Genomic DNA, 61,030 nt, shown 5'->3' with positions numbered 1-61,030 from the left:
CCAGCCCAGGCCCCCAGCACTTGTCCTGTATATATATTATATATACTGTCATGCAGGCTGTATAGATACAGTATATACATATACAGGACAGGTGCTGGGGACCTGGGCGGCTGCTGAAGTATATAATATACAGTATATCAGCTGTGGCCGCCCCAGGTCACCCAGACTGTCAGAATACAGGGATACATCGCACTCACTCAGGGCGGCAAGGCTTGCCAAGGAGCTCCTCCAGAATCTGCCTGTCCTGATGTAAGTTCAGCAGTCAGCGAGGGGCGGGCGGAGGAGCAGAGCAGGAGAACTCTCCGCCCACAAAACAATGTCACGCTGGCTGCCTTGTTAACCCCGATGTGCCCTGCACTGCCTGGCCCTGCACTGACTGAAGAGATGCTTGTGCCAGCAGGGCTAGATGCCCGCCCCCCGCATTGTGCCGCCCGGGGCGGCCCGCCCCCCCCGCACCCCCCTTCCTACGCCACTGCTCTTCTAACTCTTGCCCTGCATTCCCTGCAAACAGCATTGTATTCTTTTTAAGATATGCCACCCGCTTTCCATTTGATATACATTTCTTTTTTCCCTTTTAACAAGTGATTAAGTTTTGTGCTCATCCATCCTGGTCTCTTAAAATTATTCCAATTCTTCCTTCATTTCGGGATTGTTACCGATTGTGCAGTGAGAATTTAGTTTAGCAAAATCTCTCATTGGAAATTTAGTTTTTATTGCCGCAGCTGAATGATTTACATCTGTTAGCCAGCATAAGCATATGTGGGGATTCCCTAGCAACCAGGCAACCCCCACATGTACTTATGCTGGCTAACAGATGTGAATCATTCAGCTGCGGCAATAAAAAACTAAATTTCCGAGCACTAAAAAATACTTGGAGGACACCCGAGCATGCTCCGGAAATCTCGAGTAACGAGTATAATCGCTCACCACTAATTATAACCGACCCATACAATTTTTCAGGTTTTTTTTTGTGTTTGTTATAGATCTGCTGTGTGCTCTGTCAGATCAGGTATCTAACCTTCCTAGAGGACCAATAAGAACTGCTACAGTAACTGAGCAACTTCAGGACCTTCCTAGAGGACCAATAGGAGCTACTGCAGTACCTGAACATGTGACCCCAGACCTCCACTGAGAGGTCTTTGGGCATGCTCAGAAGGGGAAAAGCAGGACTTAGTCCCAGAAACGTCTGCTCGCGGCTGATCAGTACAGGCTACAATGGCAGAGCCTGGAAAGGCAGCAGTAACCCTTTGCACAGAATCAGACTGAGCGAGACGCTGAGACCGACGTCTCCGCTGAGCAGGCTCCAGCGCGGCTGATGCAGAATGAGAGACCGCAGCAGACATGGTTCGAGATTCCCCATGTGCAGTGGTGGGAACTCGACTCCTAACACCCTCTTTCTGAGTACATTAAAATCTGCCTTTCAATAATCCAACCTTAAAGTCTTCCTCCTCGCTGGTCTTCCTCCTCCTCCTTCACCATTGCCAGATGAGAAGAGGCACCCCGAACAACATTAACTGTATCTGCCAACTCTCTCTGTACCTGTTGGTGAGAAGCAACCAACGTTTTTCGCTCAGCAGATAGATTCTGCATCATCTTGGTCAGATTAGATACCTGATCTGACAGAGCACACAGCAGATCTATAACAAACACAAAAAAAAAACCTGAAAAATTGTATGGGTCGGTTATAATTAGTGGTGAGCGATTATACTCGTTACTCGAGATTTCCGGAGCATGCTCGGGTGTCCTCCAAGTATTTTTTAGTGCTCGGAAATTTAGTTTTTTATTGCCGCAGCTGAATGATTCACATCTGTTAGCCAGCATAAGTACATGTGGGGGTTGCCTGGTTGCTAGGGAATCCCCACATATGCTTATGCTGGCTAACAGATGTAAATCATTCAGCTGCGGCAATAAAAACTAAATTTCCAAGCACTAAAAAATACTCGGAGGACACCCGAGCGTGCTCGGGAAATCTCGAGTAACAAGTATATTCGCTCATCACTATTTATAATGTGATGACACCAATGGTGTCACTGGTGCTGCCTAGGGAGCACTATCAGGGAGCACGGGAACGAGAGCAGGAACACAGCACACTGTGCGCAAGGACCTGAGACTAAGCAGTGAGCACAGGATCTGGCACTGAGCAGTCACGTGACCAGGGGGCAGCGTCACCGCATGTGAGTGCAGGAAAGGCAACTGAATGCACGGCACAGACAGTAAACATGGTCAAGGAAAGCCGAGGGTAAAAAGCCAGACTAGAGCGTAGTACGAAGGGATAAGACAAAGAGTAAAGGAGACAAGCCAAGGGGTCAGATAACCATAAAGAACAGGGCAGTACAGAGCAGAATACAGAGGCAAAATCAGGGGACAAACCGGGTCATACACAGCAAGGCACACAAGCACAGAGGCACAACTTTTACGGACGAGTAACCTGGGTTAGCTACTACAAACCGAGTATACTGAAGTATAACCAATTCCAGCAACTGCGAACATTAAATAGCCGCTCCAGAACCAAAGAGAGGCGAACACAAGTTAACCCTGACCTGACCAGGATGGAGGCAGAACCATCCTGTCCAGAGTCATGACACTATGATTTGTACGCAAGTCGGATGCTCGTAACTTGAAATTCTCTGATGCTTATAGAGCTCTAATTTTGGTTAAACATTTCCTGTTCTGTGTTAATTTTTTGATGTCTAACAAAAGATATTTTGAGGGAAAAAAATCTTCCATATTTTGAACGTGAATATGGCTTCATGTGCTGTTTGATCTCTAACATCCCTTGTGTGACTTATTTTTTCTTAATAGTCTGGGATGAATCAGAAAATCGGAATTACATCTTGTGGAATGGTACTGAATGAAAACCCTGAATTCAATTACTAAAAGTTGTGTCCCAATATTTCTTTCTACATAAAGTGTAGATACAAATACATAACAATATGAAACACTTAGAACACATTATTGTTTTTTTATTTGCTTTTTGGAAAATAGATTTCTATCAGTTACTGTATACATTTTTAATTTTATTTTAGAGGGATTTTCCAGACAGAAAATATTAATGAAAAATATAATATATAAAAAACACCAATGCTTCCACTAAAAATGAAAATACTGGGTATGGGTTTATGATCTACACTGTTCACAGCAGGAAATAAGCATATCTGTTCACTCAAAAAGTAATATCAAAAGTATAAAAATATTACACTTAATTTGCACTGACGTTACTGAGACAACATGATCATTTATTTCTGAGAAACACAGTCAGACAGGTCGCTCTCAACGGATACACATTTGACTACACATCCACCCACTATTACCTCTGGATTCTTTCACCACAACAGTCAGACTTATCCTCTCCTCTACAGATTAAAGGCGTAGTGGCAGATCCTCAGTATTGTAGAACAGAGCATACACTTTTGAATACAAACTATTTTGCAGCAACCAGAAGCAGCCACTACACATGATTTCTAGTTCCATTTTATGTGTCTACATCCAACCAAGGCTGGAAGTTATACTGACTCATTGGAGGATGTACCAGATGACAAAACCCCACCGATCTGATATTGGTTATCTATTCTGTTGACAAGCCATCAATATTTTTTACCTGGACCCCCATTACCCTTTCTTGATAACTTATTTGATGTTATCTTTTATATGTTTTCTTGTATAATTTGAAAATGCAATATAAGGCTTCTCTTTGTGCAAGTTTTTATTTTTTTTTAATTGTCTTCAAAGTATGATTTTCAAGTAAAACAATTCTCATATTCTAGTTGTGAGAATAGCTTTTCCCATGAGTTTTTTCGTGTCTAAGTTGATGTGATTTCAAGGTAAAACATTTCCCACATTCTGAACATGAATATGGCTTCTCCCCTGTATGAATTCTCCTATGTTTCACAAGATCTGATTTACCTGTAAAACATTTTCCACATTCTGAACATGAAAATGGCTTTTCTCCTGTATGAATTCTCCTGTGACTCACAAGTTCTGAACTAAATGTAAAACACTTTCCACATTCTGAACAGGAAAATGGCTTCTCCCCCGTGTGAGTTCTTTGATGTAGAAGAAGATGTGTTTTAGTTGTAAAAAGTTTTCCACATTCTAAACAGGAAAATGGCTTCTCCCCTGTGTGAGTTCTTTGATGTATAAGAAGATGTGATTTATCTGGAAAACCTTTCCCACATTCTGAACATAAAAATGGCTTCTCCCCTGTGTGAAATCTCCGATGTCTCACAAGATGTGATTCATCTGAAAAACCTTTCCCACAATCTGAACAGGCAAATGGCTTCTCCCCTGAGTGAATTTTCCTATGGTTCACAAAATCAGATTTAGCTGTAAAATCTTTTCCACAGTCTGCACAGAAAAATTGCTTCTCCCCTGTGTGAGTTCTTTGATGTATAAGAAAATATGATTTGATGGTAAAACATTTCCCACATTCTGAACATGAAAATGGCTTCTTGTCAGTGTGAATTCTCTGGTGTCTCTTAAGATCTGATTTATCTTTAAAACATTTCCCACATTGTGAACAGGAAAACGGCTTCTCCCCTGTGTGAGTTCTTTGATGTATAGGAAGATATGATTTAGCTTTAAAACATTTCCCACATTCTGAACATGAATATGGCCTCTCCCCTGTGTGAGTTCTCTGATGTCTAACGAGTTTAGATTTATCTTGAAAACATTTCCCACATTCCGAACAAGAAAATGGAGTGACCCCTGTATGACTCCTCTGATGTATAACAAGATTTTTTTTCTCATTAAAACATTTTCCACAATCTGAACATGGAAAAATCTTCTCACGTGTGTGAATTTTCTGATGGGAAAAAAGATTTTGCCTATTTACAAAACATTTTCCACATTCTGAACATGAATGTGTTTTTTCCAATTTTTCTTTGTGAATTATTTGATGTGTAACAAAAGATGTTTTAAGGGAAAAAGTTTGTCCATATTGTGAACATGTTATTTGCTCTACTGTATGGGCACCTTGGTTTTCAATGTGTCTTGTATTGCTTTTATTTTTCTTAATAGTATGTGATGAATCTGAAGATAGGACCTGTTCAGTAGGATTAGATGATAGATCTTTGCTGTGAAGGGATGATGAAGATATTAGCTGTTCATTTGATCTCCTGGTACAGTCATCTATAAAGAATAAAACCAATTATTTTTTGAAAATTTTATTTTTTACAACATTTCTCTAAGAAAAAAAGCTTATAGAATGTGCACATGATTCACTAGGACAAAAACAGTTCACAATCCAAAAGTTAGGCAGCAGAGCACGAACTAGTAGAAGAGCTTTATATTTGACTCTCTCTTATTTGTTCTTTCTACCAAATATTGGAAAAAAAAGTATCCAGAAAATATTATGCAGCCAAAAATGATACCAATAAAAATAATCTACTCATCCCACAACTTATCTTCAGTCTTTAAAAAAAATGTATTTACATTGCTTGAAACAGAAAAGCTTTTGAAAAGCAACATGGCTTCCATAAACCAATTCAGCTAAATATGTACTGCAAAAGCCAAACCTCTCCCTTCATTCTGAGAATTGTAGTGTGCCCAGACCACAATTAGCATCCATATGTTTGGCATTGCTGCAGTAAGAAGAACCAACTTACTATATTTTTTGGACTCTAGGATGCAATTTTTAACAAGAAAAATTCTTGTGCATCTTATAGTCCTGTGGCAGCTTCCTGTTACGCAGGAGAATGGTAAGAGTCTCTATCCTGATCACTGAGAGAACTGCTTTCCTCCTGCCCTACACTAATCTATTTGACTGATGCAGAACAGGAGAGGAAGATACCGGGATCTGCACAGAGGTTGAATAACCTGAGAAACTCGAGAACCTTCCATCCGATTAATTCAAGGACCTTGTGATCATTCACATGACTCTGTATGTGTGTATGTGTGTGTTTATTTGTAAACTAGCAAAATATCTGCAGCTTCGCTTGCCAAAAATTATATGTTACATTTTTGGTTTTGCTTGATGGGGTTACATTTTCAGTTTCACTTTGAAGTTGACATGTTCAGCGATTAAACATTTTTTTTCAACTCTTCTTTTTTGTTAGTTTGGCTTTAACAGTTGTTTATTTTAACAAATGAGTTCTAGCACGGAGGCCAATAACTACTTTTTGAGTACATTTTTATTAAATATTAAAACATTTATTATTCTTCCACAAACACATTAAAAATTAAGAGGAAAACAGCTTAGTGCAACCCTTCACCCCTCCCCCAATGTAACCTATCAGTGGTTAATGGACAAAGTAGTAAGATTGATTTACAGATACACAGCTGTCTACTGTAGCACTTTTTTAGTAAACAACGTTTTTTTTGTTCTACCATCAGGTGCATGTATGAAAAGATTTTGGCAGTTAAACACTCTAGAGCAAGCAACCTAAAGTTAATGTGAAAAACACAGGCTCTCCAAATGAATGCAGAGTACTTTAAATGATTGACATTTGATTATAGTAATAGCAAATGCAAGTTGGATTGGGAACTGCAGACCCTTAAAATGGAAGGACATGTTGCTTGGTAGCAAGGGGATATGTGGAATGTAAACATTTTCTATCTTAGCATTTCCTTAAAGGGAATCGGTCATTCACTGGACAATTTTGATATATTACCAGGGGCATACAGGTAATAGAATGGTTAAAGCCTCATAGCTGCGGTGGTAGATCTTGAGAAATGCAAAATGTTATATGCTAATGATTTCTTCCAGGTTGCATGGCGTGTGGTGCCTAGGAGAAATCCCTGCCTCCTGACTTAATTATAATGGTAACAAAAGAACCACTCAAAGCAAATAGTATCAGGATCCTAGAAAACAACCAAAAAAACAAAACGCAACAAGGATCCTTAAAATATAACTTTTAATATTTAAAGCTAAAAAAGTTTGTTCCAATATATGCAACAAAGGTATTACAAGTTATAACCCATGAAAGTCAGATACAAACTACCTTACCCTGTCTGGTAGCCTATTCTCAATCACTACCTGACAGCGGAGGTTGGCACCCTAAGTTTCTGCGGTAGGCGCCCCCGCTCCTCGACGACTGGCCCTAATAGCCCTAAATAGACCCTATATTCCCTAAAAAAGGCGTGTCAAATCTATCCACCCCAGAAAAAATGAAAAGAAATATAAAAAATCAAAACACTACACAAATAAATTTTCTTGATCCGTCGAATCAGAGAGTCCCTTAAATAGGGATATTTGGAAATGTCACTGCCAAAGGGGTAGAAAAAACACCCATGTCTCTTTAATCCAGAAAGATATCAGCGGGCCACACCATCACATATATATACTTCAGGGTGATCATGTGCTTCTGTACATTCAATGATGTTTCCCAAAAAGGGACGTATCCAGTATAAATACCCCCCAAAGAATGAAAGAAATATAAAAAATAAAAAAAACTACAAAAATAGAAATAAAAAATGAAAAAAATAAACACAGCAAAAAAACACAAAATTGTTGTCTGCCAGAGGAAAAAAGTCCCTTAAAGGGAAATAGTCCAAAATCACATCCCAATAAGTACAAATACCAATGTCTCGTTTATCCATAAAATATCAGCGAGCCACTCCATCCCGTATATTTATACTTGCAAGAAGAAAAAAATAATAATAAGTATAGTCCAGAAAGTAAATCCAAAATCAGTCCAATGACTCCCAAATAAATGGATTTCACAAGAGGACAGTGGCCCACCTCATACCAAAGACATCCCAGCAAAAAGAAAAAACAGAGGACCATCAAAGCCGGTTGAAAAAGTTGTCCCAAAGACACCCCATAGTTCAATACTGTATCCAACGCTTCTACTCATCTGCGTCCCAGAGGCGTTGTGGGTGGTGATGCGATCATCCAGCTCCGTTAAGACTTCTGCCGGGATGTCCTCCCTATTCTGCCCGACGCGTTTCCCCCCCGTGAAAATCCTGGGGGTTCATCAGGGGACATGGATCAATGCCACAGAGATATCAAGAGATATCAGAGATGCATCTTGATATCTCTGTGGCATTGATCCATGTCCCCTGATGAACCCCCAGGATTTTCACGGGGGGGAAACGCGTCGGGCAGAATAGGGAGGACATCCCGGCAGAAGTCTTAACGGAGCTGGATGATCGCATCACCACCCACAACGCCTCTGGGACGCAGATGAGTAGAAGCGTTGGATACAGTATTGAACTATGGGGTGTCTTTGGGACAACTTTTTCAACCGGCTTTGATGGTCCTCTGTTTTTTCTTTTTGCTGGGATGTCTTTGGTATGAGGTGGGCCACTGTCCTCTTGTGAAATCCATTTATTTGGGAGTCATTGGACTGATTTTGGATTTACTTTCTGGACTATACTTATTATTATTTTTTTCTTCTTGCAAGTATAAATATACGGGATGGAGTGGCTCGCTGATATTTTATGGATAAACGAGACATTGGTATTTGTACTTATTGGGATGTGATTTTGGACTATTTCCCTTTAAGGGACTTTTTTCCTCTGGCAGACAACAATTTTGTGTTTTTTTGCTGTGTTTATTTTTTTCATTTTTTATTTCTATTTTTGTAGTTTTTTTTTATTTTTTATATTTCTTTCATTCTTTGGGGGGTATTTATACTGGATACGTCCCTTTTTGGGAAACATCATTGAATGTACAGAAGCACATGATCACCCTGAAGTATATATATGTGATGGTGTGGCCCGCTGATATCTTTCTGGATTAAAGAGACATGGGTGTTTTTTCTACCCCTTTGGCAGTGACATTTCCAAATATCCCTATTTAAGGGACTCTCTGATTCGACGGATCAAGAAAATTTATTTGTGTAGTGTTTTGATTTTTTATATTTCTTTTCATTTTTTCTGGGGTGGATAGATTTGACACGCCTTTTTTAGGGAATATAGGGTCTATTTAGGGCTATTAGGGCCAGTCGTCGAGGAGCGGGGGCGCCTACCGCAGAAACTTAGGGTGCCAACCTCCGCTGTCAGGTAGTGATTGAGAATAGGCTACCAGACAGGGTAAGGTAGTTTGTATCTGACTTTCATGGGTTATAACTTGTAATACCTTTGTTGCATATATTGGAACAAACTTAATTATAATGGTACCTGTAATCCTGTGCATGAGCTATACACACGCGTGGTTACACAAACACTGTCCGCCCTTCTATGGGTAGTGTCGGCATTGATATTCTGTGCAGGCGAGTCTCTGCTAATGTGCAGTAACTCAGTCCGCCTGCACAGCAGATCTAAACTGTCCCCAGTGCATGAATAGTGATGCAATGTGCTTCAGTAACACGTTTTTGATTAAAAATAGAATTAGTCTTACTGGTAATTCGGTTTCTAGGAACCTTCCACGACAGTCACCTTGGAGGATGTCTCCCCGCCCTAATGGGGGACAGGAAACACAAAGAGGTTAAATAACCCTCCCCTTCCTGCTGTCTCCAGTGTTTTTTTTTCTGGACACACAAGCATGTATAGCTGCCACAAAAAAGCAGGAATCATCCAATAGGAATATCAGATAGGGAGGGAAATTAGTGCTGTCGTGAAAGGTTCCTAGAAACCGAATTACCGGTAAGACTAATTCTATTTTCTCCAGTCACCTTCCACGACAGTTACCTTGGAGTAATACCAACACTGATTTCTTTAGGGAGGGACCACAGCTTGCAGAACACGTCTGCCGAATATTAGATCTCCGTTAAAGCTCAGTCTATAATGTCTGGTGAAGCTATGTACGGAAGACCATGTAGACCATGTAGCCGCTCAGCATATCTGCTCAGATGAAGCGTTCCCTCGCGTTGCCCAGGATGTAGAGACCGTCCGGGTGGAGTGAGCCTTTAGTGAAGCAGGAGGAGGAAGATCTTTTATCGAGTACGCTAGACAAATGGCCTGTTTGATCCAGTTTGCAATTGTGCCTTTAGCTGCCTTTTTAACTTTATTTTGGCCTGAAAACTGAATAAAAAGATTCTGGTCAACCCTCCAATCCCTGGATTGTTCCAGGTAATGGAGCACCACCCTGGGAAAACCAGAGTGTGGAAATTTTCTTCCTTCGCATTAGAAGGATTTGGGCAAAATGAGGGCAGCACAATATCTTGACCCCTATGAAAGTCTAAGGCAACCTTGGGCATAAAGGAGGGATCTAAATGTAAAACTATAATATCCGAGTTGATAGGTAGGGTTCCTGTATTGACAGGGCCTGCAATTCTCCTATGCGTCTAATCATGGTAATTGCCACCAGAAAAACCGTCTTATGGAGGACAAGGGCTCGAAGGGAGCCTGGGTTAGACTGTGGAGTACTAAATTTAAATCCCAGGGAGGGACCCGGTTAGGGAGCCTAGGACGTATTTTACTTGCAAAGGTCATAAATTGTTTAATCCAGCGGTGGCCCGCCAGGTCTTGGTAAAAAAAAAAAGAGCAGAAATCTGAACCTTCAGAGTGCTCGGGAAAAGACCTAGCTCCAACCCTTCCAGGAAAAAGTCCAGGATCTGAGCAATATTGGAGTGGAAGGGATCAGGGACATTGGGAAGGCACAAGGAAGTAAACTTTTTCCATACTTTGCCATAGATGGCATTCGTCACTAGTTTCCTGCTCTTTTGGAGCGTTTGGATTACCCTGTTGGAGAGACATCTGGCTTTTAGGATGCTGGCTTCAGTAACCCAGCCACTAGGTTCAGTCTGTTCAAGTCTGAGTAACGTAGGGGACACTGGTAAAGGAGGTCGGAGGTCTGGGGTACAAGTAAGGGACCTTCTAATGCCATGTCCATCAGTGCGCTGTACCAGCTGCGCCCTGCCCACATTGGAGCAATTAGGATCGTTGTGACCTGGTCCAATAGGATCTTCGGCAGTGTTTTCGCCAACATAAGGATAGGCGGGAAGGCATAACCCAGGTTGAAATTCCATGGATGGGCGGAGGCATCTACCCCCCCCGAGCCCCATAAGCCGGACTGAGAGAGAAAAAGGTGTTTGTTTTTGCATTCTGAGCATTTGCAAACAAATCGACGTCTGGGCTCCCCCATCTCGCAGTCAGAGATAGGAAGACCGCTTGGTTCAGGCACCATTCTCCCGGATGGACATCCCTCCTGCTCAGCAAGTCCGACTGGGCATTGTCTGAACCTTTGAGATGTGTTGCCGAGATAGACAACAGGTGTTTCTCTGCCCAGAAAAATATTCTTTCCGCGATTAGTTTTAGGCTGGCATACTTCGTGCCACCTTGATGTCGAAGGTAGGCTACTGTCATTACGTTGTCGGAGAAGACCCGAACATGATGATTTTGAATTAGAGGTGAGGCAGCTATCAGTGCTTCCTCCACTGCCTTTAATTCCCTCAGGTTCGAAGATCTGGATCTTATGTTCAGGGGCCATAATCCCTGAAAATATGTTTCCTCCACCACAGCTCCCCAACCCCTTCGGCTGGCATCTGTACAAAGAATCTTTAGGGGGAGCTGATCCCAGCTCACCCCCCTCCGTAGGTTTTGGCAATTCAGCCACCAGGAGAGAGCAGACTTCACATGTCCGGGAAGTGGAATTCTCCTTTGACAGTACGTTGTGGTACCTTCGAGAGTATAGAAGGACGTGGGATTGGAGGGTTTGAGTGTGCGCTTGAGCCCCGGATATTGCCCGAATACATGAGTTCAGCGATTCCAGAATGGACATGGATTCCCTCAATGTTGGTGATCTCAGCTGTTTGAATTTTGAGATTCTCTGGCGAAGGTCGTGTTGACGATCTTCGGGAAGGAAAGATGTCCTTTTTTCCGAGTCTAGGACGATCCCCATAAATTTCTTCCTTGGGCAAGGGTGGAGGTCTGATTTTTGAAGATTTGGGATACAGCCTAGGGATTCGAGGCTCTCCAGGGTTTTTGACACATCCTGGTTCGATCGAGATGTTGATGGAGCGACTATGAGGAAGTCGTCCAAATAAGGAATGACATATTCCTTGGAGACGGATGAATATAACCGCTTCCCTCGTGATTTTTTAAAACACTCTCGGTGCTGAGGAGACGCCGAATGGTAGTGTGTTGAATTGGAAATGGGTGATCCCTTTGTTGTGGGCGACTGCGAACCTGAGGAACTTACTGTGATCCGGATGGATCGGAATGTGGTAGTAAGCGTCCCTCAGGTCTATTGTAGCCATCACCCAGTTTTTCCCAATTAGAGGATTGCTGTCTTGATCGACTCCACCTTGAACCTCCGGTATTTGATGAACTGGTTTAGGGGTTTTAAGTTTATGATGACCCTGCATTTCCCGGAGGGTTTCCTTATGAGAAACAGGCGAGAGTGATGGCCTCTGCCTATCTCCTGATGGGGTACCCGAGAAATTACTTTTTCTCGCAAGAGGTCTTGTATTTGTAGGAGGAAGGAGTTTTGGACGTCTGGAGACTGTAGTTAGAGGGGAAAGGCGTGCACTCTGTTGAGGTGAAGCTGGTGCAGGCTGAACCTGGAATGGATCCAGTAAATTCATAGATTTGGACAAACAACCACACTCAGAAAATATTTTTAAATTGCTTCAGAAATGTGAAATATTTATTGGGTAACACCACAGTGGTCAATAGAGTTCTGAGGTAACGTTTCGACCTTTAGGGTCTTTATCAAACCTCACTGTGGGTCCAGCGGGAGGGAGGCGGTAGTGTGACGGGGCAATCCTCAGACACCGGGATGGGGGGAAGAGTCTCAAACTCCAACTTCAGCCCGAACTGTATGGTGTGAAGGATCCACTGGTTTGTGGCTATGGACTGCCATTGGGCAAGGAAGTCGGAGAGTCGGCCCCCCACCGGAGAGTCACTGTTTGTCTGGGGTCTGTTGTTGTTGAGGGACAAGGATGTTCCTGCCTCTACCTCCTTTCGGGTAGCTCCACCGTCCAGTTTTACCCTTTCCCCTGAATTGCTTCTGGGGCTGTTCACGAGGGGAACGAAAAAAACGCTTCCTAGTAAATTTCTGCTCTGGAAGTGATTTCTTCTTATCCAAAGCTTTCTCAAGGATATCATCCAAGACTGGACCAAATACATGGTGTCCCTGGAAGGGGATGACACAGAGTTTAGTCTTAGAAGTAATGCCACCCCCCCACCCCCCCCCCCACGATTTTAACCAAAGGGCTCTTCTAGCGGAATTAGAGAGGACTAAGGATTTTGCTGTCACCCAGACTGACTCTCCTGAGGCATCGGCTAAGAAGCCGCGGCCTTTTGGAGATGGGGAAGGGAGTGAAGGATCTCCTCTCTAGAGGTCCCCTGAGAGAGGTGTTCCTCCAATTCACGAAGCCAGAGAAAGAGGGATCTGGAGACGCAAGTAGAAGCTATGTTGGTTTTGATCAGGTTAGTAGAGGTTTCCCAGGATATTTTCAGGTGACTTTCAATTTTCCGATCCATTGGATCTTTTAATTGGGAGGAATCCTCAAAGGGGAGGGACATCTTCTTGGTTATTTTAGAGACCTGGACTTCCACCCTAGGGATTTCCCAAATAGAACTATCACCTTCAAGGGGAAAGCGATTTTTTAACTCTGAGGGTATGCTAAAGTCCCTTTTCTGGGGAAGACCATTCCTGAAATATAAGGTTCTGGACATTCTCATGAACCGGAAACCCTTTTTTACCCCTGGGTTTCAGGCCCCCAAACATCTCATCCTGAATTGAATGTTTCACCTCTACTTCCTCCACCCCCATGGTGTTTCTCACTGTGGAAACTAGTTCTTCCATATCCTCGGAAGAGAAATAGTATTTTTTAATATCAGGCGTAGAGGTGGATGTGGAGCCCTCGTTTTCCCAAATGTCCTCTGACCCTGAGGTATGAATCTCGCCTGAGTCAGATTCAGCCAGTGCCAATTTCCTCTTTTTAGGTGGAGGGGGATGAGGCACTGGGGGCTGGGAAAGGGTTGCTATGGAGGTTTGCACCTCCTGTTTGATGAGACTTTTTATACTATCCAGGAGAGAGGGCTGTTCGGCACGTAGTATATCATCCGTGCAGGGTTGGCATAAGGTCGTCTTATAAGCTGAAGGGAGCCTGAAACCACAAACACCACACTTTCGGCTGGGTTTGCTCTTTGGGGCAGAGACCTTTTCTCCCTAACAGAGAGAAGGTATACTAAGTGACCCATAGGTATTAAGCCCGGACAGTAAGGGACCAGCCCCGCTACTCGCGGTAGGAGGGTGAATGCTGGGATCTGCAGATGCAGCAGGTTTGTCGCCATCCAAGTTCAGACCTGTCACCAGTCACACAAGTCACAGAGACTCTGCGTCTTACCTGGAGGCTCCCGACCAGGATATAGGGATCGAGATAAAGGGTCAGTTGTGTGCTCCTCCTCCTATGATCCGCAGGGAGGATCCATAGGAACGACCCAGTAGCTGAAGGTAAAGAGGCCTGGCCGCACACCGAACACGTGATCAGCATGGTGCCGAGATGCGAACCCGGAAGTGAACGTCGGCCTCACTTCCGGTGCGCGCCATCGTCACTTCCGGTGCACGCGGCTGCAGGGGAGGACGACGCCACGGACCTCAGGGAGGACACTGGCTGCACATCACCGCCCCGCTTTACCTCCTGAAGAGGCGCGGTAGGGGCGGGAAAGGGGTCCCGAGTCACATTACATGGAGACGGGAGAAGTCATCTGGAGGAGGAGAGGGGAAACCTCTGACCTCGGACTGCCCGGTTTCTACGGTAATGTTTCTAGGGCTCCGCTCGCCGACCGCGGCAGCACCAGGACGGACCTCTTCATGCCCCACTGGGGGACAGGAAAAACACTGGAGAAAGCAGGAAGGGGAGGGTTATTTAACCTCTTTGTGTTTCCTGTCCCCCATTAGGGTGGGGAGACATCCTCCAAGGTGACTGTCGTGGAAGGTGACTGGAGAAAACAGTGCTTTTTTGAGTTATGTTCTGGTGGCCTAGGAGCAGCATGAGACGGACTCTGGAGAAGGTGGTCCCTGTACTGACCGCAAACCCTGAACCTAGCAGCGCAACTAGAAGTAGCCGTGGGGGGTACTTAACACTCCCTAGACCCCTCGGCACAGCCTAAAGGCCCCTTCACATTTAGCGACGCTGCAGCGATACCGACAACGATCCAGATCGCTGCAGCGTCGCTGTTTGGTCGCTGGAGAGCTGTCACACAGACCGCTCTCCAGCGACCAACGATGCCGGTAACCAGGGTAAACATCGGGTAACTAAGCGCAGGGCCGCACTTAGTAACCCGATGTTTACCCTGGTTACCATGCTAAAAGTAAAAAAAAACAAACACTAGATACTTACCTACAGCCGTCTGTCCTCCAGCGCTGCGCTCTGCTTCTCTGCTCTCCTCCTGTACTGTCTGGGAGCTGGAAAGCAGAGCGGTGACGTCACCGCTCTGCTTTCCGGCTCACAGCCAGTACAGGAGGAGTGCAGAGCACAGCGCTGGAGGACAGACAGCGGTAGGTAAGTATCTAGTGTTTGTTTTTTTTTTACTTTTACGCTGGTAACCAGGGTAAACATCGGGTTACTAAGCGCGGCCCTGCGCTTAGTTACCCGATGTTTACCCTGGTTACCAGTGAAGACATCGCTGGATCGGTGTCACACACGCCGATCCAGCGATGTCTCCAGGGAGTCCAGCGACGAAATAAAGTTCTGGACTTTATTCAGCGACCAACGATCTCCCAGCAGGGGCCTGATCGTTGGTCGCTGTCACACATAACGATTTCATTAACGATATCGTTGCTACGTCACAAATAGCAACGATATCGTTAACAATATCGTTATGTGTGAAGGTACCTTAAGATCTAACTTCCCCTAAAGACAGAAACAGGAAACCTATCTTGCCTCAGAGAAAATCCCCAAAGGATAGATAGCCCCCCACAAATATTGACTGTGAGAGGAGAGGGAAATAACATACACAGATATGAAATCAGATTTTAGCATAGGAGGCCATACTAGCTAAAAAGAAAGAATAGAACAGAGTACTATGCGGTCAGTATAAAAACACTAGAAAATATCCACCACAGAAAATATGAATCACCACATCTGACTAAAGACATGGGGGGTATATCTGCATCTTCAGAGACACAGCTTGGCTGCAAAAAATCCTTCACAGACAAAGCTGGACAAGACAAAAACATGAATATGCACAGAACTATAAGGTCCACAGCAGGTGGACAGCAAAAACAAAGCCAGGACTTATCTTTGTAGAAAAGCACAGCAAACTGGAGAGACCAGCAGGGAAGTGAATCATCCAAAAACAATGGGCAACTGGCAGGGACTAAAGAATCCTGCAAAGCTATATACCCCAGTCAGTTTTGCAATTAGTAGATACACCTGTCCACAACTGCAGTCCAGGCACAACAGCATTACCCTCTACAACCACCGGAGGGAGCCCAAAAGCTGAATTCACAACAGAGTTTATAGAAAACCCTGCCCTCCATAGAGCATCAAGTACGGCCTTGACTTTGCTCAGATGACTCCCCCAATGCTGGCTGAAGATTACAATGTCGTCCAGGTAGGCCGCCGCGTACCTTTTGTTGGCCAGGATCCGGTCCATGGCTCTTTGGAATGTAGCTAGAGTGCCTTGTAACCCAAATGGCATCCTTGTGTAATGGAAGCACCCATCTGGCGTTGAAAAGGCAAGTCTTCTCCTTGGCATCTTGGGACATAGGAATTTACCAATACCCTTTTGTGAGGTCAAGGGTAGTAATGTACCAAGCCGGCCCAAGCCTCTCAATTAGTTCATCGACCCGGGGCACTGGGTATGCTTCGCATTTAGAGACTTCGTTCACCTTCTGAAAAACCATTGCAAAACCACCATTCCCCATTTGGCTTTGGCACCAAGACAATTGGACTGGACCAGCCACTCTGGGACTCCTCGATAACTCCCAGGCTCAGCATCCACTGTACTTCCTTCGAGATTACCTCTAGACGAGCTTCTGGAATCCGATATGGCTTCACGTTGACCTGGACCTGAGGTTCTGTCAGGACCTCATGCTCTATAACCTTCGTACACCCCGGAAGTTATGAGAACAGGTCTCTGTTCCTTTGCAGCAACTCCCGGCTCTGCTGCTTCTGCGAGGGAGATAAGGTGTCTGCCACCTTGACATCCTCTGCACTGACATTGGACTTGGCCAGCAGGCAAGTGGCTTCCTCAGGTTCTCTGTCCAGCCATAGTTTGATTAAGTTCATGTGGTACAACTGGTAGGGCTTCTGCCTCCCCGGTTGGTGGATTTTGTAGTTGACCTCCCCAACTTTCTCCACTACCTCATAGGGACCCTGCCACTTGGCCAGGAATTTGGTCTCCACCATTGGTAACAGCACCAGTACTCGATCACCAGGGTTGAAATGAATCACCCTTGCCGACCTATTGTAGTCCCTCGACTGCGCCTCTTGTGCTTTAAGGAGGTGTTCTCTCATGAGGGGCATCACCTTGGCAATCCTCTCTTGCACCTGGGCCACATGCTCGATTACACTCCTGTAGGGTGTAGACTCCGCCTCCCATGTCTCTTTTGCTACGTTGAGGAATCCACGAGGGTGTCGGCAATACAATAGTTCAAAAGGGGAGAACCCAGTAGAGGCCTGCGGTACTTCTCGGATGGAGAATAAAAGGTACGGTAGCAGACAGTCCCAGTCCAGTCCATCTTTCAATACAACCTTCTTCAACATGCCCTTCAAGGTTTTATTGAACCTTTCAACAAAGCCATCTGTCTGTGGATGGTAGACTGAAGTCCGAAGTTGTGCGATTTGCAGGATTTTGCACAACTCCTTCATCACCTTAGACATACATGGGGTCCCTTGGTCTGTCAGGATCTCTTTAGGCAACCCCATTCTAGAGAAGACATGGACCAACTCTTGGGCGATACACGTGGCGGAAGAGTTATGTAGTGGAATGGCCTCCGGGTATCATGTAGCATAGTCCAGTATCACCAGGATATACTGATTTCCTCTTGCAGACTTCACCAAGGGTCCTACTAGATCCATGACTATGCGATCAAAACGGTACCTCAATAATGGGCAACTGGAGATGTCAGCTGGCAGGTGGGAAAGGACCTACAGAAATTCACAATATCATAGTGACAAACGGGCCAGTAGAACCTCTGGAGGATCAATTCCTGGGTTTTCTCTACGCCAAGGGGACCACCTACACATGTATGAGCCATGTCTAACGCTCTGCTCTGGCACCAGTAAGGCTGGTTTCACACTTGCGTTTTGATCTGCAGCGTTTGTACCGCAAAAAAACGCATGCGTTTTTTTCCTATGTTTAACATTAAAAACGCATGCGTGTTTTTTGTACGCGTTTGGCCGCGTTTAACGACGCATGCATTTTTTTGCTGCATGCGTTCTTTTGCAGAAATGCAACATGTAGTAATTTTCAGAGGCTTTTTTTGACGCATGAAAACGCATGCGTTCGTTTGCGTCAAAAAATACATTGATGTCTAAGGAAACGCATGCGTTTTTGCGTACATGCGTTTGCATGCGTTTTTGAACGCATGCATTTCAATTAAGATAACCATGTCTAGACACTGATAAGACACCCCCTACCAACAAGGTGATAAAAGGGAGGTTGGGGAAAGTTTCAGGACACTTCTCATCAGACTCTCAAGAAGACAAGACACTGGCAGGTCGCATTTTGGAGGACAAGACCCAGATCAATGTGAGTATATCCTAACCAATGCCTTTATTTTCTATTTTTTGGCTCTACATGTCCTAATTTCTTCCATTTCTTTCTTTCTACATGCCTCAGAATGTCTTCTTCGGAGTCTTCATCTGGTGAGGAGTTTGAGCCACGTCAATCGGAAGTGGAGCATGTCAGTGAGGTGAGTATTTGCCTCGTCAGATTGGTAAGTATTCACTGTCACATCGACACATGTGACAATTTGATTTTTCCTTTTTTTTAGAGCACTTCTACTGAGGCACAGACTGGGCAGGAGCAGCGGAGTCAAGGTCCGGTGGGAAGACGGCAGCGGGTATGTATACAAGGCTGACTGTCCTCATTGTAAAATTCTTGAATCTTCCTTTCTTTCCACTCGTATTTCTTTAAATTTTTCTTCTGGAATCCTTTTGTATGTTTACTTTCGTATTCATGCCATTTCTCATCATCTGTTCTCTTTCTTTTCCTTATGTGATTGAGCAAACTTTAATGATTGTCTTTAATTTTTAGGTTTCACGACGGAATGATGACCTTATCGACAACGACCTCCTAATAACCCTAGTCCAGGAGCGAGTTCCGTTGTGGGACAGCCGGGATCCACTGCATTCGATGAACACCACGCTCCGCCGTTTATGGAATGAGGTGGCCCAAGCATTGTGGGATGGATGGGACAATGCCACGCCACGGGTCCGTAGTGCATTTGGTAAGTATTGCACTGCACTGTGAAGCAGCAGAGACCTTTGCAGTGCTCTCTTGACTGTGTGTGATGAAAGAAACTCTCCGGAGTTTCTCTCATCACACACAGTTGTTTTTGAACGGCAAAAATTCCATTTCCTGACCATAATGTTTTTTTTAACAGTGGACAAAGTCAAAACACGTTGGTGTTCCATGAAGGACCGCTTCAACAAGGACCTGCGCCAAGAGAGTCGTGCTGCCAGTGGGTCAGGAGCAAGGATCAGACTCTACAAATATCATCGCGTGCTGTCATTTTTAAGACCGGTCCTTGTCCAGAGAACGTAAGTTTTTCTCACATGCTTTCGGTTGTATTGCATTGACATAATCTGTATTTTAAAATTCCACAGGATTTAGCATCTGGTCATTTTTTGGTATTAATTTTCTGTTTCCTTTTTTTCACAGCACACACAGCACGAGTGTCGGCCCAGGTTCTGGAGCGGTCCTTCATCCGGCATCCACGGACCCGTCCCAGCCATCCAGCAGCGCAGTAGCAGGTGGGCCTTCCACACTAACTGGAGACCAGGGAGCTGGTCCATCAGGTCTTCCCCTTTCGCAGTACTCTTCCACTGCACCCTTTTTTTTGGGCTCATCCCGGTGGCGACAGAGGGCTTCGGACAGGTCACTCATGCCCGAGTATTTGCACTTGAGCTTGGTTTTACACGAAGCAATCAAGGCTTTAGGTGACCGAAAGGATGTTTCTCATAACCTCTTTAATTGCCGTATCTAGGAGGTCACCAAAAGCCTTGATCAAGTGAAAGCCGACCTCCAGAGGCCAGCTCATCATTTTTTCAACCAAATTGAGCAGGGCATGTCGGAACACCTTAGCCCTGATCTCCAGCTCAGTGTGATGCAGGCCTGCAATGCTGCTTTTGTGCAGGCTATGCAGCAGAGTCGTTATTTACAGCAGAGAGTGGCGGCATATTCAACTGTGCCGTCACTGTCACGATTAACCTCCATGCCGACCTCTGCTGCATACCACTGCACGGCCATCTCAATTCCTTCCACAGGCGGACTCCACTACAGCGCTAACACCATGACGAGTGCAGTTGGACATCCCACCGCCACCACCGCTGCTCCGGCTTGGACCTCCTCCACTGACACGATGCAGCAGGACCCTGGCGTGGCATTTCGGACCGGGCCCACCACGATGCAGCAGGACCCTGGCGTGGCTTTCAGGACCGCCCCCACCACGATGCAGTAGGACCCTGGTGTGGCTTTCAGGACCGCCCCCACCACGATGCAGCAGGACCATTCCATGGCTTTCAGGACCGCCCCCACCACGATGCAGCAGGACCCTGGCGTGGCTTTCAGGACCGCCCCCACCACGATGCAGCAGGACCCTGGCGTTGCTTTCAGGATCGCCCCCACCACGATGCAGCAGGACCCTGGCAGGGCTTTATATTCCCCCCCACCACGACGCAGCAGGACTCTGGCATGGCCGAGCGCTCGACAAGCGCAATGGAGTGTGAGACCCTGACGGGTCTCCCGCCACCACGCTACAGCATATGAGCCTGCCAAGACGACCCCCTACCAGGCAAACCCCCCAAAAAACTCAGAAAACAAAAAACTCTTAGTACTCCCCCTTCACCTACCGATGTGTCTGTATTGTCAGTTTTGTCTCACCCTTCCAGTGCGTCTCAAGCCTCTCATGTGTGAAGCCCCATCCCCGAACTTCCAGACCCTTCTAGTTTCATTGCCCCTTCTCCAGCCACCTCTGCTTCGTCCACGGTTAGCCAGGCCTCAGTTCTTCACACCCCCCGTTTACATCACTCAAATAAGTTTTTTACATTGTTAACAAAATAAAACAAGTTTGATTTGCCACAATTACCGTATGTTTGGTTTATTGTGTCTTTCGCCGCTGGCAACACACACCGTGCGCCAAGAAACTTCGCCACACACTTATTTTTTGGGCCACAACATATCTCCAGTAGTTAAAAATACAAGACTGCAGCTATATGTGTGTCTTTAGTATACAGATATGAGGTGGCCCCAAAAATATAACATCTATCTCCATAATCTCTTTTTGTATATGCCTAGTGTGGCAGTATGAAGAGAAAATGGTGAAAATACAGTGCAGTCCTCTACTGAACAGGTCAGGTGTCCAAAAACTCGCAAGTTATGACACCTGACCTGTTGAGTAGATAACTGCCTTGTATAATAATCTATTACACACCAATTGAGGGGACAATGGTTGTCACACGCTACATATCTATGCTCACCTGCCCAGGTTTCAGAAATAGTTAATTCATGAGCCTGTATATGTTTATCATGAATTCATTATTTCTGACACCTGACTTGATGAGTATAGATAGCGTGACAGTGATTGTCTCTCCATTTTGTGTCCAATGGATATCATGACGCAATGACGTCAACAAACTTACCAATAAAGCAACATGGCTGACATTACTAGCAGTATATGTACAGTGGTTTATATCAGTATTTGTAAACCAAAACAAGGAGTGGAACAATTAGAGGTCAATTATGATATGTACATAATAACTAGCACCTCTGCCTGTATCACCCACTCCTGGTTTTGGATTACAAAAAATGATATTAAATACAGATCTAAAACTGCCCGTTTTTGGGTAACCTTGGTTTGGAGAGGAAAAAGATAGGAGACACGGTCAACACAACCAACACAAAAGTTTATTAATGTCAAATATTTTTTTCATTGTAGAAAATTACTGGTACAGATAAAGATACAACAGGACATTTACACAACATTGTCCTGCCATGACAGCCGTCCAATATCTGAATCAAAATAGGCAGCATATTGGTCCCGCATGAGACCAACGGCTGCAGTTGACCGCAGCAGGTGATGGTGGAAATCAGGCAGAGGGTGTGCAAATGGTTCATCCAGTTCAATGTGGGGTCGTTCCTTAGTAATTATGTAATTGTGGAGAACCACACAGGCTTTGACCACCTCGTCAACTGTTTCCACTTTTAGATTTATGGCTGATGTCAGAATGCGCCATTTAGCGACGAGAATGCCAAAGGTACACTCTACTGTTCTTCAGGCCCTGGTCAGTCTGTAGTTGAAGATCCTTCTAGTGTGGTCCAAGTCACGACTGGAATAGGGCTTCAGTAGATTTTCACACATCTGGAAGGCCTCATCGCCAACCATAACAAATGGCAGCAGTGGGCCTTGAGTGTTGGGGAGAGGCTGTGGAGGGGGAAAATTTAAATTTTTGCCATACACACGTCGGCCCATATCCGAGCTCTTGAAAGTCTGGGAATCGTTGCCACGGCCAAAAGCTCCAATGTCCACGGCGATGAAGCGACAGTCCGCATCAGCTATTGCCATGAGCACTACAGAAAAATATTTTTTGTAGTTGAAAAACTCCGATCCAGTTCTGGCAGGTTTGATAATGCGGATGTGCTTTCCATCCACCGCTCCTAAACAGTTGGGGAAATCACACACATTCAAGAATTTTACAGCAATTTCACACCACATGTCCATGGTGGGTAGTGGTATAAACTCATCACGGAGTGCATTCCATAAAGCCCGACAGGTGTCCACAACTATTCCGGACAGGATGGATATTGCAAGCTGGTATTGGAAGTGGAGGGAAGATAAACTCTCCCCTGTGGCAAGAAATCTAGATGAAAAACAAAACAAAAAAACAAAATTACAATCTACTCTTTTTATGGTGTGGTTAAAAAAAAAAAAAAAAGGGGGAAAATACACAAAAAATACATGTCAGAATAACCGAAATTTGGACTGTCATTGGTTTAGATTTTGAACGTACCTTAATGTCACCAGCAGACGTTCCTCAGGTGGAATCGCTCTACGGAGCTGGGTGTCCTGTCGCCATATGGCTCCTTGGACACGAGACAGCAAATCCCGGAACGATTCTTGCGACATTCTCGTGTACTCCTGGAATTTCTCCGGGTTGGCATTCAGCTCGGCATAGAGCGTGTGATAGGCTCCACGGCTCTCAAGCACTTTAATAATGGGGTGCCTCCAAAAACGCCTACGTTGTCTCCTTCTCCATCTTTCGCGGTTTCGGTCTTGCTCCCAAGCAAAAGCACAGGCAAGAAACATCTTGAAGCTGAAATCCAGGTTGAAATAAAAGCTCTCCATGCGAAGATCCATCATGACACAGGATACAGTAGCAAGCTGTTAAAATTTAAGTAGCCGCAGGGTCTATATATAGAGAGCCCATCATATACGCCCTCTCTAGTCCCATTGGTGGTGTCTGATTATCTTGCTTTTGCTCTTGTGAAATTTCTCTTCTTGCGCAAAAAAAACACAAACGCATGAAAAAACGCATGTAAACGCGTTCAAACGCTGCGTTTTTTAAACGCATGCGTTAACGCATGCAACAAAAAAACACTGCGTTTGTACACTTTTACATGCGTTTTTTCATGCACTTGCAGATGCGTTTAAAATGCTGCAGATCAAAACGCAAGTGTGAAACCAGCCTAACTGCTCAATTATCTCCCCTCTCAGCTTGGTGACATAATATATCATCTCCCCATTCGTGGCAAAATGTAGGTATCGAGTGTCAGCCCCCAGCTATTGAGCAACACCATTAAGTAGAGTTACATTATCAAAGGCCCCTTTTAGAGTTAAGTCCCTGAGTTGGGCACTTCCAAAGTTTCCCAAGGACACCTCCAGCTCAGGGGCGTTCACCTCAGTGGATGCTGCCTCATTCTCATTGCAAACAAGTACACACAACAGAAACATGTCATCTGCCACCTGCGACAAGGTTTCTTTAGAAGCGATCTGGCTGTTGTCCGGGCAACCAGATGTCCTCCCTTTTCCCCACAAGTCCCAAAATAACACAAAGTCCCGACCTATTATAATAGGGTGCAATAGGTTCTTGACTATGCCGATCTCATGTGACTTGGTGCCACAGTTTGTATTTATGACCACCTGGGCCACGGTGTAGTCCTTCGTGTCACCATGGATACAGCGGACTTCCATCCTCTTTCCAAGAATCAGCCTATGTGGAATTGTGCCCCTCACTATGGTTACCAAACTTCCCGAGTCCAGCAAACCAGTGACTTGTACCCCATTTACTGTCTCGGGGCATACCTGCGGCCCGTCTCCCGTTTGGGGAACAGCACTACAGGCTGGATAGGCAAAATACGAGCAGCGCCATCCTGTGCTGCAATCCATTGGCTCAGTGGTCATGGCACCACCTCCCCCGCCCTTTTGGACCTTGGATGCTCCACCCTTTTGGGCCTCCGCCCCCTGTTGGGACCCCCAGTATGGAGAGGGCTGCCTTTCCAAGGAACCTTCAATCCCCTGATATCTCTCGACCAGTTCATCGGCATTCTGGGGATCACCCTGAACAACCCCAGTCTGTATGGGCCTCGGCAGGGAGTGCACAAACCGGTTCATCACCACCCATTCTACCATCTGCGCAGGCGTAGAGGACACTGGTTGCAGCCACTTTTGGACCAGGTGAAACAGGTCGAACATTTAGGAGCGAGGTGGTTTGTCCCGGTGATACGCTCAGTGGCGAACCTGCTGTGCCTTGATAGTCATTGTCACCCCCAAGTGCGCGAGAATCTCAGTTTTTAGCTTGTCATACTCTTTGGCGTCCTACAAAGTTAAGTCATAGTATGCCTTCTGGGATTCCCCCGACAAGCATAGTGCCAGTACCTCTGCCCACTGCTCTGGCGGGAGTTTCTCCAGCTCAGAGACCCTTTCAAACACGGTCAGGAAGGCCTCAACATCATCCCTGGGGGTCATTTTCTGCAACACACGTCTTAACGCCTTCCGGACATGGGTGTCATCAGCCGGACTTGGGGTTAGGGTGTTCGTCCAGCCCTGGATGGCAGTTGCCAGAAGCTGCATCTGCTGCCGTTGCTCCTGCTTGCTCTGCTGTAATAACAGCCTGTTAGGCCGGGTTAACACTGCGTTATGGTGGTCCGTTAAACGGACTACGTTACACCGCGGCATAACGCGGTGTAATGTAGTCCGTTAACGCCGCCATTGAAAGCAATGTCGGACGCATCGCTAGCGCATGCCCACAATGGGCGTGCGCTAGGGATGTGCCGTCATTGAGTGACGGACCCTGAGAAGCGGGCTGCAGCGTTTCCGGGTCCGTCACTGCTAGCGCAGATAGAGCTAGCGCAATGTAAACGTCGGCACTTGCGTTACAGCAGCCCGTTAGCGTATGTACTGAACGGGCTGCTGCTAAAGCAGTGTGAACCCAGCCTTAGTCTCTTGCTGTTGCTGCTGCGACTGGACCAGGTGTTTCAGCAGGTCCTCCATCTTGTCTGGTGATGCTTGCTGGCTTGTGACAGACTTAACCCAGGACATGCAGCCCTTCCTGTAGCAGTCTCACGTCTCTGATGGGAATGCTGCCCAATTGCACCAATTGCGAGGATCTGTACTCACTCAGCTGCAGTTGAGGTAGGCACAGGAAGCAATATCACTGGAATGTCCAAGCAAGTTTATTCAAACTACATAAATTGCTCTGGTTAGGAAAAACAAATGAAAAGCCTTTTCCAGTATAAAGTAACAAACAGAAAAATAAACAGTTCATAAAGCATAAAGTACAATGGGTCCGCCTGGACAGGTCAGTGTCTTTAGCACACACACAATGGAGGTCTCCACACTTCCAGCCACAGACACTGAATGAGGCAGTTGGCCTCCATTTTATTAACCAAACCACGCCCCTGCGGTGGGGATAAACCCGACCCTGGAGAGGCCCAAACAATGCTCTCAGCACTATACGTGCTGGAGCATACTTCCTAGCTCACATCACTGCAGCTAATAGCCGCAATGACACATATCTCCCCTCAAGGACTTGTCCAGGAGTCATCTTACAACATCCATAGACTTCAATAGGTGAGTCTCACTTGAAATAGAGAAGAGACTGGTGCGTGCTCTGATGTTTTTCAGACTGATATTTGGTCCATATTAAACTGTAATCTGAATAGCTCAATTGCATAACGTTTCTCATTGTGCTGTCAGTGTGAAGTCAGGGTATTTTTTTCCACAGACAGCACTTGGACCGGAATTACATTTGTGTGAACATAGCCTAATAATACTTGTTGCAATATAGCTTATAGTAATTATTAGCAGGTGATCAAACAAATACAATGAAAAAAGTTGTTTGTCCACCCCTGTCCCACAGGCATAGATCCACATGACAAGTGGGGCAGGAGGTGATAGGCAGTGGGGGAGAAATCTACATGTGCAGTCTATGGAGTCGATGTGATAACATCATAGGAGATTGGGTTAATCATTATCCCCCCTGCACAGAATATACAACACAACAGAATAACACACACGCTCAGTCCCTTTCCGGCCCTCTGGCTGTGCCCGTCAGTGGGTCGGACAGGAAGAGCCAGAGGGCCGGATGTGGCCCAGGAGATGCAGTTTGCACAGGCCTGTATTAGAGGACCTCAATACCTCGCTGTTAGGGATGTCAAATGGAAATTACTGATTATCTCCATAAAGGCTGATGATTGGGGGAATATTTTATAATATTGTCTTCATGTATCTCCTTCTGCAAACAATAAAATGATTCATCTGTATATCATACACCCATCCTATTTAACCCCAATAAGATTGTTTCGAAAGGGTAGATTACCGACCTCTGAATGTCTGTGATGTCTGCACCTGATGCACTGATACTCTTATATTTTCTCATATTGGTTAGCCATAACCTCCTTTCTATCACCCTTAATATTTACTCCTATTTCAATTGACTCAATAAGTAGCTATGGCGATTCTATACTAGAATCCTTTCACGTGAACCCTATTTCTTGGTATGAAATTAGTAGCTAAAAAAATGGATGTTAGATTCCCCACTGACACTGCAGGATTCTAGAGAGCAACAGCAACATCACCCTCTGCTTTTTCTTCGTCCACCATACAAATATTTTTCATCAAATCATTTTCTAAGTTGGCAGCACATTCTATATATTTTATCATTTGGTTTGTAAGATAATAGATCTGCACATGTAAGGGTCAGTGTCTTCTAATTCCAGGGGGTATGGTGATCCTCCTGACTGTAAGCTTTGAACAATACAGATCTAATTGCAACAGAAGGGCATCCCATGCCCAAAAGTAATGGGGGAAGTGTCAGGTAAAGGAGCACCACAGCTTCATGAGAAGCATGCCCATATAACAGTTATGGATAAATAACATATAATCCAAATTAATAATGGGCCATACTGGATATATCTATGGGATAATCGCTACCTGAAGATAAACTACCATAGAAAACATACGATCAAACACCCAACAAAGTATGTAATAGAAAATGATACAAATACTTTATTAAATACACATAAAACAGGATATTCAGCAAGACCAGGGAGGGAAGTAGGAAACACTCAGGTCACAATGTGCAACAGGAAATGGCCAGGGGTACAGGCATGTGGACCATGTAAGTAATAACAATCAATATCTAGGTTCCAAAAGAGGACTCCTATATATGGCCATGGCAGGAACAAGATACCCAAATAGGGAATATAGCTAGAAAATACAACATCAACAATAGCTGCTATACAAGTGAAACATAATTACCTGCGCAGGCACAAAGTAAACCACGGTCCTCAGCGTGTACCCACCCCAACGCGCGTTTCAGCCTGATGAGCCTTTCTCAAGGGGTAACAGGTAAGGGGAAGTAACAGACTTAAAATAGGAAGCAACCACCAATCACTGCTCGGGATAACAGCTGAGTGGTATAATAACAATCAGTGTGTGCCAGAAAGGTGATGTCATAGATGCGCACATTACCCATGTTGCCATGGCAATCGATCTCGCTAAGCTGCGCCGACATCAAGTCATGACAGGGCATCGCCGCCATTATACCATCGCATAGCCGCCTCTGCTAAGTCCCGTCCACCAGTGATGACGCGTACATCACCGGGGCAACACAGGACGCTGGGCGGCGCTGGCGTCTGACGCCGGGAGGGAGGGAAACCGGACAACGGACTGAGCGCCGCGGCGAGCACGCGTCTAGGTGATGGGCATAATAGGGAGAATGAATATCGGCAGAAAAATATGCAGAAAGTATATGGAATAGTAGTATGGGCGCAATATATTACGACCAACCTGTAAGAATGCAGATGAAACCATCCAAATAGCACATATGTGTACTGTAATGTCCTATTAACTACCACCATAAATCCTAAATATATATATATATATATATATAAAAGGTATACAACAGACATGTACAATATCATATCAGCATAAGCAGATGGCGACGAAGTATGAATACACATAATATTCAGAAGCGGATCCAGATGTTCTTGCAGCCACATATGTTCAATAAAAGCGATGCCCAATCCATCCAGTACTGTACAAAATGTCCAAAGGGATTAGCTGCAGTACATAAACCGAGCAGAAGAGAAATGGATGGTTGCTAGGTAAAATAGAATAAAAGAAGTTAAAAACAAAGAAAACGCCTAACTGTGCACAAAGCCAGTGGAAACCATATATAGCATAATACAGTATAGGCCCGGAGAGGGAGGACTATCTCATAAGAAAGGAACAAAGCTAATTGTTTCATTTAACCCCTTGGGCTGGACAGTGTCCAAAGCCCAGATCCACCTTGTTTCACAGCGTGCCAATTTCTGACTCAGGTCACCCCCACGGATCCCGGGAATGATCATATCAATTCCCCTGACCCTAAGGAGGGAACTGTCACAATCATGATGAAGCTTGAAATGACGTGGTAAAGTCCTGAGCGTGGCTACGTCATCATGGCCGGCCGCCGCCTGAATCCCCAAGATGTGCTCACGCACCCGCACCTTTAGTTGGCGAATGGTCATGCCTACATAAATTAGATTACAAGGACAGACAGCAAAGTAAACCACATAACGTGAATAGCACGAAATGTGTTTCCTGATATCATATGTCCTAGTACCTGCAGAATTAACAAAGGTGCGAGTGCGCTCCACATTGGGGCAGGCGACGCACCAGCCACAAGGAGTACAGCCACACACAGGACGACCCATATCCAAAAAAGTAGATTTAATTTCACCTTGGTAGTGGCTGTGTACAAGGTGGTCTCTCAAATTCCGTGAGCGTCTAACTGTGACACTAGGAGCAGCGGGCAACAATTGATTTAACTGTATCAAAAAGCTTGGCACTCAATAATGCTTGTAGAAAATAAAGTCATTTATTTTACATCTGGACAAACAGATCAGCTGTAGCTGGTATCTTGCTAAACGTTTTCGGTCCTTTGTGGACCTTCCTCAGAGCAAGTTTATCTAATGTAATACAGAGATTATACAAAATAGAAAAAAAGGAAAAATGAGGATCAAAATAACAATGTCAATGTCAAAACACATTACATAACTCAATATAAGACAAAAAACATAAATAACTGCAATATATGTCAAAATGCTGAAATAACGGTGACTGCAGCTGTTAGACTAGTTTCCGGAGAGACAAGCACAGAGCGTATCCAGGGTGACAAAATACAAAGCGTGACGTCCATTAACTATAGAGTCATCAGTACCAACTTGAGATCCTAATGGAAAGGATATTGTGGAATGGGGAGACGAACGTGAGTGCTCCTTACGGATCTATGTGGGTGACGTAGATAAGCTGAGGTATCATGATGCGTACTAGAGACGTGCCTAAAAGAACAATGCCATAATCGTGCTCTGGTGTATCGTGCCAACATCTCATGATCTGGAGAAGAGAACGTAGTGTCAAAAGCAGAGTAATAAAACACAGAGGCAATCTCATCAGTTCAAGAGAAGTAGGATTACAAGGAAATACGGTGACAATGGGAATGCTGCCCATGTTGTGTGTCCTGTGATGCTAAATAGGCTGATGCAAGAGAATAATTACCCGGAGCGTAGGATCTGGACATTTAATCAGATGCATGAGTATGCTGACAATATATGTAGAGGCAAATTTCAGAGGCTGCAATGTCCAAGAAATCCTACTTGAGCACCTCTACTCACAAATCTATAGAGTGCCGTGTATCTTGTTCTTGTTACATTTTCCTTCACACGGGCACCTATTCATTATGTCAAGTGAGACTTTCTTTTATAACGCTTCCGAAGCAGCTGAAATCGTTTCCAAAGTTACAGCATCGAGCGATTTCCTTCACACTCCCACTCAGGAGCTCAAGCACAGGGACCTGGAGAGAGAGACTAAGAGGGCAATTAATCTTGAATTGCACACCATCACCATAGCTGAATACCTACGGGTTCAGCGCATCCCGAGGGGCCTGCGAGTCCCCCTCCAACCTACTTTCTTTAAAGACGACAAAAAATACTGCACAAAATTTGAACAAATTTTGAACAAATGTTCCTTCGACTTAATGACCTTAACCCTATCCTACCTACAAAAAAGTTTGGATACTGTAAATACTCAGATCTCAGCGATAGAGAATCAACTATCAAGCACTATGTCACAGGGGGAGTACCAAGAAGTCAAATCCAAAAACCAAGCTACACTTCAAAGTCACCGACAAGAGCTGGAGAAGAAAAAGAGAGCAAAATTCCTGAGAGATACGGAGGACTACTTACAGAATCGATTATACCAATGGAGGGACAAACAGCATTCTTACAAACGACGCACCTCCCAAAGCTCTTCTGGCTCAACAGACAGCCGAACCGGTTCCACAAACAACTCCACTACAACCCCTTTTTTAGGGAACAGCCGAAGCCGGCAAAAAGGAAGACGAGGCGGGGGGGGCAATGCCGCCGGGGACATAAGAACCCAAGTGACAACCAGATCCCAGGTAGGCAACCACCTCTTGTCATCATTATTTCTTCCAAAAGTCTAGATACACACCAACTTTCTTTATTACAAAAGGGCCTTTCCTTTTGTCCATCATATAAATTTAATTTTTTTTAACTTAATCTAGACCTACAAAGATTCTACCGTAACCTTAGGTTAAAAGCTCACTTCTCTAAAAACCCAATGATTACAGCAGCCCATGATACTGCGGCCCTCTTACAGCTCAATGAGTTGGGTCTACGTAAGCCTAGCTCCTATATGCCACCCAAGGACAACCCTCCAATCCAGACATTTATCTCTCTGGTTGATAGGGACATAGACACCCTTAACCGTGAGGTCAGTCAGGGCAAATTCCATCACCACACAAATTTAACCCGTGATGAAAAGATAGCACTAGAACAGTTATCCACTGACAAATCCCTTATCATTAAACCAGCTGATAAGGGTGGGGCAATTGTCGTTATGGACAAAACTGATTACATGGCGGAGGTTCAAAGACAACTCGGGGATACTAGAGTATATGAGGCCATTTCATATAATCCTACAAACACCATAGCCAACAAAATTCTATCTGTAGTTGACCGCCACCTACAAGAAGGCACCATAGATAAGAAACTTAGGAATTACCTCATCAAGACCGATCCTATTATTCCTATCTTTTATGTATTACCCAAAATACATAAAAGATTACACAAACCACCAGGCCAACCGATAGTATCATCTACCGATTCCATCCTGTCCCCTTTAGCTATGACACTTGAGAAGATCTTAACACCCCTAACTAAGCAAACAAAATCGTTTCTCCTGGACACTAGTGACTTCATCAATCTAATTAAAAGACAGGGCCCACTTCCCCCAATGGCTATTCTTACCACCTGGGACGTGAGCAGTTTGTACACATCCATTACACATACCAAAGGGATGAGGGCCACTGATCGACTGTTGGCGGATGCCAACACTGACCCTAGGATTAGACGATTTTGTTCCGACCTGCTGGACCTAGTCCTCAGGGAAAACTATTTTATGTTCCAGGACACGTTTTACATTCAGCGACAGGGGACCGCGATGGGGTCTAATGTAGCGCCCCCGTATGCGGTGGCCTACATGGCGTCTTTTGAGGAGGATTTTGTTTATAATCATCCATTATTCATGCAACACTCCAGATTGTGGCGGAGATTCATAGATGATATCTTTTGTATCTGGGACGGGCCAATAGAAACACTTTTACTTTTTGACTCTCACATCAATAGTATTTGGCCCAAACTCAAATTTACACTACAGTACAGTACGGAAAAGAGTTTCCTTGACACCATGTTACAAAAGAACGCAGAAGGTATCCTTTCTATAGATCTGTTCACTAAAACCACAGATAGGAACAGCTTACTAGAATATACTAGTTTTCACCCCCCAGCCATCAAGAAGTCCATTCCTATTTCACAGTTCCAGAGAGTCAAAAGGATTGTAACCCAGGAAGACACTAAGACACTAAGACTTGATGAAATGGAAGAGAAATTCTCCACCAGGGGCTATCCATCACAACTCCTGACCTCTGCAAGACATGCAACCCCCAGAAACAGGGTCTCCACTCCGCGCATACCCTTTGTTAATACCTTCCACCCTTACTCCAAGTGGGTCCAGGCTTCACTACATAAACATTGGAACATTCTCAGTAAGAGTTATCCTAACATCCCTGAGTTCCAACAACCGTTTCTCCCCTGCTACCGCCGACCCACCAACATTAGGGACAAACTGGTAAGGGCTGATATTGGGTCCAATATCAGGATACCAAAACAGTTGTTTTTACAGTCACAGAGACAGGGTACTTTTCCCTGTCTCAAATGCCTCCAATGCAACAATATCTAGAAGGGTGATCATTTTTTCACCCCCACACAGGCCAGGGTTACCCGGCGAAAGGCTTCTTCACCTGTGATTCCATGTATGTGGTCTACATGATCAAGTGCCCTTGCGGCCTTGCATATGTGGGAGAGACCACGCAAGCCATACGTGATAGGATATCACAACATAAATCTAACATAAGGTGCAAGAAGAACCATCTCCCCCTTCCGTATCACTTTCACAATGCAGGGCATAATCTGGCCCAACTGAGGTTCCAAGTTCTAGAACAAGTGGACATTAACAGAAGGGGACAGAACAGGGTTAAACTGTTAAAGAAACGTGAGGCGTATTGGATTTTTACCCTTCAGACTCTGGAACTTAGGGGACTAAATAGAGATTATGATACCTCCAGTTTTCTGTGATCTATGGACAACTATATGATACCATCATTTTATGTGATTCCATCATGTTGCATTCAATTCATTGTAATTGAACCCTCGCACTGTAATTCATGCTTTGTTGCAGTCTTTAGTATTATCCATGTGCTTTCATTAATCTATGTTCTCTTTTTCCTCATAGAACCGCTAGTCCTGCACTTAGTCACTCTTTTTGGGCACCCCGTGCTATCCACGGTATAGTATATCATGCTATAGCAGATTATCTATTGCTTAATTTCTCCAGTATGTTCTCTCCTAGCCGCTTTTGTGTATGCTACAATAGCCCACGTTTATTTCCACACATGACACAACACCCATCCTGGGAACCTCGTTACCATTAGAATTACATCCCTCTCCCTTTTTAATCCAGGAGCTACCATTCCCTTGCATACATCAGTTCCTGTGTCTACACACTCATTCCCCTCTGCTACATGGAGCCAGCAGCTCCTGTATCTTTATACAGGCTCACAATACCCTGTGCCTGCACACACCCACTGTGGTCACATGACTGCCTTGACCTGCAGTTGCATGTGATACGCCCCCTCCTAGCTAAATACCCGGAAGTTCTGGCCACACTTGCAGCGTGACTCCCTCAGCGTCTCAGCACGCCATCAGCGCTCCAGGCAACATAACGGTAAGCACACACACGTGGCGTTCCCCCCTCTAAATGCCTCTCTATTTTGTGAGTGCGTTACACTGACCCACCATTGTTTCACCATTTTAGTGCACAGTGTGGGCACATCGTATGCCCAAGCAGCTTACTCTGCTCACAGTCACAGTCTCCATTAGTGGTAAGCTTGTCCATCATTATCCTACACTTACCATGTGGTTGCTTTCCCTTATAACCTGGGAAATTCTTATCGAATCTCTTTTTGGACATTGCAGCCTCTGAAATTTGCCTCTACATATATTGTCAGCATACTCATGCATCTGATTAAATGTCCAGATCCTACGCTCCAGGTGATTATTCTCTTGCATCAGCCTATTTAGCATCACAGGACACACAACATGGGCAGTAATCCCATTGTCACCGTATTTCCTTGTAATCCTACTTCTCTTGAACTGATGAGATTGCCTCTGTGTTTTATTACTCTGCTTTTGACACTACGTTCTCTTCTCCAGATCATGAGATGTTGGCACGATACACCAGAGCACGATTATGGCATTGTTCTTTTAGGCACGTCTCTAGTATGCATCACGATACCTCAGCTTATCTACGTCACCCACATAGATCCGTAAGGAGCACGCACGTTCGTCTCCCCGTTCCACAATATCCTTTCCATTAGGATCTCAAGTTGGTACTGATGACTCTATAGTTAATGGACGTCACGCTTTGTATTTTGTCACCCTGGATACGCTCTGTGCTTGTCTCTCCGGAAACTAGTCTAACAGCTGCAGTCACCGTTATTTCAGCATTTTGACATATATTGCAGTTATTTATGTTTTTTGTCTTATATTGAGTTATGTAATGTGTTTTGACATTGACAGATTGTTATTTTGATCCTCATTTTTCCTTTTTTTCTATTTTGTATAATCTCTGTATTACATTAGATAAACTTGCTCTGAGGAAGGTCCACAAAGGACCGAAAACGTTTAGCAAGATACGAGCTACAGCTGATCTGTTTGTCCAGATGTAAAATAAATGACTTTATTTTCTACAAGCATTATTGAGTGCCAAGCTTTTTGATACAGTTGATTTAAGGATCTGGAAACCCTACTTGAGCACCTCTACTCACAAATCTATAGAGTGCCGTGTATCTTGTTCTTGTAACAATTGATTTAAGACCGGATCGTTCTGAAGAATCGGCCATGCTTTTTGGAGACAACTCCGCATTCGTGAGAACTGAGCGTGATAGTTCGTGATAAACCTAATCTTTTGGTTACTCTTAGGGGTTTTATTCTTGTAGAGCAAAGATTGCCTAGTAGTATGTCTTGCTCTATTATATGCTCTCTTAATGGAGCGTCCACTATAATAATAATAATAATAATAATAATAATAATAATTTTATTTATATAGCACCAACATATTCCGCAGCGCTTTACAAATTATAGAGGGGACTTGTACAGACAATAGACATTACAGCATAACAGAAATACAGTTCAAAACAGATACCAGGAGGAGTGAGGGCCCTGCTCGCAAGCTTACAAACTATGGGGAAAAGGGGAGACACGAGAGGTGGATGGTAACAATTGCTTTAGTTATTCGGACCAGCTATAGTGTAAGGCTCAGGTGTTCATGTAAAGCTGCATGAACCAGTTACCTGCCTAAGTATGTAGCAGTACAGACACAGAGGGCTAATACTGCATAAAGTGTATGAGAACATGATGCGAGGAACCTTTTTTTTTTTTTTTTTTTTTTATTATAAATAATTATACACTATAGCCCCTTTCACGAAATCTCACGCTCAAATCTTGTGTTTTAATTTTAAAATCATTCTCATCGGAACAAATCCTGCGAAGACGCAGGAATTGTCCGACCGGAATGGAGTTGATGAGAGGCTTAGGGTGGGCAGAGGAAGCATGCAGCAACATGTTGGATGCAGTTTCTTTCCTAAAGATAGTAGTCTGCAGGGTGTCCTCAAGGTCCCTCCACATCTTGACATCGAGGAAATCAATACTATCAACATCATGATGATAAGTGATATGTATGTTTTTGTCATTCAAATTGATCACCTCCATAAATTCAGAAAGTTGTACTTGGTTCCCCTGCCAGATCAGGAAAATGTAATCGATGTACCGTACCCAAAAGGGGATACGGTCCATCGAAAGACCCTGATCTGACAGGGGGAGGTCCCTCTCCCACAGCCCCAGGAACAAATTTGCATAGGCCGGGGCAAAAGCCGCACCCATGGCAGTGCCCTGGAGCTGCAGGAAGAAGGACCCCTTGAAGATAAAAAAGTTATGAGTAAGGGAAAAATGCAGGAGTTCCATAATCAGGTGGATGATCCCCATTGGTAGATTCGACATGTCCAAAAAGAATTTGGTTGCGGCCAGACCATCCTCATGTTTAATATTTGTATACAGGGATTCAACATCACCTGTTACAAGTATGGTTTCTGGCCCAATATGGAGACCATCCACCCTTTTGAGGAACTCCCCAGTATCCAACAAGAATGAAGGGAGACTTTCAACAAGAGGTTGTAATTTGGAATCCAGCCATAAATTTACTTTTTCAAGATAATTACCTGAACCCGAGATGATCGGACGTCCTGGGGGAGCTTCACGGTTCTTGTGTATCTTAGGTAACAAGTACATGGTAGAAATGATTGGTTCAACAACTAGTAGTGCCGAAGCCAGCTCTTTGGTGATAACCTCCTTATTGACGGCAATTTTAAGAATTTTGTTAAGTTGGTCTGTAAAGGACGACAAAGGATTGAATGTCAAACGCTTGTAGCATGTCCTATTTCCCAACTGAGGAAAGGCATCATTTTCATAGGAGGATTTGGGCCATATGACAACATTGCCGCCTTTATCGGCTGGCTTCAGCACTACGTCTGGAAGCTCCCGCAGGACCTCCAATCTCTCACGTTCAGTACGAGTAAGATTATCTCTACCAACCCCTCTAGGGATCCTGTTAAATTCCCTTGTGACAACCTGCACAAATAAATCTATCGCTGCACATGTAGATAGAGGAGGGAATTTCTTAGACTTGACTCTGATGGATGACGGGATCTTACCTCCTTCCCCAGTTTGATGTTCCAAGGCCAAATCCTCTAGATCCTGCAATGCTATTTGTTCCTTCTCTGTGGGAAACAAAGATTGCAAGTGGGGATCAAAAAAATGTCTTTTAAATATCAATGTCCTGGCAAACAAGTGTAAATCCTTGATCGCCGTGAACATATCAAATCTTGATTTTGGCGAGAAGGTAAGACCCCTACCCAACAAAGTCAAATCAGTATCAGTTAATGGATGGGAACTGAGGTTGATTACCTGGTTGTTATTCTTTTTACGTTCAGGTGATCTATGTTGTACCCGTTTATACGGATGAAAGTCCACATCCCTTGTTCTTTTATTTCTAGGTCCCGAACGTGTCAACATAGAGGAGGTAGACCATTCAGATGAATCACTGATGTTAGACAGTGAGCTCTCAGACGGAGCACCTGTCAATCGAGGGGTGTAGGAATTAGCCTTTCTCCAATGATAGACATTATTAGTTGTGAAGTCTCTTGTATCCCTCTGAAGTTTAGAGGCCTGCAAGTCAAGGATCTTCTTAACGCATGCATCCAAGCTCTTCTCGATCTTAGATTCATACCCGTTGAGTTTATCAACCGGGCATATTACTTTGAAATTACGCTCAGCCTCATCAATAGTTTTGTCAAGACTAGATATCGATTTCGTATTTAATTCCACCAATAGTTGCATGAAGGTGAAAGAACATGTGCCGCATGCATCCTCCCATTTAGTAACAAAATCATCATCCTCCACAGGGAATGTGGGGATGACCCGCACCCTCAAGCCTCTCGGAATTAGTTTGTTGGAAATATAACGCTCCAAAACACACGGTTCCACCAAATCTTTGTCCTTTTAATGAGCAGTCTCTCAATCTCACGGGCCTGATTCTCCACTGTTTGATCCACTGGTGGCTGAGAATCCACACCACTAGCCCCAAATACCTGATCAATTTGACCAAGCCAGGTCTTAACACAGCAACAAAATATGAAAACCACAGCTTCATGAGAAGCATGCCCATTCCCGGGATCCGTGGGGGTGGCCGGAGTCAGAAATTGGCACGCTGTGAGACAAGGTGGATCTGGGCTTTGGACACTGTCCAGCCCAAGGGGTTAAATGAAACAATTAGCTTTGTTCCTTTCTTATGAGATAGTCCTCCCTCTCCGGGCCTATACTGTATTATGCTATATATGGTTTCCACTGGCTTTGTGCACAGTTAGGCGTTTTCTTTGTTTTTAACTTCTTTTATTCTATTTTACCTAGCAACCATCCATTTCTCTTCTGCTCGGTTTATGTACTGCAGCTAATCCCTTTGGACATTTTGTACAGTACTGGATGGATTGGGCATCGCTTTTATTGAACATATGTGGCTGCAAGAACATCTGGATCTGCTTCTGAATATTATGTGTATTCATACTTCGTCGCCATCTGCTTATGCTGATATGATATTGTACATGTCTGTTGTATACCTTTTATATATATATTTAGGATTTATGGTGGTAGTTAATAGGACATTGCAGTACACATATGTGCTATTTGGATGGTTTCATCTGCATTCTTACAGGTTGGTCGTAATATATTGCGCCCATACTACTATTCCATATACTTTCTGCATATTTTTCTGCCGATATTCATTCTCCCTATTATGCCCATCACTTAGACGCGTGCGTGCCGCGGCGCTCAGTCCGTTGTCCGGCTTCCGGCGTCTCTCTTCGCTGTGGAGTGAAGGATTGTTTCCCTCCCTCCCGGCGTCAGACGGCGGCGCTGCCCAGCGTCCTGTGTTGCCCCGGTGATGTACGCGTCATCACTGGTGGACGGGACTTAGCAGAGGCGGCTATGCGATGGTATAATGGCGGCGATGCCCTGTCATGACTTGATGTCGGCGCAGCTTAGCGAGATCGATTGCCATGGCAACATGGGTAATGTGCGCATCTATGACATCACCTTTCCGGCACACACTGATTGTTATTATACCACTCAGCTGTTATCCCGAGCAGTGATTGGTGGTTGCTTCCTATTTTAAGTCTGTTACTTCCCCTTACCTGTTACCCCTTGAGAAAGGCTCATCACGCTGAAACGCGCGTTGGGGTGGGTACACGCTGAGGACCGTGGTTTACTTTGTGCCTGCGCAGGTAATTATGTTTCACTTGTATAGCAGCTATTGTTGATGTTGTATTTTCTAGCTATATTCCCTATTTGGGTATCTTGTTCCTGCCATGGCCATATATAGGAGTCCTCTTTTGGAACCTAGATATTGATTGTTATTACTTACATGGTCCACATGCCTGTACCCCTGGCCGTTTCCTGTTGCACATTGTGACCTGAGTTTTTCCTACTTCCCTCCCTGGCCTTGCTGAATATCCTGTTTTATGTGTATTTAATAAAGTATTTGTATCATTTTCTATTACATACTTTGTTGGGTGTTTGATCGTATGTTTTCTATGGTAGTTTATCTTTAGGTAAAGGAGCACTTAGTAGTTGAACAGCAGATTAGAGACCACATGATTGTGGTAATTCCAGAGGGTAGGGTGGATCCTATGCACCAAAAACAGATCTCAATTCAAGAGAAGGGATTCAAATGCCAAAGTTGATGGGATAGTTTAACATAGTAACATAGTTATTAAGGTTGAAAGAAGACTTTAAGTCCATCTAGTTCAACCCATAGCCTAACCTAACATGCCCTAACATGTTGATCCAGAGGAAGGCAAAAAAAAAACCCATGTGGCAAAGAGTAAGCTTTACATTGGGGAAAAAAATTCCTTCCCGACTCCACATACGGCAGTCAGACTAGTTCCCTGGATCAACGCCCTATCAAGGAATCTAGTGTATATACCCTGTAACATTATACGGTACTTTTCAAGAAAGGCATCCAGTCCTCTCTTAAATTTAAGGTAAAGATGCATTTAATAGTTAAACAGAAGACGGTGATCAAATGATTGTGATACGGCCGGACTACACCACTGATAAAGCAGCCACATCCGGTAATAGAAGAATCTGTGACTTCTTTGCAGTTCGTGGTTACTACTCACCTGGGCGGTTATCTGTAGGAATCTCCTCTTTACACCACTGATCAACCCTCACATATGTCGCTGCAGTATTAATATGGGACTGATTTTCACCCTGAAACAAATATTGTAAAAGTTACAGACAGATGGAGAAGTCACATCTATGGTCAGCTCTAATCCTGCCATCTCCACCGTTCTCATTACACAAGTATGAAAAATATAATACTGGTGGATAAAACAAGACTGAGCACAAGACCTTCACAGCAGTCTACACATCATAGGGGAGATCTCATGACATATTCTCTCCATCTACCTGATGATCCTGAGGAAGATTGGGATCTTCTTGTTTACAGTCCTGTGGAAGAAGAGGACGGGGACATCTCTCTGGTGTTGTCCTCTTACTGAATAGAGCTGGAGGAAACACATAGAGGGACTGAATTCATTCTTTACATACAGATAATTATAGGTCATGTGTATTTAGTCCTGTCTATTACCTGGTGATGTGAGGGGCTGGGAAACCTCCATTATGGCGTCCTCGTACAGGTCTTTGTGTCCTTCTAAATATTCCCACTCCTCCATGGAGAAATAGACTGCAATGTCCTGACACTTTATAGGAACCTGACACATACAATGACACCGTCATCCCCTCCATCCCTTCATAGCGTTACTGTAAAATGTCCCAGCATTCCCAGCAGTGTCACCTCTCCAGTTAACAGCTTAATCATCTTGTGGGTGAGTTCTAGAATCTTCTGGTCATTGATTTCCTCATGTATCAGGCGGGGAGGTTGATGCCCCATAATTGGGCTCAGGGGTCTTACCCATCCCTCAGATACAAGGGCCAGACAGCGGTCACTAGAGGTCTTCTTCACTACTGTGTAATTCTGGTTATGGAGAGACACATTAGTAAATCACGCTACAGACATTTCTAGAGTCCTCACCTCTCCAGTTCTGTTCATCTGTTATTCCCATAGATAAGAATGATGTAATGTGACGTCATCAGAATCTCTCACCTCTCCAGTAAGCCGGAAGAGGATCTCTAGGGTGAGGTGTAATATCCTCTCTGTCATCTTGTCTCTGTCCATATTCATCTTTGAAGGGTCAATCAGTGTTATTCTCTTATGTAGATCGCCACTAAGAGGATCCGACATTGTATGTATCTGAACTGGAAGATGAGCCAATATAAAATCATAAATGTAATAATATAATTACTGGAGATACAGTGGCTTGCAAAAGTATTCACCCTTTGACTTTTAGCTATTTTGTTATATTACAACCTATGTTTAAATATTTTTGTTATCCGATTCGTGCACGGTATGACGCATATTCACCCCTGCTGCGATGAAGCCCCTAAAAATTTCTAGTGCAAGCAATTACCTTCATAAGTCATAAGCTTAGTGAAAGGAAGTCCCCCTGTGTGCAATCTAAGTGTCACATGCTCTGTCAGTATATACACAGCTTTTTTGAAAGGCCAAAGAGGCTGCAGCACCACTAACCAAACAAAACAATGACCAAGGAGATCACCAAACAAGCCAGGGACTCACTTGTTGGGAACTATCCCAATATCTCAATCTTTGATGATCTCCCAGAGTACCATCAACTCCATTATCATCAAATGGAAATAACATAGTACCACAGCAAACTTGCCAAGAGAGGGACACCCACCAAAATTCTCAGCACAGGCAAGGAGGGCATTAATCAGAGAGGCAACACATAGAGAGCAAAGCAACCCTGAATGAGCTGCAGAGTTTCCAACCAGAAACTAGAGTATCTGTGCATATGACCACAATAAACGTACACTCCACAGATGTGGCCTTTAGGGAAGAGTCTTCAGAATAACAACTTTATTTACACACAAAAATTGTAAGGCTCTTTTCGAGTTTGCCAAAAGACATGTGTTAGACCCCCAAATGTATGGAGGTAGGTGCTGTGGTCAGATGAGACCAAAATTTAACATTTTGGCCACCAAGGTAAACGTGATGTCTGACGGCAAACCAACAAAGCTCATAACACCAAGAGCACAGTGTAATTTGGTGGTGGCAACATCATGCTGTAGGGGATGTTTTTGGCAGCAGGGACAGGGAAAATGGTCTGAGTTGAGGGCAAGATGGATGGTGCGAAATACATACATATATTATTAAGGCCGGTTTCACACGTCAGTGGCTCCGGTACGTGAGGTGACAGTTTCCTCACGTACCGGAGACACTGACTCACATAGACACATTGAAATCAATGTGTCTCTGCACATGTCAGCGTGTTTTCACGGACCGTGTGTCCGTGTGCAAAACACGGAGACATGTCAGTGTTCGTTGGAGCGCACGGATTACACGGACCCATTAAAGTCAATGGGTCCGTGTAAAACACTCCATAAGGGTGGAGCCGTATATTCATTACTGTAATGGGCGGCCCCATGTGACCGCTCATACAGTAGAAGGTGCGGCCAGGACAGGAAGCAGCGCCAGCAAGGGAGCCGGGTGAGTATTTTAATAACAACGGGCGGGTGCACAGGGGGTGGGAGGGGGGTGGGGAAAGGGATCTTTATGTTAAACACGAACAAAAAAAAAAAAGGATTTTTTTCAGGTGTTTAAAAAACTAATTAAAGCTGCCAAAAAGGAAACAGAGAAGCACATTGCTAAGGAGAGTAAAACTAATCCCAAACTGTTCTTCAACTATATCAATAGTAAAAGAATAAAAACTGAAAATGTAGGCCCCTTAAAAAATAGTGAGGAAAGAATGGTTGTAGATGACGAGGAAAAAGCTAACATATTAAACACCTTCTTCTCCACGGTATTCACGGTGGAAAATGAAATGCTAGGTGAGATCCCAAGAAACAATGAAAACCCTATAATAAGGGTCACTAATCTAACCCAAGAAGAGGTGCGAAACCGGCTAAATAAGATTAAAATAGATAAATCTCCGGGTCCGGATGGCATACACCCACGAGTACTAAGAGAACTAAGTAATGTAATAGATAAACCATTATTTCTTATTTTTAGGGACTCTATAGCGACGGGGTCTGTTCCGCAGGACTGGCGCATAGCAAATGTGGTGCCAATATTCAAAAAGGGCTCTAAAAGTGAACCTGGAAATTATAGGCCAGTAAGTCTAACCTCTATTGTTGGTAAAATATTTGAAGGGTTTCTGAGGGATGTTATTCTGGATTATCTCAATGAGAATAACTGTTTAACTCCATATCAGCATGGGTTTATGAGAAATCGCTCCTGTCAAACCAATCTAATCAGTTTTTATGAAGAGGTAAGCTATAGGCTGGACCACGGTGAGTCATTGGACGTGGTATATCTCGATTTTTCCAAAGCGTTTGATACCGTGCCGCACAAGAGCTTGGTACACAAAATGAGAATGCTTGGTCTGGGGGAAAATGTGTGTAAATGGGTTAGTAACTGGCTTAGTGATAGAAAGCAGAGGGTGGTTATAAATGGTATAGTCTCTAACTGGGTCGCTGTGACCATTGGGGTACCGCAGGGGTCGGTATTGGGACCTGTTCTCTTCAACATATTCATTAATGATCTGGTAGAAGGTTTACACAGTAAAATATCGATATTTGCAGATGATACAAAACTATGTAAAGCAGTTAATACAAGAGAAGATAGTATTCTGCTACAGATGGATCTGGATAAGTTGGAAACTTGGGCTGAAAGGTGGCAGATGAGGTTTAACAATGATAAATGTAAGGTTATACACATGGGAAGAAGGAATCAATATCACCATTACACACTAAACGGGAAACCACTGGGTAAATCTGACAGGGAGAAGGACTTGGGGATCCTAGTTAATGATAAACTTACCTGCAGCAGCCAGTGCCAGGCAGCAGCTGCCAAGGCAAACAGGATCATGGGGTGCATTAAAAGAGGTCTGGATACACATGATGAGAGCATTATACTGCCTCTGTACAAATCCCTAGTTAGACCGCACATGGAGTACTGTGTCCAGTTTTGGGCAGCGGTGCTCAGGAAGGATATAATGGAACTAGAGAGAGTACAATGGAGGGCAACAAAATTAATAAAGGGGATGGGAGAACTACAATACCCAGATAGATTAGCGAAATTAGGATTATTTAGTCTAGAAAAAAGACGACTGAGGGGCGATCTAATAACCATGTATAAGTATATAAGGGGACAATACAAATATCTCGCTGAGGATCTGTTTATACCAAGGAAGGTGACGGGCACAAGGGGGCATTCTTTGCGTCTGGAGGAGAGAAGGTTTTTCCACCAACATAGAAGAGGATTCTTTACTGTTAGGGCAGTGAGAATCTGGAATTGCTTGCCTGAGGAGGTGGTGATGGCGAACTCAGTCGAGAGGTTCAAGAGAGGCCTGCATGTCTTCCTGGAGCAGAACAATATCGTATCATACAATTATTAGGTTCTGTAGAAGGACGTAGATCTGGGGATTTATTATGATGGAATATAGGCTGAACTGGATGGACAAATGTCTTTTTTCGGCCTTACTAACTATGTTACTATATCTTCTCTACAGCAAACGCTGCTGCAGAGAAGATATGAATGGCAGCTTCAGCACCAGATGCAGGGGACAGCGCTTATCTCTAGCGCTGTCTCCTGCACGGTGCGTGTGGTACCCAGGCGGCACACGTGTGCCACACTGATGTGCCACAGAAATGCACGGGCACACGGACACGGATAATTCCGGTACCGATTTTTCCGGTACCGGAATTATCTGGATATGTGAGACTGTCCTAAGCAAAACCTGTTTCAGTCTGTCATTGATTTGATATTGGGATGGAGGTTCACCTTCTAAGAAGACAATTGCCCAAAGCATACAGCTAAAGCAAGGCTCGAGTGTATTAAGGGGAAAGTGTAAATGTTTTGGAGTGGCCTAGTCAAATCCCCGACCTTTATCCAATTGAAAATCTGTGCTCAGACTTGAAAATTGCTGTTCACCAGAGGAAACATCTAAATTAAAGGAGCTGGAGCAGTGTTATCTTGAAGAATGGGCAAAAATCCCTGCAGCAAAATATATAAAGCTCATAGAGACTTATGAAAAGTGACTTGCAGTTGTCATTGCTGCAAAAGGAGCCTCTACAAAGTACTGACATTAGGAGGCGTGAATAGTTATGCACAATGAAGCTTTCAGTTGTTTTGTCCTATTTATTGTTTGCTTGACAAGAAAAAAATGTTCACAAATGTAGGCATGGTCTTCACATGAACTGATGAAACCTTCAAAAATACAAAAATTACAGGTTGTGAGGTTGCAAACACAAAAAATTCCAAAATGGTGAATACTTTCATAAGCCACTATAATAAAGGGAAATATATGAGGAGATAGAACATATAGATGTTTTATTCTTTGTATGGACCCATTACTCTAGTCAGGTAGAACTCATGGAAATGACTAAGTAAAGTACTTGTTTGTTCCCGTCAGCCCCATGCAAGTGTGTAGGGAAACTGTATGTGAAAGCCTATCACAGTAATTTCTCTGCACACTCTGATTTATGCAGAAATGTGGAAGTTTATTTATACAGTGAATTTTCCATTCACAGCTCTTAGCTGATGTATATGTGCCATTATAATAAAACAATTTGACTCTCCTGAGTCTCTTTCAGGGTATGTGCACAAGTTGCAGTTTTGCCTGTGGAATTTTCTGTGCAGATTCTGCATCTCTTGGCCGAAAACACATGTCACGCCGTAAACGGCGATAAAGGGGCAGGACGGCGTACTGAGACCCGCACCTGTCCCTACCACTTGAAGGGGGCCCTGGCTTTCCCTTATCTCGGGGGTACCTATGATGGTTAGGAGGCCAGAGCCGCCAGCGTATCCCTGTCTCCTGTACAGGCCCTATCAGTGGCCCCCTCTCCCCCCAAAGGAGGTGGACTGCACCAGTGTAATAATACAACAAATAACAGGGTATACAGACAAGGTAACTAAAAGATTCAAACTCACCAAATGCTCACACAACCACAGAGGAAACACAGAGAAGGGAAGAGAAGGAATAAACTTAGGAAGGAAAACAGGTTTAACATGCAACCAAAACGGCAGACACCAATCTCTGTAAATAAACCTCCAACACTACGATCCTCCACCTCCAAGCCAGGCAGTAGAACTGATCACTGACACTAGCTGAAGTCAGGACTGGGTCTATATAGAGGATCAGATTACAAAATCCACTTCAGCTGAGAGACCCAGCTCTCAGCAACTTAACAATAAGGTTAACTCCTGTACTGCTGGCACAAAGCAGCTAGGTCAGAGTACAGGTGAAGAGCTTCTGTTCACTGTGTGTGAACGAGGCCCAGAGCGCTGCGGTTCTCTGGAACCTCTCTGTTGCGGTAGCCCCGTGACAACACAGGTCAAAATCCGTGCGGATTTGATGTGAATTTTCATGTGTTTTTTCATGAGGATTAGTAAGCTAAATAAAGATCTATTATTTAACAAAAAAAAAAGAAATGTGATGTGTTTCTTGTCCAACTTCTTCAATTACATACTCCATTGACCGATGTGTACACACACAGTCAGATAGATACATAGATGGATAGATATATATATCCCATATCTATCTATCCATCTATAGATCTATCATCTATCTATCCCATATCTATCCATCTATCTATAGATCTATTATCAATCTATCTATATATCTATCTATCGATATATCTATCTATAGATAGAAATATAGATAGATCTATAGACAGATAGATTGATGGATAATGCCAAGCCCAGTGTTTAGTAGTAAACATAATAAAATGGTACATAAAGAGGTAAATAGACACACACACACACAAAATCTGCGTTAGGCTGGAGACACACAAGCGAGAAAATCGCACAAGTCTCGCACCTCAATACTCGACACTGCCGCCGGCACTCGGGACTGGAGCATTGAGCTGCATAGAAATACATGCAGCCGCACGCTCCAGTAAAAAAAAATAGCAGTATGTCCCTATGGTACAGAGAGACTAGTTTATTCACTGCTACACCATCAAAATCATCAAACAGGTGCTCACGGGTCTCAAAGAAAACTGGCCAGAAAGGTTCACCTTGGGTGCGAAAGTAGTCGAAGAGGGTCTTCAATGGTCTGGGCCTGAGCGTCTTAATGATGCTGAGTACACTGTACAAGGTCCTAAACCAATTAGGCTTGGTCTTGCATTTGATTGACAACAGCTGGAAGGTGCTCAATCTTTTTGTTTTGTGTGTGTGGCATAAAAAGGGCGTAAAAAGGACAAATGTTTCTCAAGTCACTCTACTTTGCAGGTCTCAGAGGAAAAATGGCCTTCATCCCTTAATCCTTGTACAAGAATCTGAAATACTACCGGGTCCTTGAGGTTAAATTTACAGAGTGGATGTCAACCGGTAGTGAGAGCTGAGAGAGGAGAGTTGAGAAATGGGATCAAAACCAGTGAGGGACGGGACAGAGTCAGAAATGTAGTCAGGAGAACCATTGTCAGAACTAGGAGAACGGAGTCTGAAGCACAATCGACAAACACAGGGTTACTCAGTTCAGAGTCAACAACCGGTGTCAGATAAACTAAGTCAGGTAGCGGGGTATCACAGGAAAACAAACCAGGGTCAGTAAATACTAATAACTGGGAACCACTACCAAAAAGCTGGGAAGGTAAATCACCACAAGTCTCAGCCACAAAAATACGCTTTGTTGGACGGCATCTGTGTCATCAAGCACCGTCCACAGTATAATTGTGTCACCGCCTAACAACAGACGTAGAGGTTGTAGGAGTTGACGCAGACAAGGATGAAAACAGATGTGTGATCATCACTCCTGTATTTGTGAAGTAGGAGAAACGAGGAATGATGAAAGCCTCAGGATTCTCGCTGTAGTGATCGAAAATACCTTTAACCCAAGATTGCCTTGCGCAGGCGTGTACTACGGAGGACAGAGAATGAACTTCAATCCAATATTGCAGCCAGCATGCAGCCAGCGGGTAAGGAAAGGGTGAATCAAACACCCGAAAACCCCGCCCATATGACCGAAAACCAGTCCCGCCAAATTCAGGTGACAGAGTCCCTTTAGTCCTTCTCTGAACCTCATCGTTAGGCCGGGGTCACACTAGACCGTAATACGGACGAGTGCAATGCGATAAAAAAAATCGCATAGCACTCGTCCCAATGTTAATCAATGGGGCAGCTCCGAACATCCGAAATTTTCTCGGCCGTATTCAGGATCCGAGTGAAATCGCAGCATGCTGCGATTGTCAGCGTTTCTCGGCCGAGAATCGCCAATGAAAGTCTATGGGAGCCCCAAAAATACGGATCACACACGGACCAGCAGTGTGACTTGCGAGGAATACGGAGCGCTGTTAGAGAGAAAAGCCGGTAATTCAGTGCGGTGTACAGTAAAATCACACTGACAGCTTAGAATAGAATAGGTAGAATAAATGTGTACACATAGAATAGGTATATATATATATATATATATATATATATATATATATGTCAGTGAGACACATATATATATATATATATATATATTTATTAATATTTCTTCCAGCGCTAGACAGCTTTCTCTTTCCTAAAACCCGACATGATATGAAAGAGAAAAAAAAAAAAAAAACTCCAAGTAAATGTGGCGCTAAGCACCTACGGATTTTTTTAATTCATCCACTTCAAGTAAAAAATGTTAAAAAATTCATTTATTTTCTCAAAATAAAATATATTTGTAAATTTTTTTAAAAAACAGTACAACGCGTTTCGGCTGCTATTTTTACAGTGCAGCCTTTATCAGGTAGTAAAAAAACAAAAAGAACAAACAATACAATAAGCACTATAAAATGATGTTACAACCTCCAAGTTCTCTTATTTATGAGGGTTCCTAGAAGGGATTAGCAGGGCGGGACCGGGGATCAGGTTCTCCTTTCCTGATGACTAACTACATGGTAGCCTCTAAAGAGACACATTTATCCTATATATATAAAAGAGCAGTTTAGTACTTCTATTCTATCCAAAATGAGCTTTTAGATACATGGTATTACACTGTTACGAACAAACACAACATTAAAAATATAGGTATATACACAATCATAAATATGATTCATTCCAATACCTCATCAATATATTTAAAAAAAATATATAAAAAAAAAAAAAAAAGGGAATTCTCCCTTTTTTTTCTTTTTTTTCCCTTCCCTTTTTTTTTTTTTTTCTTTTTTCTTTTTTCCTTCCTTTTTTTTTTTTTTTTTTTTTCCCCTCCCCCTTCCTTTTTGTGTTGTTGTATTGACACATGCGCGAACGACTGAGCTATTTATGACAAACCCTTACACATTCTCTACTACATCATTAAGTCCATTTGGATAAAGGCTTTGTAACCTATATATCCAATATGACTCCTTGCGGTTTAATAATTTGTTCCTGTTATTAGCCCCTTTTGGTATATGCTCCAGCGGTGTGACCGTAATGCAGAAGCATTTATTGTGCTCTGAAGCAGGATCAACACATAGTTCTCCAAAGTGAGCTGCACACCTTATTGGATTATACAACATACGAAGAAGAGTTGCCTAAAGAATTGATTCCTTGAGAATCTCAACGTGCATTTCTTACCGATAGAAGGTGAGCATAACTACAAATAAAAGAAATGTTTTTAACTTGTTGGTAAAAACGTATTACGCTCAGAGGAAGCGCCGCACTTGTCTCTTTTTTTTTTTTTTTTTTTCCCCTCTTTCCCTAAACCAGGGTATTTCTACCGACATGATATGAGACATGGTTTACATACAGTAAGCCATCTCATATCACCATTTATGCAAAATTTGGCCGTTCTAGCTAGTAAATTAAGGGGTTAAATGGCGGAAAAAATTGGCGTGGGCTCCCGCACAATTTTCTCCGCCAGAGTAGTAAAGCCAGTGACTGAGGGCAGATATTAATAGCCTGGAGAGGGTCCATGGTTATTGCCCCCCCCCCCTGGCTAAAAACATCTGCCCCCAGCCACCCCAGAAAAGGCACATCTGGAAGATGCGCCTATTCTGGAACTTGGCCACTCTCTTCCCATTCCCGTGTAGCGGTGGGATATGGGGTAATGAAGGGTTAATGTCACCTTGCTATTGTAAGGTGACCTTAAGCCAAATTAATAATGGAGAGGCGTCAATTATGACACCTATCCATTATTAATCCAATACTAGTAAAGAATTAAAAAAAACACAAACACATTATTAAAAATTATTTTAATGAAATAAAAACAAAGGTTGTTGTAATATTTTATTGAACGCCCAATCCACTCACTGAAGACCCTCGATCTGTAACAAAAAAAACATAATAAACCAACAATATCCTTACCTTCCGCAGATCTGTAAAGTCCAACGATGTAAATTCATCTGAAGGGGTTAAAATATTTTGCAGCCACGAGCTTTGCTATAGTGATGGGAAATCTAGTTCATTTTGGTGATTAGTTCACCATGAACTAGTTCACTGAAAAGATTAGTTCAAAGGATTAGTTCATTTAGTTCAGTATTTCTCTGGATTCTGCTGAGAAGAGATGGATCAGTTCTAGTTCGTTACACAGAAGCTGTGGCTCCTAGGAAGAGTTATAGTTTTGTTAAAATTATCAGAAATAGTTAATACATCTGATCATTACATAACAAACTCTTGTTAACCCCTTCATGACCCAGCCTATTTTGACCTTAAAGACCTTGCCGTTTATTGCAATTCTGACCAGTGTCCCTTTATGAGGTAATAACTCAAAAACGCGTCAACGGATCCTAGCGGTTCTGAGACTGTTTTTTCGTGACATATTGGGCTTCATGTTAGTGGTAAATTTAGGTCAATAAATTCTGCGTTTATTTGTGATAAAAACGGAAATTTGGCGAAAATTTCGCAATTTTCACATTTTTAATTTTTATTCTGTTAAACCAGAGAGTTATGTGACACAAAATAGTTAATAAATAAAATTTCCCACATGTATACTTTACATCAGCACAATTTTGGAAACAAAATTTTTTTTTGCTAGGAAGTTATAAGGGTTAAAATTTGACCAGCGATTTCTCATTTTTACAACGAAATTTGCAAAACCATTTTTTTTAGGGACCACCTCACATTTGAAGTCAGTTTGAGGGGTCTATATGGCTGAAAATACCCAAAAGTGACACCATTCTAAAAACTGCACCCCTCAAGGTACTCAAAACCACATTCAAGAAGTTTATTAACCCTTCAGGTGCTTCACAGCAGCAGAAGCAACATGGAAGGAAAAAATGAACATTTAACTTTTTAGTCACAAAAATTATCTTTTAGCAACAATTTTTTTATTTTCCCAATGGTAAAAGGAGAAACTGAACCACGAAAGTTGTTGTCCAATTTGTCCTGAGTACGCTGATACCTCATATGTGGGGGTAAACCACTGTTTGGGCGCACGGCAGGGCTTGGAAGGGAAGGAGCGCCATTTGACTTTTTGAATGAAAAATTGGCTCCACTCTTTAGCGGACACCATGTCACGTTTGGAGAGCCCGCGTGTGCCTAAAAATTGGAGCTCCCCCACAAGTGACCCCATTTTGGAAACTAGACCCCCCAAGGAACTTATCTAGATGCATAGTGAGCACTTTGAACCCCCAGGTGCTTCACAAATTAATCCGTAAAAATGAAAAAGTACTTTTTTTTTTTCAGAAAAAAATTCTTTTAGCCTCAATTTTTTCATTTTCACATGGGCAACAGGATAAAATGGATCCTAAAATTTGTTGGGCAATTTCTCCTGAGTACACCAATACCTCACATGTGGGGGTAAACCACTGTTTGGGCACATGGTAAGGCTCGGAAGGGAAGGAGCGCCATTTGACTTGTTGAATGAAAAATTATCTCCATCGTTAACGGACACCATGTCGCGTTTGGAGAGCCCCTGTGTGCCTAAACATTGGCGCTCCCCCACAAGTGACCCCATTTTGGAAACTAGACCCCCCAAGGAACTTATCTAGATGCATATTGAGCACTTTAAACCCCCAGGTGCTTCACAGAAGTTTATAACGCAGAGCCATGAAAATAAAACATAATTTTTCTTTCCTCAAAAATGATTTTTTTAGCCTGGAATTTCCTATTTTGCCAAGGGTAATAGGAGAAATTGGACCCCAAATGTTGTTGTCCAGTTTGTCCTGAGTACGCTGATACCCCATATGTGGGGGTAAACCACTGTTTGTGCGCACGGCAGGGCTCTTTAAATGGAAAATTAGCTCCAATCATTAGCGGACACCATGTCACGTTTGGAGAGCCCCTGTGTGCCTAAACATTGGAGATCCCCCAGAAATGACCCCATTTTGGAAACTAGACCCCCAAAGGAACTAATCTAGATGTGTGGTGAGGACTTTGAACCCCCAAGTGCGTCACAGAAGTTTATAACGCAGAGCCATGAAAATAAAAAATAATTTTTCTTTCCTCAAAAATGATTTTTTTAGCCTGGAATTTCCTATTTTGCCAAGGGTAATAGGAGAAATTGGACCCCAAATGTTGTTGTCCAGTTTGTCCTGAGTACGCTGATACCCCATATGTGGGGGTAAACTACTGTTTGGGCACATGCCGGGGCTCGGAAGTGAAGTAGTGACGTTTTGAAATGCAGACTTTGATGGAATGCTCTGCGGGCGTCACGTTGCGTTTGCAGAGCCCCTGATGTGGCTAAACAGTAGAAACCCCCCACAAGTGACCCCATTTTGGAAACTAGACCCCGAAAGGAACTTATCTAGATGTGTGGTGAGCACTTTGAACCCCCAAGTGCTTCACAGAAGTTTATAATGCAGAGCCGTGAAAATAATAAATACATTTTCTTTCATCAAAAATAATTATTTAACCCAGAATTTTTTAATTTTCCCAAGGGTAACAGGAGAAATTTGACCCCAATATTTGTTGTCCAGTTTCTCCTGAGTACGCTCATACCCCATGTGTGGAGGTAAACCACTGTTTGGGCACACGTCGGGGCTCAGAAGGGAAGTAGTGACTTTTGAAATGCAGACTTTGATGGAATGGTCTGCGGGCGTCACGTTGCGTTTGCAGAGCCCCTGGTGTGCCTAAACAGTAGAAACCTCCCACAAGTGACCCCATTTTAGAAACTAGACCCCCCAAGGAACTTATCTAGATATGTGGTGAGCACTTTGAACCCCCAAGTGCTTCACAGACGTTTACAACGCAGAGCCGTGAAAATAAAAAATCATTTTTCTTTCCTCAAAAATGATGTTTTAGCAAGCATTTTTTTATTTTCACAAGGGTAACAGGAGAAATTGGACCCCAGTAATTGTTGCGCAGTTTATCCTGAGTATGCTGGTACCCCATATGTGGGGGTAAACCACTGTTTGGGCACACGTCGGGGCTCGGAATTGAGGGAGCACCATTTGACTTTTTGAATACAAGATTGGCTGGAATCAATGGTGGCGCCATGTTGCGTTTGGAGACCCCTGATGTGCCTAAACAGTGGTAACCCCTCAATTCTACCTCCAACACTAACCCCCCCACACCCCTAACCCTAATCCCAACTGTAGCCATAACCCTAATCACAACCCTAACCACAACCCTAATCCCAACCCTAACCCTAAGGCTATGTGCCCACGTTGCGGATTTGTGTGAGATTTGCTGCGGAAAATACAACGCAGCGTTTCCGCGCGGTATTTTCCGCACCATGGGCACAGCGGATTTTGGTTTTCCATAGGTTTACATGGTACTGTAAACCTGATGGAACACTGCTGCGAATCCACACCGTGTGCACATAGCCTAATGCGGAAAACGCTGCGAAACCGCAGCAGTTTCCCATGAGTTTACAGTTTCAATGTAAACCTATGGGAAACAAAAATCGCTGTACACATGCTGCGGAAAAACTGCACGGAAACGCAGCGGTTTACATTCCGCAGCATGTCACTTCTTTGTGCGGATTCCGCAGCGGTTTTACAACTGCTCCAATAGAAAATCGCAGTTGTAAAACCGCAGTGAAATGCGCAGAAAAAACGCGGTAAATCCGCCATAAATCCGCAGCGGAAAAATCCGCAGAGGACCAGAATACGTGTGCACATTCCTAACCCTAACCCTACCCCTACCCCTAACCCTATACTAACATTAGTGGAAAAAAAAAAATGGAGAAGACGGACGGACCCCGGCAGGATCGGTAAGTATGATGGGGTGAGGGGGAGCACGGGGGGATCGGAGCATGGGGGGGTGGATCGGAGCGCGGGAGGGGTGGAACGGAGCACGGGGGGGTGGAACGGAGCACGGGGGGGTGGAACGGAGCACGGGGGGTGGATCGGAGTGCAGGGGGGGTGATTGGACAAGAGCACGGGGGGAGCGGAGCACAGGACGGAGGGGAGCCGGAGCAGTGTACCGGACAGATCGGGGGGCTGGGGGGGCGATCGGTGGGGTTGGGTGGGGGCACATTAGTGTTTCCAGCCATGGCCGATGATATTGCAGCATCAGCCATGGCTGGATTGTAATATTTCACCAGTTATAATAGGTGAAATATTACAAATCGCCCTGATTGGCAGTTTCACTTTCAACAGCCAATCAGAGCGATCGTAGCCACGGGGGGGTGAAGCCACTTCCCCTGGGCTGATGTACCACTCCCCCTGTCCCTGCAGATCGGGTGAAATGGGAGTTAACCCTTTCACCCGATCTGCAGGGACGCGATCTTTCCATGACGCCACATAGGCGTCATGGGTCGGATTGGCACCGACATTCATGACGCCTACGTGGCGTCATGGGTCGGGAAGGGGTTAAAGGGGTACTCAGTCTGGAGAAAAAAAAATCAAAAGTTATTTATTAAAGTTAGTAATTTCTTTTTTTTCTTTGAAATATTTATTATTATTATTATTATTATTATTATTTAAGTGGCGTGACAGATTACCCACAGAACCGCAAGCTACACTTATCACATTTGCGCAGTAGGTACATTTTGCTTTCTTCTGATCTCCACTAAGTGTGAAATGATTCCATACCTGGCTTCTGTCTCTTCAGTGTATTATCTGCACACCTTACGGTCACTTGCAGTCTCTGGTATTGAGCACTGAGCAGTCAGACAGTATTCATTTCACACCACTGCAGTAGGTGGCAAAAGGAAGAGATGTGGTGAAACTACACAGAACTACAGATTTACCAGCTGCCCATAGCATCCAATCAAAGCTCAGATTTCACTTGCCAGAGCACTGCACTGCTGCAGTATCAGAAAGCTGACCTGTGATTGGTTGCTATGGGGCAAAGAAAATCTTCCTATTAGACAGCCTGATAATTCTCCACCCTGTCCTGGGAGGAGCTGATAGGGAATGCATCATGTCATGTGACCTGTGAACTAACTGAACTATGTGAACTGCTGAACTAGATGTTCTGCTGAGAATGACTCAGGACAGCCTAGTTCAACGTGATGCATCTCACTGAGCCCAGCAGCAGTTCCCCCTGTATTATTGTGTAGAGTACTGACTCATAATGATTGTGTATGAGGGAGCTGAGAACAGAACAGGAGCCAGTGGTAAAGATTTTAGCAAGACTGATCTTCTAGGCTACAGAAGGCTGATCCTCTACAGGAGGCTGATCCTCTCCAGGAGGCTGACCCTCTCCAGGAGGCTGATCCTCTCCAGGAGGCTGATCCTCTCCAGGAGGCTGACCCTCTACAGGAGGCTGATCCTCTCCAGGAGGCTGATCCTCTCCAGGAGGCTGACCCTCTACAGGAGGCTGATCCTCTCCAGGAGGCTGACCCTCTCCAGGAGGCTGATCCTCTCCAGGAGGCTGACCCTCTCCAGGAGGCTGATCCTCTCCAGGAGGCTGATCTTATCACAAACACTGGTGAGGGGCATGAACCACCACAGAAACACTCTCTCTCGTACACACATGAGCTGTGTCTGTCTACTGTACAATTTCAGTTTTTATTATTACTATTATATTTGTATTTACTTTTTGATGTGTGGTATAGTGTTTTACTACCTTCTTTTCCAGCATCAGGAGCTATAAAGAGCAAGTGTGAGACCAGGGATCTTCAGTGTGAGGAGCTGTGTGAGGGATCACTCTCTGTCTCCTTCCACTTGCTGTTTAGTTCATAATGAACTAATCTCTGTCAGGATGGTGAACTAGTTCACTCTGAAGATTAGTTCATTTTGAACTACTCACTCACGAACTACCCATCACTACTTTGCTAATGCAGCAGCTCATGTCTGCAAAACCCCGGAGAATGTAGGTAAAGTAGGTAATTGACCTATATTTACCTGCATTTGCGGTGAGGCGCCCTCTGCTGGCTGTTCCTAGATCGTGGGAACTTTCCTAGAAAGCTCCCTGGCTCGAGTTCATATGAGGACAACCAGCAGAGGGCGCCTCTTATGAACTCGAGCCAGGGAGCTTTCTAGGAAAGTTCCCACGATCTAAGAACAGCCAGCAGAGGGCGCCTCACCGCAAATGCAGGTAAATATAGATCATTGACCTACTTTACCTACATTCCCCGGGGTTTTGCAGACATGAGCTGCTGCATTAGCAAAGCTCGTGGCTGCAAAATATTTTAACCCCTTCAGATGGATTTACATCGTTGGACTTTACAGATATGCGGAAGGTAAGGATATTGTTGGTTTATTATGTTTTTTTTGTTACAGATCGAGGGTCTTCAGTGAGTGGATTGGGCGTTCAATAAAATATTATAACAACCTTTGTTTTTATTTCATTAAAATAATTTTTAATAATGTGTGTGTGTTTGTGTTTTTTTTAACCCTTTACTAGTATTGGATTAATAATGGATAGGTGTCATAATTGACGCCTCTCCATTATTAATTTGGCTTAATGTCACCTTACAATAGCAAGGTGACATTAACCCTTCATTACCCCATATCCCACCGCTACACGGGAATGGGAAGAGAGTGGCCAAGTTCCAGAATAGGCGCATCTTCCAGATGTGCCTTTTCTGGGGTGGCTGGGGGCAGGTGTTTTTAGCCAAGGGGGGGCCAATAACCATGGACCCTCTCCAGGCTATTAATATCTGCCCTCAGTCACTGGCTTTACTACTCTGGCGGAGAAAATTGTGCGGGAGCCCACGCCAATTTTTTCCGCCATTTAACCCCTTAATTTACTAGCTAGAACGGCCAAATTTTGCATAGACACACTACTGACATTAGTAGTGTGGAATATGCAAAATAAAATGGTGATATGACATGGTTTACTGTATGTAAACCATGTCTCATATCATGTCGGGTTTTAGGAAGGAGAAAGCAAAAGCCGGTAATTGAATTACCGGCTTTCTGCTATATCGCGCTGGATGAAATATTAATATATATACATATATGTGTCTACTGACATATATATATATATATATATATATATATATATATATATATATATATATATATATATATATATATATATATATATAGACAGTATATATGTTTTTTTTTTTGTCACATTGATCCCTTGTATAGCCGTATGTCGGTTTTGCAAGCCTGCGATAAAAACACGCAGTACGGATGTCACACGGATGTCACACGGATCATTTGATGCGAGAAAATCGCATCCTCGCACTGCACTCGGATCAATGTTTTGGTAACATTTGTGCGATTCTCGTCCGTCAAAAACGGTCTGTTTTTTTATACGTTGTGTGTGTCCCCGGCCTTAGTATATATCCCATGCTAAGAGGAGGCAGTGTGCACATCAGGAGGTTCTATCACATCACGCTGATTGCTAGGGCTGATTAACTGCTTAGATGCTGCGATTAATAGCGACTGTCTCATCTAGGTGGTTACACAGGGTATCGGCATCTCAATGTCTGATCGCAGGATGTCAGTTATCACCATAGAAAAATAATAACTCCACCTCTAACAGAGAGACGAGATTCCCAGAAAATGTGCTGTTATTGTGGGAAAGTGGTGTAATAAACGACCTCCTCTAGGTATTCACGATCACAGGAAATATACAGGGGCAGCAATGAGGGAATTCCTGACGTTCTCCTGTTCCCCAAATATATGAATAGACGTCAGATATTATTATATGGAGCCGAAAATGGTGACAAAATACAGAGAAATGGGAGAAAGGTCCCAGCACTAGAGGTAAGGGAGGCAGAGGGCACAGTAGTGTCAGCACTGAAGGGGTTACTGCCCCCCCTAGTAATGGGGAATCTCCAGCACCTACCTCCACCTGCAGAGCCGCACACCACATATATGGCTGCTCTGTGCGCACAGGACCTGTGATGAGGTCACAGGAGGGGAGGAGTCAGGGGTCACATGATCAGGGGCCTCAGTGTATGCAGGACTCTGCTGTGCTGGTTGTCATGGTGCTGGATGAGGGGAAGTTTATGTGTGGGGTCAGGAGGGGTTTACAGTGTGGATGTAGCAGAGCCATGTGTGTATGAGGTGTACAGAGCGGAGCCGTGCGTGTACGAGGTGGTATACGGAGGAGAGCCGTGTGTGTACGAGGTGTACGGAGCAGAGCCGTGTGTGTACGGGGTGTACGGAGCAGAGTCGTGTTTGTACGAGGTGTATGGAGCAGAGCCGTGTGTGTACGAGGTGTACAGAGCGGAGCCGTGTGTGTATGAGGTGTACAGAGCGGAGCCGTGTGTACGAGGTGTGCGGAGCCGTGCGTGTACGAGGTGTACGAAGCGGAGCCGTGTGTGTATGAGATGTACTCAGCGGAGCAGTGTGTACGAGGTGTACGGAGCGGAGCCGTGTGTGTACGAAGCGGAGCCGTGTGTACGAGGTGTACGGAGCAGAGCCATGTGTGTACGAGGTGTACGGAGCGGAGCCGTGCGTGTACAAGGTGTACGGAGCGGAGCCATGCGTGTACGCATGGAAAAGTGCCACATGTGTACGAGCTGTACAGAGAAAAGCCGCATGTGTATGGGGTGTACGGAGCATGTGCACTGCGGATTTTGTTTTCCATAGGTTTACATGGTTCTGTAAACACATGTAAAACTGCTGCGAATCCAAAGCATCAAATCCGTTGCGGATCCGCAGCTAAATCCGCAGCACGTGCATATTCCTTATTGTTTCCCCCCAGTTGTCCCCATACACCTTCATTTCTCTGCCCTGAGCTCAGTTCCGAGGGTCCGGTGCTCTCTGTTTATAGATTTGCTGCATCTTGGTAGAAGTTTCTCCCGTTCTTTTACTTTTCTGTAAAACCGTGTTTTTTCTCTGCTTACTGTAAGTAAAATGTTAAAAATCCTTATAATTAGTTCTGATCCAAAGAATAGACTTTTCTTATCACTTTTAGATGAGGTGTTCACACAACCTTATTCTCCACATCTGAGAAAACCGGTCCGATTATGGTAATCACACTGTGATCAGAGTGGGATCTGTTTGTCTCTGACATGAAAATTAAAATGAAAAATTCTCCATTCTATTAGTGCATGAAAATCGGACCACACTCGGATCTCTTCCGAACACGGTCCCATTGTTTTTAGGGACCCAAAATCCTGAATGAGTTAGTGTAATCCGATAACACTGTTCTCCAGCCAAATGGGTTCAATGATGAAAACAGTTGAGCTTAACATATTTTTGTGTTGCTGAAAACTAATATGATGCTTAAATTTGCTGATTGGCTTCAAGATCCAGAGTGGGGTGTAATCACTATGCCACCTTTCATGAAGGCTTTATTTCTTCTTCATTATTGCATTGTTAGTAGCTCATTTATTACATCATCTATTTAGTTTACTGAGCCTTCAGTATTCTATCATCTTAGGAGGAACAATAGAGATGGGTGAGCACTTAAATGCTCTGGTGCTCATTAGTTGAACCAAGCAATTACTAATGATTGTGTGCTCGTTTGGAGTAACAAGTATAATGGGACTCAATGGGAAATCTGAGCATTTATCCGGCAGACACTACAAAGAGGTCTGGGGGCTGTGAAAATTTTGAAATGGATAGAAAACGTGCTGAATTGAAGGAAAACAGCATGGGGAAGACCCCTGGAAGCAGCTCTGATTTCCAGATTGATGCTGATAACACTGGTGCAAAGCAAGGAAAATATATATAAGGAGGGTCATCCATAGAAGGCAACAACTGGAGGACCTCACTAAAATATTGAACATTAAAAATACTTTAGGTGCTACTGTCATCTGGTGGTGTGGAAAAGTCGGGTCTAATCCAGACTGTTCATTGTTGTCAGGGAGAGCCTGTCAACACTTTCCGTTGACAGGCGAAAGTACCTAAATGAGAATGCTTGGTCTGGGGGAAATTGTGTGTAAATGGGTTAGTAACTGGCTTAGTGATAGAAAGCAGAGGGTGGTTATAAATGGTATAGTCTCTAACTGGGTCGCTGTGACCAGTGGGGTACCGCAGGGGTCAGTATTGGGACCTGTTCTCTTCAACATATTCATTAATGATCTGGTAGAAGGTTTACACAGTAAAATATCGATATTTGCAGATGATACAAAACTATGTAAAGCAGTTAATACAAGAGAAGATAGTATTCTGCTACAGATGGATCTGGATAAGTTGGAAACTTGGGCTGAAAGGTGGCAGATGAGGTTTAACAATGATAAATGTAAGGTTATACACATGGGAAGAAGGAATCAATGTCACCATTGCACACTGAACGGAAAACCACTGGGTAAATCTGACAGGGAGAAGGACTTGGGGATCCTAGTTAATGATAAACTTACCTGGAGCAGCCAGTGCCAGGCAGCAGCTGCCAAGGCAAACAGGATCATGGGGTGCATTAAAAGAGGTCTGGATACACATGATGAGAGCATTATACTGCCTCTGTACAAATCCCTAGTTAGACCGCACATGGAGTACTGTGTCCAGTTTTGGGCACCGGTGCTCAGGAAGGATATAATGGAACTAGAGAGAGTACAAAGGAGGGCAACAAAATTAATAAAGGGGATGGGAGAACTACAATACCCAGATAGGTTAGCGAAATTAGGATTATTTAGTCTAGAAAAAAGACGACTGAGGGGCGATCTAATAACCATGTATAAGTATATAAGGGGACAATACAAATATCTCGCTGAGGATCTGTTTATACCAAGGAAGGTGACGGGCACAAGGGGGCATTCTTTGCGTCTGGAGGAGAGAAGGTTTTTCCACCAACATAGAAGAGGATTCTTTACTGTTAGGGCAGTGAGAATCTGGAATTGCTTGCCTGAGGAGGTGGTGATGGCGAACTCAGTCGAGGGGTTCAAGAGAGGCCTGGATGTCTTCCTGGAGCAGAACAATATTGTATCATACAATTATTAGGTTCTGTAGAAGGACGTAGATCTGGGGATTTATTATGATGGAATATAGGCTGAACTGGATGGACAAATGTCTTTTTTCGGCCTTA

At 44.0% G+C, this 61,030-nt stretch overlaps 1 protein-coding gene and 1 long non-coding RNA gene across 2 annotated transcripts; one reads left to right on the top strand and one right to left on the bottom strand.

Moving 5' to 3' along the window:
* Nucleotides 1-2,974: 2,974 nt before the first annotated feature.
* Nucleotides 2,975-57,953, bottom strand: LOC138663778 (oocyte zinc finger protein XlCOF6-like). Its single transcript, XM_069750112.1, has 7 exons — nt 57,902-57,953; nt 40,901-41,052; nt 40,592-40,771; nt 40,385-40,508; nt 40,204-40,301; nt 39,915-40,005; nt 2,975-5,127 (listed from the first exon to the last, which is right to left on the bottom strand). The coding sequence occupies exons 2-7, from the start codon at nt 41,036-41,038 to the stop codon at nt 3,761-3,763; spliced, it is 1,998 nt and encodes a 665-aa protein (XP_069606213.1). The 5' UTR covers nt 41,039-41,052; nt 57,902-57,953; the 3' UTR covers nt 2,975-3,760.
* Nucleotides 33,771-34,883, top strand: LOC138667434 (uncharacterized). The gene is made up of 4 exons (XR_011318757.1): nt 33,771-33,850; nt 33,941-34,007; nt 34,102-34,176; nt 34,339-34,883. It is a non-coding gene; the product is annotated as an uncharacterized lncRNA (long non-coding RNA).
* Nucleotides 57,954-61,030: the final 3,077 nt, after the last annotated feature.

This window comes from Ranitomeya imitator, chromosome 2 (assembly GCF_032444005.1).
Source record: "Ranitomeya imitator isolate aRanImi1 chromosome 2, aRanImi1.pri, whole genome shotgun sequence".
Lineage (NCBI taxonomy): Eukaryota > Metazoa > Chordata > Amphibia > Anura > Dendrobatidae > Ranitomeya > Ranitomeya imitator.
Note: the sequence above shows the minus strand (reverse complement) of the source record. Positions and strands in the feature narration are given on the sequence as shown.

What these genes read in the sequence shown, in the direction of transcription:
- LOC138663778 (XM_069750112.1), bottom strand. Translation starts at nt 41,038, where the DNA reads ATGTCGGATCCTCTTAGTGGCGATCTACATAAGAGAATAACACTGATT. An exon ending in CCAGCCCCTCACATCACCAG is followed by an intron (nt 40,302 to 40,384) that starts GTAATAGACAGG and finishes TGTTTCCTCCAG; the next exon opens with CTCTATTCAGTAAGAGGACA. An exon ending in TCCTACAGATAACCGCCCAG is followed by an intron (nt 5,128 to 39,914) that starts GTGAGTAGTAAC and finishes TATTCTTTATAG; the next exon opens with ATGACTGTACCAGGAGATCA.